Source organism: Setaria italica, chromosome VI (genome assembly GCF_000263155.2).
Source record: "Setaria italica strain Yugu1 chromosome VI, Setaria_italica_v2.0, whole genome shotgun sequence".
NCBI classification, from domain to species: domain Eukaryota; kingdom Viridiplantae; phylum Streptophyta; class Magnoliopsida; order Poales; family Poaceae; genus Setaria; species Setaria italica.
Window position 1 is genome coordinate 10,213,262 of NC_028455.1, and position 70,286 is coordinate 10,283,547.

Below are 70,286 nucleotides of genomic sequence, written 5' to 3' on the forward strand. Positions count from 1 at the left end.
TCACAAGGGGCCCTCCTAGTCATGTCGTCCATGGGGTGGCGTTGGTTGTCCTCAACCATGTCAGAAGATTCTCTAGTTGGGGCTTCCGTGGAAGCAAGGGATTACATTGATATTTTTCCCTAATGATGCAGCTGCTTGTTCACTGGCTTGTTTGCTAAGAGCTACAGCTCGTCGATTGCTTCCTCCATTCTTGCTTCTGTCAAAGCTACGTATTCTTGCAACTCTCACAGCTGTCGTGCGTGTTCGGCCTTACTTCTTTGGCAAGATGTAGGAATCAATGAGCTCACGAAAGGCAAACTTCAATGGAATTACTCCTTTGTCTTGGCAACTTCCAGGGTGTTCTGGATTACCTAGTGCCATAGTCAGCTGGTCCTTCTCTCGATCAGGCACGAAAGATCTTTCGGCCGTAGACTTTATTAACTCAACAAACCTCATAGCCGCTTCTCTTAATTCTTGGCCAAACACAAATGATCCATCTTCGGGATTGAGCGTGCTGCGATGAGAATAATACCAATGCTTTGCTGGCTCCAGCCATTCGACAGTCGCTGGTACTATTCCCTTCTTGTAACCTCCTGGCCCAATTACTACAACAATATTCCCTTCTTGTAACCTCCATTAGCAATTATGTCATCTTCCATCCTCTGCCATTTGATGATCCCCTTCTTGTAACCTCCTAGCCCAAGACGATGAAAGTATTTCTTCTGACGAGCATTGTTAGTGCTGGTTTTAGTTGTCTTATTGCTCTTTTACAACTCCTTCAACTACACAAATGAATCCCAGTTATCTCTTAACTTCGGGTTCGTGAAATCTGGTGTAACGCCGTTCTTTATGTAGCCTTTGTTTAGGTTCTTTTTGTACGTCTGAAAAGCAATACCCTTCCAAAAGCCCCAATCTTTCACTTTTTCTTCATCTACACCTTCGAACGTGAAGCTGCTCCCATATCATTTCCTTCTCTCGCTCGAGGACCGTGCTTGTGGGGACCACGCTCTCATCAATTTCAGGGCTTTTCCAAATCTGAAAGCTTATTGGGATATTATCCCTAACAAGAAACTAAATTTGATTCACCAATTTGGTCTTAGCATTATCTGGAGCAGATGGTTCACCCCCTTCATTAAGTTCCATGATGATGATACGGCCCTCTAACTTCTTCTTGGGCCTCATTTTTGTTTAGGCCTACTCGATCCAGATGGCTGAAAAATGAAAGAACTATTAATTCCTAATAATCTTGATAAGTAGAGAATTCAAATCATGTTTACATATAATAATTGATATACCTCGCCTTGTTGCCTATCATTGCCTCCCTTAGCAATTGGTTGCTCCTTATTGCCATCACCACACATGTTGAAGTAGATGTCATTCTGGCTATGATCAACCTCTTCATTTGGCGGATCGTTCGTGCGACCTTGAGCAATCAAATCCATTAGGTATTCCTCATCCAATTGGGCCTACTCATCCTCTGATCGTGCCATTGTAACTAATATAATATAAAAAGAATTATTTAAAAAATGACTTTAACTTATACAATTTCAAACAATAAATGACTAAAAAAGAATGAAACACTTGAAACACTTATACAATTTGTTACAATAAATGACTACAACAATATTTATTGTGAATTGCTAGTAAATGAAAAAAAAGAATTAAACACTTATACAATTTGTTACAATAAATGATTACAACAATATTTACTGTGAATTGCGAGTAAATGACAAAAAGAAAAGAGTTAAATAAATATACATTTTGTTACAATAAATGACTACAATAATTATTATTTACTATGAATTGTTAGTAAATGAAAAAAATGACTAAATAAAACTTATAAATTTTGTAACAATAATTGACTTCGGAATGAATAGCTAATATTTGTAACAATAATTGACTACAAAAATTAACATGATTTCTAAAATAATTTGGTAATTTCTAAAAGTATCAGAGCAATTTTCTAGTATTTCTAGACATTTCTAACAATTAACACGATTTTCTAACATGGCATGTTGTACAATTTATGATTAATAGGATTTATAGCTAATTCAAGAATTTTTCTATATTTTCTAGCTAATTAAACATTTTTTCTACATTTTCTAGCTAACTCAACATTTCTAGAAATAAAAAAGGAAAAAAATGACGTCAACCGGTCGCGAGCTTACGGCAGCGGAGAAGACGGAGCCCGCGGCCGGCCGGTTGCACTTCGTGCAGGACGGATCACGGGTGGCATCACCGGTGTCGGCGTGGCGCCGGTTTCGGCGAGGCCGGCCGGCAGCACGTCGACCGGGAGGAGGCCAGCGTGGAGTGGAGGAAGGGCAGCGGAGTGGGGAAGCCGCCAGCGGTCGGGTCGGGGGCGGCGCCGGTGTCAGGCGGGAGGCTGGCGGCGGCGGAGTGGAGGCGGTGTCAGTACGGTGAAGGAGGCCGAGGCAGCGGCAGTGGAGGAAGGGCAGCGCCGGTCGAGGAGGGGCGGTGCTGGCGTGGAGGTTGGGCGCCGGCGACAGGAGGCTACAGAGCCGCGCGCACGATGGGGGTGACGAGGCTGACGTGGGCACATAGCGTCGGAGAAGGCGCTGGGGGCGTGACACGACAGCGGCACGCGGCATGGAGGAGGAGTGGAGGATAGGGTTTTTATCTCTCCCACCCTCCCCCCCCCCTCCCGTCCCCCGCCCAGTACCAGATCTTACCCCCACTTAGTACTAAAGCCCTTTAGTATCCCCTTTAGTACCGGGTGGTAGCTACACCCAGTACTAAACGGGGTGTGCCACACGCGAAATGAAAACACACCCCTTTAGTACCGGGTGTAGCTATCACCAGGTACTAAAGGGGTTATAACCCACTGTTTCAGTTCCTGCCAAGACAAATGTTTTATTTCCTTTCTTTTAAAATTGCTATTATATTTATTTATTGCGTAGTAAATCTAATAAAGTTCATAAAATTGCAAAAAAAAAGTTTGTTATCTTTATGTTGATTAGATCTACACAATGAAAATATTAGATGTAGTTAAATATCAAACATAGTAAAATTAGTAATATTAAGTTAGTAATAGGTTATAAATGGTCATAATACTAATGTTAACTTAAAAATAAGAAAAAATAAATATTTTCACCATGCAAAAATCAAGAAAAATATTGCCTGTAGTGTTATTAACATGTTTACCATCACTTAGTCATCTAAATTTATTGTTTAATATTTAATGGTGCTACAAAAATCAAAATAATTAATATTTTAACCATGCAAAAATTAGTTCTAGTTTAATAACTGCATAGAACGTTGTTACATTACTTTGTCGCTTGACTACAAAACTTTGTTACTTGACCACATTATATTACATATCATTACAATGCATTATTATATTAATTTGTCACTTGACCACCAAACATAGCATAATGGTTTCAATACATTACACATCATCATCTAATGGAACATTAAGAACCTTCCTCTTGACGAACGTCCCTTGGTTGTGATCGCGGCGTAAAAAGGAGTGTCCTCTTTGGCTAACAGGATGCTTGGGTCAACCTCGACTGAAAATGCAGAAAGATCATCGACTAATCATAATCCTCTAAAATGACAATTTTATCCTCAACTCCAATGAGTTTTCTTTTCCTTGGAAGAACTATATGGCGCTTTGGCTGATCATCTGACTTATTAGCACCCTTCTATTTTGGTTTGCTTAATATGTCCTTAACATAGAAAACTTGAGTCACATCATTGGCTAGGACAAATGGTTCATCTCTGTATCCAATCTTGTTCAGGTCCACTATTATCATCCCATAGTTGTCTGTTATCACGCCTCCTCCAGTAAGTTTCACCCATTGGCACCGAAACAGAGGGATTTTCAAAGGTCCATAATCGAGTTCCCATATCTCCTCAATGACACCATAGTATCTGTTTTTTTCCATTGTTGTCTATTGCATCTATACGGACACCACTATTTTGGTTTGTGCTCTTTTGGTCTCGGGCTGACATGTAAAATGTGTACCCATTATCTCGTATCCTTGGAATGTTGATACTAAGATAGATGGACCCCTAGCTAACCATGCTAGTTGCTCTTCAATCGTGTCATCACCCATCAGTCGTCGCCACAACCAAGAGGTGAAAGTTTCAATATGATGACGTGTAATCTAGGCCTCAGTCTTCCCCTAGTTTGAGGACCCTACAATGGTCTTGTGCTCCTCCAAGTATGGAGCCACCAGGGATGATTGTTGTAGGACCATGAAGTGTGCTTTACAAAATGTACTATCATCAATATCCATCTGAGCTTTCCTCCCTGATATGCCCTTTCCCTTGAGTCTCCCCTCATGGCATGATGCAAGAACTCCAATCGAACTCAGGTCATCAATAAAGTCAATACAAAACTCAATGACCTCCTATGTTCCGTATTGCTTTGCGATGCTTCCTTCTGGACGGGCACAATTACGAACATATTTCTTCAGAACTATCAAACCTGTCAAAAGGGAACATATTGTGTAGAAATACAGGACCAAGAATAAAAATCTTTTCAACAAAGTAGACTAGAAGGTAGGTCATGATATTAAAGAAGGAAGGTGGAAAGACCATCTCAAAGCTGACAAGGCATTGCACAATGTCATTCTACAACTTTAATAGATGGTTTGGATAGATTGCCTTCTGAGAAATCATGTTGAGGAATGTACATAGCTTCACGATTGTCATTCTCACATTCTCTAGTAGAATACCCCTCAGTGCAACAAGCAGCAATTGTGTCATCAGGACGTGGCAGTCATAGGCCTTTAGATTTATGAATTTCTTCTCTTTAACATTTATTATTCCCTGTATATTCTAGGAGTAGCCTGATGGGATCTTGATACTATTCAAGCACTAGAACATGTTTTTTTCTCTTCCTTGTTGAAAGTATAACTGGCATGCAAATAATGTCCATCATCTCTCTTTTCCAGATGTAGGCCATCTCGTTATTTCATACATTTCAGGTCCCAACGTGCTTCAATTGTATCATTTGCCTTTCAATATGTACCAAAGAAGCCAAGTATGTTCACAGAAAGATTTTTTGTCAGGTGCATCACATCGATTGCATTACGGACCTCAAGGACTTCCCAATAAGGTAGCTCCCAAAATATAGACTTCTTCTTCCACATGGGTGCATGTCCGTCCTCATCGTTTGGATCAAGTTGGCTACCAGAGCCCTTGCCAAAGACTACCCTCACATCCTTTATCATAGAAAATACACGTTTACCATTACAGTGAACTGGCTTAGTACGTTTTTCTTCCTCCCCTTCAAAATGGTTCTCTTTCTTTCTTAACGGGTGCTTAGCAGGAAGAAATCGACGATGGCCTGTATACACGACCTTCCTATAGTGTTTCAAATACATGCTGCAAATATCATTTAAACAGTGCGTGCAAGCTCAATATCCCTTGTTTGTCTGTCCAGATAGATTACCAAGCGCTAGTCAATCATTGATGGTTATAAACAACAATGCTCATAGATTAAAAGTCTCTTTTTTGTCCTCATCCCACACATGTACACCTTCTTCCTTCCATAACAGTAAAGTTTATCAACTAACAGTCTTAGGTAAACATCAATGTCGCTGCTAGGTTGTTTTAGGCCTTGGATAATTACCAGCATCATAATGAACTTGCGCTTCGTGCACATCCAGGGCGAAATGTTGAACATACATAAGGTCACAAGCCAAGTGCTATGACCACTACTGAACTCACCGAATGGATTGAATCCATATGTACTTAAACCAAACCGTATGTTCCTTACATCATTTTCAAACTCAGAAAATTCTCTGTCAACTATTTTTCACTGGGACCCATCAGCGGTTGTCTGATCATTTCATCTTCCTTATGTTCTTCTTTGTGCCAACACATCAACTTTGCATGTGCCTTGTTTCTGAACAAATGCTTCAAGTGTGGTACTATAGGGAAATACCACATTACCTTCGCAGAAACTTTCTTCTTGCTGGCCTGCCCCTCAACATCCCAGGGTCATCTCGCCTGATCTTATAACGCAGCGCTTCGCACGTAGGACAAGCCTCCAATTTCTCATATTCCTCACCATGATAGAGGATTTTGTACCTCCAAATCCAGAGGGCAAATAACCTTTTTCACTTCGTACGTTGAGGATGGCAATTTGTTCCCCTCAGGAAGCATGTTCTTTATGATTTTCATTAACTCATCAAAACCCTTATCAAAAACTTCATTTTTTGCCATCCACTACAGTATTTTTAGTGTGGTACCCAACTTTTTATAGTCTCGTTTACAATCTGGGTACAACAATTTCTTATGATCATCTAACATACGCTCGAACTTTTTTGACTCCTTCACATTCACGCAGTCTTACTTTGCATCTCGCAACACCTGACCTAGACCATCGGTAGGAACTTCTTCTGCAACCATCTTTTCTTCAGTCTCGCCCATTGCAGCATCTGCAACGGCACCCCTGGAGTCCACACGAATATAGTTATCATCTTTTTCATCATCGTCATCTAACATCATAAATCCCATTTCCCCATGTTTGGTCCAAACGAAATAGTTAGGCATGAATCCCGAACTATATATGTGGGCGTGAATAATCTTTCTAGATGAGTAATCCTTCTCATTTTTTAAAATTCGGCATGGACAACAAATGAAACCTAACAACGGCTTGTTGGACTTTGCCAGATCGAGAAAACCACACAAGCCATTAATATACTCCATGAAGCGTTTGTCCATGTTGTACATCCATTGCCGAACCAAAGATATTCTGATCATTCATAGAATTATACATGAAACATAACAAACATGATACAAATTTTATTAAACTCAAATGTTGGTAAAATTTCAGACCCAAACAACATGATACTATACAACAAACTCAAATGTTGTTAAAAGTTTAGACAGAAATACACAAATTTACTTTCAGACCTAAACAACATGATACACTACGACAAACCATCCACTGAGTACTATCTAGGAGGACTTTAAGCATCCTTGGGCAGCGAAGACGAAGGTTTCACTAACCCAGCCTCATCCTGTGATTCATTTGTGCCTCCTGCGATGGTAGTACTTAGCGGACCTGAAAACCCCGGGACTGGTGGTGGAGCATAACGACCACCAAAAGGAAATTCCTGACCCGCTGCACCATCATCTTCATGACATCTTTCCCACATGCTCATTTTCTTCGGCTTATCATGAGGACCAACTATGGTTTTCCCCTTACCCTGAGAGGAACGACGATCTCCCCCGCCGTCGTCACTACCTCCAGCAGCAGCAGTCATCTCTATATACCACAATTTATTTAGCTCATACTTGCAAATGACTAAACTATGAACAAATTATATTTTTTTCCCATAATTTATTTAGCTCAAACATAACATATAAATGAAAATTTTCTACATTATAGCTTATTTTAAAAATGAGTCATGGCATATCTCTATTTCATCTTATTATCTCTGTCTACCATAATTTATCTCACTCATATTTACAAATGATTAAAATATGAACAAATTATATTTTTCCCCATAATTTATTTAGCTCATATTTGTAAAGGACTAAACTATGAAATTATTCCTCTAACCTCATATCAATTTCTTTGACTAATACAAAACATAGCATCCAAAAAATTGTAGCTTATTCTAAAAATCACAAATATGAGCTCTAAATAACACATGCATATAAATGAAAATTTTCTTCAGTGTACCTTATTCTAAAAATCATAAATTACTCTAGGTTTAAAGCATAAAAGTTAGTATACTGATTATGTCTCAAGGGAGGATGAAGTTTCTAACCTTTAGAATACTTGAATGAGTGAAATCCCCACGAAATGCTTAAAAATCCGGCAGAACCTCCCCTATTTCACCATGAATGGATGAAGCACGAGCTGGAGGAAATAGCTCAGGCAGGAGGAAGAAGACGCCTGGTTTATAGCAGGGAAGTTAGTATCAGTTGGGGGCTCCAACTGGTACTAAAGGTCACCCATTAGTACCGGGTGGAACCTCCACCTCCACCCGGTACTAAAAGCCCTCACCCAACCGGTACTAAAGGGGGTCACGGGAGCTCATGGGGAACTAGCCAATAGACCCAACACTAATGCTCACAGTAGTACCGGGTCAAAAACCAACCAGTACTAAACCTCTAGACAAATGCCGAGTTTTCTATTGTTAGTACTCTCTCCGTTCCAAATTGTAGGTCATTTCTACTTTTCTAGGTGCATAGATGGTTGTACTATATTTAGATGTATATAAACATCTGTGTATCTAGAAAAGATAAAACCACATACAACTTTGAACGAAAGGAGCAGTTCAACAATAGCGTGCAAGCCTTTTGCATGTTCTAAAGTAAAACATGTGGACAGTTGAAGTGCCGTTTATTTGCCACATATACATCTATTCAGACTAGACAGTAGGTTGTAACATTGACCGAGATTGGGTGCTCTCTTATCTTAAAACTTGTTGATGTAACTTCTCAAACATCTATATATGTCTAACACGCTTTAGAAATGTAGAAAAATATATCGCGCAAAAGGTCAAAGCCTGTCCCCATTGGACAAGTTCATCCTCAACTAACTACCACATTGACTAACACATTAACCTGTAAGTATACAAAAATAATCATATGCAAACTCTAATGCGACAAATACTAAAATGAATTCGTCCCGTGAAAATGGAAGCAACTCCGATGCAAAAATGGTTATTGTACATTTGTATTCTGACCAAGAGGCACCAGTTATACACTGGATTTTTTTTCCCAATTATGAACAAGTACTAGAACTCCTAGCTTTTTTCCATAATCAGAACCCAATCAGAGGCAGTTTGGAGGAAATTAGTGCCCTTGTAAGATCAGGTCGGGTACCAGCTTCAAGTACATCTACTGCCAGATCCAATCAGATTCAGGCACCAGTCCTAGGTTGGCAGTTGGCACAGTGCTCTGCTGAATTCTAATCCCATCCCATCAGATCCCTCTCTCTACCCATCTTTGTACCTGCACGCATCTTCTGTCCTAAGCAACCCCATTTCTGTAGTCCTGCAATGGCAGCTCCATCCCACTCTGCCCAGTCAGCGAGCGAGCTAATGGAATGGCCATCACTGCCCTCAACTAACTAACCACCTTTTCACTGCGCCCCACTGGCCACTGCCATACCTATCGCCATGCACGCGCGAATTGAGCTCCCCGTCCAGCGCCTACAAATCCCTGTCACTGTCCCCGGCCGTCGCCGTCGCCGCCGTCGCCATCGCCCCCGCAGCAGCAGTGCCGGTGTGCCACTTGCTGTCGGCCAGCTCGAGCTTTGAGCTGAGTAAGAGAGGGAGTTGGGGGAGGGTTGGTGTTCAGAGCATGGACACCATCGAGGAGTGTGGCGATGGCAGCGACCGACACCTGCTCTCCGGCTCCAGGATCCTCGTCGGCGTGCCGGACAACTCCCGGGGGTGCTCGGAGCTCCTGTCGTGGGCGATCGGCGCCGTCGCCAAGGCCAATGACTCCGTCGTCGCCGTCCACGTCCTCGGTAAGTTGTTGTGATCAGTGTTCGCCTCAGTAACTGATCAGGTGTTCTGCTGCTCTTCTTGTGTCGGTCAATCAGGTGTTTAATGGCTGTGGTCTGTGTGGATTGCAGGAGGGAGAGGGAGGAAAAAGAGGCTGCAGAAGGCGAACGCCTTCGTCATCTACATGCTCGGAGAGTTCGTGGAGGCGTGCGAGGCCAAGCAGGTGAGATCGAAATGAAGAAACAACAATGGAATTATTTTATTAGGCTTCGGTGATTTCTTGGTACCTATTGTATGTATGTTTTGGTGAATTCAGGTGATGTCAGAGTGTAGCTCTTATTGATTCTGTTTGGATTGTGTTTTCTAATTGTTTGGGTGAGGTTTCCTTTTTTCCCCCCAATCTGTGATGGCAGTGCTGTGGGAACTTGGAAGCAAAGTTTGTGCATAATTGGTAGTTGGTGTTGGAGTTCCTTTCTGTCAGTTTTGTCATGTATCTTTTCAGCTGTTAGCCAGTTAGGTGAAGTTGGGCTTTTAGGCCATGATGATGATTAGTGCCCTGCTCTGGCTCTGTCTTTTTTGCCTGTCCATGTTCTCTTCTGTACTTGTTTATACTACTAGTAGTTCCGGGATAATGTATTGTGGTTAGGCGTGAGACAAGTGTGTAACCCTTTTTATTTTCTTTTATTTTTCAGATCAATTTGGAGGCTAAGGTGGTTTGCAGCTCAAACATTGGGAGAGCCCTGACCCAAGAAGCTGCACTGACTGATGGAAACATCCTTATTGTTGGGAGATCAAGAAATGCATACCATAGGTAACCTCAGCACGCTACTTCGATTCTCATGTATTCAAGTACGGAACTGAAATTCTCCTCAAGTTTGTGATGTCAGATTATGTAATATGCAGTTTGTATGGACTGCAAAGTGGCTCTTGTTTGAAAAGTTAATTTGCAATTTAATTCAAGAAACAATTTAGTCTAATTTGAAAAGTAAATTGCAATTTAATTCAAGCAATTCTTTATGGGTCATCTCTAGTGAAACTGCTACTATTAGTTAAAAGCCTAGAAGACTGAAATTACAGTTACAACATAACAGGAGCCATTTTGAGACTGCAAACTACTGCTTCATGCATGCTCCAAAAAACTGCTCTGTGATAGCTGTTGGAAGAGAAGGCTTACCACAATGTAATGCCCGATTAAGGTCTCGGTCGTTCGATGGTAAGATCATTTTTTTCAAAATAAAATGTTCTCAGATGCGTGATAAAAATGTTGTTGATACTAATTCTGAAACTGAAAGCAGCAGAAAGCAACATATCCTCAAGCTCAACATGGAGCAGAAGATTCCCACCACTTCAGAAGCTACTCAGATCAAACTCAATGCGAAAACCGGCTCAATCCAGTACTGAAGGCGCTGAGGACAAGAGCTCACCGAGAGCGGTTCTTGATGGTCCGGAGGAAGGGGACAACCAAGTCACTGAAGAATGCTACAGCACGTCTAGCCATGAGGTGAGCCGGCGTGGCCACAATGGCCTATGGAGGCGGTTGTCAGACATGAAGCTCTGGCTTCCATTCCTAAGGACAATCGGCGATGACAGTGTGAGGGCCAGCGATGCTGGTTCGGCGTATGCTGAAGATCAGAAGCCTGCCTGGAGGTGTTTCAGCTTTCAGGAGATCTCAGTGGCTACTAATGATTTCCATCCAGGTAATTCTTTTCTAGTATTTCATTAAATTGTCAGAATTTTCGTTCAGGCTAGTGTATGAGAACTCAGTGAGTTTCTGAAGATCACTGAATTTTGAATTTTCAGAAGTACAACAGCATAAGAAATTTTCAGTATACAACAGCAACAGGATCAGTATACAAAATAATTGATTGAGTTTTCAGAATTTTGGTTACTCTTAATGTAACAAAAGTTTACTGAATTTGATGTCATCATAAGAAATGAGGCATCAAAATTACAATGCTATGCTGTAATCTTTTTATGGATTATTGTAGATAACTTGGCGGGAAGAGGAGGCTATGCAGAAGTATACAAGGGCGTCCTATCTGATGGCCAATATGTAGCTGTAAAGAGGCTGGCAAAAGGCTCGCCCAGTGAACAGAAGGAGAAAGAGTTCCTGGCCGAACTGGGGATTCAGGGACATGTATGCCACCCAAACACATCATATCTTCTTGGATGCTGCGTCGAGAATGGATTATACCTGATATTTGAATTCTGCGCAAACGGAACTCTAGCATCGGCATTGCATGGTACACTGAATTTCAGTCAGTAGTATTATTCAGAGATGGTGAAATTTTGCCGGAAACATTGTGACAACAGAGGTCAAATTTTGCAGGGAAGAGTGGGAAAACCCTTGAATGGCCTTTGAGGTACAAGATTGCGATTGGCGTTGCAAGGGGTTTGCAGTATCTGCATATGTTCTGCAGGCACAGGATCATCCATCGTGACATCAAGGCCTCCAATGTGCTTCTTGGTGATGACTTTGAACCTCAGGTAAATCCATTTTCTGACTGAACGATGTCATCTTTTTATGATCTGTATGCCAAAGGAAATGCTACAAACCAACAACAATGGATAAAAATATTGGTACGTACAAGAAAACTAAGCCAAACTGAATCAAGATTATATGATCATGCTAAATCAAATTTATCAGAAGGATTGCTTGATAAGATGAATGCCATCTCTTCTGCAGATTTCAGATTTTGGACTAGCAAAGTGGCTCCCCAAGCAGTGGACTCATCACTCTATCATACCCATAGAAGGCACATTTGGGTAAGAACAGTATTCTAATATTAAAACTGTTAATGCAAACACATTGCAATTCGACTCAAATTTTCAAAAATAAAAAACTTTGTGCAGGTACTTGGCACCAGAATATTTCATGCATGGCATCGTTGATGAGAAGACCGACATATTCGCTTTTGGGGTTCTGCTGCTGGAGATTGTCACTGGAAGGAGACCTATTGACTGCTCCAAGCAAAGCCTTCTGCAGTGGGTGAGCATTAGAGGCACAAATATGAGAAACAAATTATGTCTTTACTAAAAAGCAATTCACATGTATGACTGACTCCCTGCTGTCCAGGCAAAGCCACTCCTGGAGGCTGGGCAAGCGACTGAACTTGCCGACCCGAACCTCGGCGACGACTATGACCAGGATCAACTGAAGAGGATGATTGCCGTTGCATCCCGCTGCATTATGCGACCGGCAATGTGGCGGCCCTCAATGGCCGAGGTACCATGCATCAATTTACTACCTGAACTGAACTGATTGACATGTTGTGAAATGTTCAGTGATGACCTAATGTCAGTTATTCTCCATATCATCTTTCAGGTTCTGCATTTCCTGTCTACCGATGATTGTCTGAAGGAACCGGAGAAATGGAACATTCCAGAGGACGAGGTCGATGACATGGATGATTGCACATTGTTTTCTGAATCTTGTTCTCCATAGTTAATAGCCTCCTGCCCTTTTTGTATTTGCTGCTGCTGCTGGCATGCCTTCTTCTGATGGTGCTCGTGCTACCTTTTATGTTTCTTTTTTGGTTTTGAATCTTAGATGATTGGTATTTATCATGTAATATAGGAAGGAGATTTTGGGATGTATCCAGCGCCGGTTTGGCTTTATCGGTTAAATTAGAGTATGGATGAGCATAAGAGATTGCATTTCCTAACTGGTGGGATTATGGCTAGGAAACTAAGAACTCTACAAACTCAACACTATAATCACATCGATTTTGAATGCAAGGCCCCTATGATCTCATGGCTGAGGGTATGAACAGTCGCTGACAGGTGGACCTATAAGACAGTAAATTTAAAGAAGACACTATGCAATCATCACCGTCCAAACGTCATCACAACTATATTTTTTAGAATAAAGATTGAGTTAGAATATTCCCAAGACTGATTCCTCATTTGGAAAACATCCCACAAACCGAAAACAGAAATGCTTTAACCATGATAGGCATCGTTAGCTAAACAACTAAATTAACAAAGGACGCAACGATCATGTCGCCCTCCAAAACACGCTAGAAAATTTGGAGCCATGAATCATGCAACCTACTATATGTTCATAAGAAATCACGTAGGATTTATTATCTTAGAACAGATGACAGAACAGCGAAAACTACATGTGAACAACTGCACAAGCTTACTCGGACAGCCTCATGAGCTATATTTAAAATGCATTAATCACCTAATTCACTAATAAAAGCGACTTTTACCACAGGAAATCCATATTATTAGGTGAAAAATAGCACGTTATATGTTTTTGCATAGAACTAGTTATCAAAGGATAGGAAATCCAACCGATACCGACGAACAGTTACACAAGCTATCTTACATAACATTAATTATCCCTATTCCCCAGTTGACCCATCAAAACTCTGAATAATCTCACCCAAAAAGTAACTATGGAGGATCCACAATTGTTGGCTGTAATAGTGACATGAGAAAAGCTACTTATGATACATCAATTCCTAGTTCACTAATTGACCCATAAAAAATCCATTGGAGAAATAAGAAAAATAGATATGTAGATTTTTACAACAATTATATTTACTGCAATAGTGACATAAAATCAAGATCCCCATGGAAACTAATTATCTTGGAATAGAAAGTCAAAACAGTAAAATTGTGGAAGAACAGTTATGTAAGTATTTATCAAAGATTAACCACTTCTTCATCGATTGACCCATCGAAAATCCGCATGATCATCAAAAAAAATACCAATAGCGGACTTTCGCTACAATTTTCCCCTCGGTAAAGATACAAGAGAGAAACCACCACATAACTAATCATCTTAGCATAGAAAATCAATTCATGAAAGCTAATGGTGAACATCTACTTAGGCTATCTTACAACACATGAATCCCTAGTTCACCGATTGACCCATCCAAATTCCGGGCCATCATTTAAAAATAGCGATGGCGGAATTTCACCACGAACAATTGACCACAACAATGACATGAGACAAAACAAACAATGGCGCCCATAGCATGGCGACATGGCCCTCGCCCATTTCTTAACTTGTTTTAAGCTGGGTGAACGCCACCGCCGTAAACGTCATGGCCACCTAATTTCCAAAACCTTCTTCGCGAGGTGTCTGGAACATTCTAGAAGCTTGGCACGACTCCGTAGGCCGCGGCGTCGACGTAGAACCCGACGCCGTCGTCGCGGGCGTCGTCGGAGAAGGAGAGCCAGAACTTGGAGGAGTCGGAGGCGTTCGTGGCGGCGGCGGCGTTGTCCGACGTGGCGGCGCCGGCGGCGCGCTTGACGAAGCGGCCCTTGATCCTCGGCCGCGCCTCGGCGTAAGCCTTGCGGGACGCGTAGCGGATGGTCTTCTGGAACTTGCGGTTCTTGCGCTTCTCGCGGTAGCGCTGCACCCTCGCCACCCGCTCCGCCGCCGCGGCGACCACGGCGGCGGCGCCCGGGACGACGACGGCCGCTGCGTCCGCCGGAGACCATGTGGTCGCCCACGCGGCGGCCATGCCGGGCTGCGCCCACAGTGGTGCACCGCCGTGATGGACGGGCGCAACACCGTCCGGCAGGTATCCGCCGCCGCCCGTGACGCAGGCCGCCGCGAGGTCGACGTCGGAGAGCAGGTCGAACAGGCTCCGGCCCTCGGTGCCGCTGTCGCTGGTGGTGAAGCTGGCCGACGAGCTGCCGTTCTGGGGACTCCCCTGCCCCTGCGCGACCGCCGCTGGCCACGACGACGCCGCATCGACGTCGTCGGGCGCGAAGAGGTCGTCGTACACGCCGGACGCCGCCGCCACGGCGGCCATGGAGATCGGCACGCGCTCGTGGCGCGACGCCAGCAGGTTGGCCGCGTGCACAGCGGCGTCGCAGGGGGTGCAGAGCGCCGCGGCGTCCGCAGCGCAGTACACCGCCGCCACGCCGCCGCAGACAGCGCACGCGGCTCCCCCGGCCGCTGGGCTCGTGCTGCCTTCGCTTCTCATCATCTCCTTGATCGAGCCTCTCCTCCTAGGCTTTTCTTTTCTTCTTGAGCCGCTTGCCTCGGCTTCGCTGAGCTTCTTGCGTTTGTGTGTGGGAGTGGGAAATGGAAGTGAGCTGCTGAGCTGTATTAATAGGGAGGGGGATGCAGTGACGAAGCCACGAAGAGGAGAATGGCAGGAGCTTAGGAAGGTGGAGTTGGTGAATCGCCTAAAGAGGACACGTGGAGCTCTAATGGCCGCGAAAGTTTTGAGCTGAGGGAGAAGATCGTGTAATTTAGGGGGGAAATGGTAGGTGTACTATGGTAGGTACCCTTGTTCCATGCCAACCTAGACCTGCATTTGGCAGAGTTAACTTTGGTACTTATATGTGCCAACAGTTAGTTTTGTTTGCAACATTTAGTTGTAATGCACTTCCAAGATATATAGGAAATGTAAGTCAGGATGTATAATCAATTATTTGTATCAGAAGAACACTTTTACAATTTGGTCAGATCTTTTTATTTGGTACATATATGATGCATGAACAAGTGATTTTTTATTTTCTTAGCAATTTAAATATTTTGAATCTATGCTTGAAATACACATGATTCTTGAAGGTAATCATAGGGAGGTGCTCACGGAGGTAGGGCTACGTGCATGTGTTCGTAGAAGCGAGTATGCGTGCGTGTATGTGATATGCATCTGTACTATGTGATTTGTAAAAAAAAAAGAGAGTCAAGGTAGCTTTAAGGCATGTGGTGGCTTCCATATTTGCTAAGCGATCAAGACCGTTCAATGAATATTAAATGGCTTTAACGGGTGATTGAGAATTATTTAATTTGTGGTCACATGAGATAGTCCGAATGGGTGATACTATGTAGCACTTAGGTACTTAAACGTGTACCAGCATTCTTATTATATGCTAGACAAATGAACCAAGAAGAGAGCAAGACGTATATATGCCCAACTTATTAGCTTATGACACACCGTTTTGCAAGGGAAGATAAAAAACTTAGCTAATGCACCCATTAATAGAAGGTACAAGGTCATTTAAGATCCCCACTACAGCACCATTATCCCGTCAACTTTTATGTGTTCTAGTGACATTAGAAGGCTTATGTTGTCTTGGAGATAGTTATTGTCTCCCAACATTATTCATTTGGATTTTCGGTCATAACTTAGACTGCACCACAATTGTCAATCAAATTGTACTTAGTGACCGCATTACATGGAGTTGTGTTATTCTTTCATTTGGCCAGTAGTTTGTGGTCTTTTGTTTGATGAGTGTTCAATGTAGCTCACATAAGATGAGAAGAACCGTTATTCTAGTGAAAATTACTAGTTTGATAATTTGGGAATTTCCATATATGTTGCTTGTCAGCCTATGTAGAAGTTGCTGTGGTCATAGTGATTTCCGCGTCGGGGAGATTAGCTTAGCTAGTCAGACGGGTAACAGGGAGCTGTCCACTTGGTCTGTGCCGACGTGGGGCCCGCCCCCCCGGCCTACACCGAAATCGCAGAAATTGATCCTGACGATGACGTGGCGTGCGCGGCCGTCCGGGATGTTATTGTGGTGGGGCCTGCCTGCTTTTCGCGGGGGCACGTTAATTCAACGCGCGTATTTAAAACAGTGCGGGGTCGATCTGCTGCTGGCGCGAGTGAGTGGTGATGCTTGGCTTGGATTGCTCGCCTCGTGTTGGGTTGCTGTTGGCAGTGGCCACAACTCGGTTTTGCTTTGCATCGCCTCACTTCCGAGTTCTGTCCGACCTCTCCAATCCTGCCGTACAAGCCAGAAAATCCCTGTTACTGCTGGTATTGGTAAGCTCTTCCTTCCCAAGAAAAACCCGCGTCACGGCCATGGCGTGCGAAACGAGCAAAAGTGATCGTGGGTCTAAGCTCACTGTGATAATATTAGATCAATTTTTACTAATATTAGACATCTATAAGCCGTTGAATTGACAAAAATTAGCAGAAACTAGATATCGGTAGCCTTGAAGCAAGAACAACTCTCTCTAGTTCTGCCTTTGAATCTGTGTGTGTGGTTGTTTTCAGTTGGTTACAGGTGGTCTTGGAGGAGCGCTGTGGTGGACCCCAGCTAATAGCCAGTTTCTTCAAACCAAGGCAATCAGCAGCGCAACCCACCTATCATCAGCGGTCTAGCACACTGCAAAATAAACAAACATACTTAACCGACTAGTGCAATACCACTTTGGTTGAGACTTTAGAATTGTATAGATTGCCATTAGTAGTTAACACAACATCAGGTCGGGTAACCTAATCGCCCCCTATTAAACAAACACGAACCATTAGCTCTTGCTCCGGATAAACTTTTAAAAGCCTCGCCGAGTAAATAAAACTATCGCGCCGCCATCACCAGGGTCTGCCTTGGTGCGGAGCGGCTGCTGATAATTTTTTTTTCCTCTTTTACCCGACGCAATGCATGAATGATTGCATTGAACAACTGCGAGTGAAAAAGTTAAAAAAAGAAACACGAAGTGAAAGCCATGTAGCATGAACAGTAATAGTTTGTAAAGGGTTAAGATTAAAAGGAAAGGTGAAAGAAAGCCGTAGCGCACTCTCCGGGTGGATTAGTGCGCCCATATCCCTGTCGCGCAATCGCGTGCTCGGCGGGCGAACCCGAAAGGGCCACCTGAAAGTCAACGGGGTCTCCCGCGTTGACCCCTTCGCCTGCAGAAAGCAAAGCCCCGACAGCGCACGCGATGGGCTTCCGCTTCCACTTCCGCGCTCTCTCCCCAGAGCGCGACACGTGTCCTTCTGGAACGTTCGGATGGCAGAACTGAAGAAGCTACCGAACGAACCGGCCGGGTGGAAAACCAGCTGGGGCGGACGTCGTCGCGGGGATAGCTGCGTGCGCGGCGCCGGCCTAGTGCCACGTCGGACTCCGAACGGGAGCGCGAGCTGTAGGCTTGGAGATGACGTGGGCTACGAGCACTAGCGCAGTTTCTTTTTCTCTTCTCCACTGCACCTGGTCAGTCAAGAAATTTCTTTTTCTTATTGTTAGGTTGATTGGCAAACCGTCCATGAGCCGTTCTAAATCCTGCCTTCACAGCCGTTCTATATATATATACATATATATATATATATATATATAGACACACGCACGTAACTTTGTATCTCTACATTAAAAATGGTAATAGTACCGTTAATTTCTTTAACTATTCTCTTCTATCATGAAATTCATGGTGAACTGAAAAATGAGAAAAATGCTCCTATTGTATGTAGTATGAATTATTTTTAACAAAATTATACAAGGATATGTACCGAGTGGTCAATTTAACCTTACCATTGTAAAATTGTATGCATCCCATTCCATGCATGAACACAAACTTTTACCGTATAAATCAAAGAAAGATTTGGGAATGGGCCATCCTTCATGAATCATCTATTATTATTTGGCTCGTTCCTTACGTAAAATCTTGGCTCCGCCCGAGTCTCGTACAATACTACTACTGGTGTCAAAAGTAGCTCAATAATAAGTTAACAGTTTAACACTAAAGATGCATGGTGTCAAAAGTAGCTCAATAATAAGTTAACAGTTTAACACTATGATTTCGACAGATAAGGGCTGGCTGGATTTCACCAAACTAAACCCCTTTTTACTCTGTTGTGTTCGCTTCAGCTTCTTTAACCGGCTGCAGCTGCTGCTACATCCCAGCCGAACGACTGCAAGCTTAACCACCTATCTATCTAGAGGGATTATTTTCTAGCTGCTACTATGTGCGTTTTATTATAGAGCTGATGGTTGGCTGCTGCAGCTGCACAGTCAAAATAATCTGTACCGAACAGGCTCGAAGCGCATGAGTGTGTGTGGTAATCAGACTGGCTGCAACCAAAGGTTGCCTTTTCCGGCACGTCCCACTCGTCGCCTTATCCTCAGAGTTTCTTTTTTGGGAGCACTCCTTGCAGGAGATGAGGTTGTTGTTGGCCTTATCCTCCGTTCCTCCCCGCTGCTAGTGATTCCAGAACGTTCCAGCCTTCCTTCACTCCTTCCTTATCCCTTGAGGCCTCCAAAGAAACAGGACAGGCTTATCGAAAGAAACAAAAGAAGAAACAAGACATGATCGACCTGTCCCGTTACAGTTACTGCTGCCCCTTTCGGCATTAATCGCTAACCAAGTCGTTTGTCGTCTTCAGCTTTCATTTCGGCCATCACAGCACAGCAATAGATATTTCCCACCTAGCAGTAGTGGCACTTTGTCCAGCTAGTGTTCCATCCAATCTTATTAATCCACTAACCGAATTTTAGTAATGGTTTGAGAATGTGCTAGTGCTACTATAAAAAATGACAAGAGTTAGGGTGTCACTGTGTCTCTTAATTAGGACAAGTATATTTCTTGCTTCCCTCCGTCCCAAATTACTATTTATTTTTACTTTTTTAAATACATAATTTTTGATAGATATATATTATGTACATAAAAAAAGTCAAAACGAATAGCAATTTGAGACGGAGAGAGTATATACTTTGATAGGGATGTTGAACTCCAAGGTTGGGAACCTTGTTCTATAATGAGTCAGGATTCTTTTTAATGGACACCGTTAGTCATGATAATGGGTCAGCTGGCCAGAGCAATTTACCTCTTCCAAACAGACCTTACAAAGAAAGAAGCGCATATCTAAGTACTCATCCATCCCAAATTGTAGATCATTCTAACATTTTTTATTCATAACTTGTACTATTCATCTATATATACACTATGTCTACATACATATTAAAGACTACGAATTTAGAAATACCAAAATAACTTACAATTTGGTTACAATTTGGTACGGATAGAGTAGAAAGCAAAGGCAGCCATCACTAATATAATAGAGTAATAGTGAAACTTACGCACATTGCTTGTAACATACATCTACGTGAAAAGAAAAAAAAAACTCCGGTTTTTCGACACAATTGTGAAGAACTATCAACTATGGGTGCAACGCGTGTCCTACTGTTGATGATATTACCACGAAAGGCACGTTAGCCCTTTGGGAAACGATTTATTCCAAGGTCCAAGTCGTTAAGTACAGCGTTTTGCTGTGAGACACGACCGTTGAACAGTCTGCGGCACAAAAGTACAAGCAGGCTTGCCGTTCAGCGCAAGAACCTTTGCTTTCAGGTGACGTCCTGGCTGACGCCAATTCGCAGGTCTCCTTGTCTCATCTCGTCAGGCGGATGGGTTGGTTTGTGCGATCGATTGTGCCAAAGGCCAGCCTGGCCGCCTGGGGCCTACCTGCAAATCTTTTCCTGGCATCGGAAGGATCCATCATGAAAACACCTTCTCACTCAATTCCCAAATACCAGTACTACCTTTTTTTTTCCAATATAAAAGTAAGACTCATTTTCTTATTTAAAAAAGTATTGTTTGCAAATGCTTGCACTACAAAAATACTTTCAAATTTTTTTGAACAAGTAGGGATGATCCACCTTTATTTCTTTTCTTTTCAAACTGCATGCCATTTTCTTCTGTACATATGAGTAACCTCGGGCATCCAGTTAGGCTTGCAACAATTTATAACAGAGTCCGTAATGATCCTTGTGTAATTGATGATTGAGTAAAAGATGTAGCAAAAGATGCTTAAGGTGGGAAAAAATGATGCTCAAGGTAGAAAAGTGGTGCGTCTGATCCTTGACTCTCATTATTGACAAGACAAGGTAGAAATGTGGCCCGTTTTAATCATTGAAGAAAAAATGTCACAATCCATGGGATTTACGGGCAAAGACACGGCCACAGTTTGCTCATCATTTTCTACAGACCTATTCTTGATCTCAATATGAGGGTACATCTAATGTACTAGTATCTGAAACTTTAGCAAGCACTTTACAGACAATTGACTGGTGGTGTAAAACTTCTGGAGTTAAAACAAAGAGAATGGGGATTGTCACGCTGACTTGCAAGGAAGAGTGTAGCACCGGCTCTATTGTTTACCATCCAGCAATGGTTCATGAGGAAGAAGGCTACTACATTAGCTGCTTCCGGATTTGAGTGTGTTACTGAGCCTGCAATAATAGTTTGAGTGTGTTACTGAGCCTGCAATAATAGCCAACCAGATTCATGAGTTGCTTCCAACAATTATGTCTCAGTGTGTCCCAATCACGAAGTAAATGTGTCAGCTTGATTTTTGAATTATTTGATAGAGCTGCAGCCTGATCATAGGGCATGGAAAGGACAGCCACTACTTAAAAAAGTGGGAATACTTGTATTATATGCCAATATAAATGATTTATTAAAGACAGTTAGCCACTTGTGGCCTTGTCTTAGCAGATTGTTAACCAGAAACATCATTTAGTACAGGAGTTTCATTAGACTTACCAGTCCAAACCTTCAAAAAGCCCCTCCCCTTTTATGGCAGATGTTTTGAAAATCGCCCATTGGCGGCTCTTGATCTTGTGGAGTTCTAATGACTCCGTTATGGCAGCATCATCGAGCGCACCTGGAAGATCCTGCATGAAAACAATTGACATGTCAGACAACATGCAAAAACACCACATGAGATACAGTAAACTATAGCTACAGGCTACAAGTAACATAAGGCACACAACCCAAAGCAAATGTCTTCTAGAGATATGAAAACACATCATGTTCAACAGTGAACATACTAGCTACATAGTAAATCCGCTTTAAGCAATTTGATAAGAGTGTGCAAGCTACATGGATCGGTCAATGGATCCAACGAAAAATTATGAAGTTAATGATAAAGCAGGGCATTTGTATAGTAGAAAAAGACAATTATATTACAAAAGGTACACTTTATACTGAAAGCACTACAGCCTAAGTCAAAAGATAGCATTTCCATGTGTTTTAAGTGCTGAGGAGTGCGTCAACATTCACGATAATGTGCATAGAAATACATACATCCAATTTAATTCTGATAATCATGAAAAGTAACAAATCAAAACCCATATGAGAAATGTAAATGCTTCTTTTTTACCTGCTTATTTGCATATACAAGGACAACAGCACCTTTTAGCTCATCCTCCTGCCAAATAAAGGCATTTATCGAATCAGTAAGTGTAACAAATTGCAGGGCAAATTGTGCATACTAACCTTTCTTATTCGAGAAAAAAACTAGCCTTTCTGTAAGAAACAATTAAGATCGGAATTCTGCAATAGGAATAAGGACATATGAATACTGGCTATTATTTCAAGTTCTGAATGCCATATGGGTTTTAGAATGAACAATCAAAGTTGTTGAATATTCTACAAATGAAATGGGTATTAATGTGATACAATGACAAGCAGCACAGCACTTGTTACCCCATGCTCCTGCTCAGATACCAGTAGCAGTATTCACTATATCAGACATGTATTCAATACATCGATACTTCTGACATGACAGTACTAAGCTTAGCCCAATTCCAACTAACTCCATCCAAATTGTACCACCCTCTTACAACATTCACTAGCCAAAAAAAACATTATTTCCACTGCATGAACTATGTTGTGAGTTTGTGACTCAACCCTTCTACATTTCTTTTCATTCCTACATATACTAATATACGTATATACTCCACGTGTTGATGCCTCCTTTGTTTTCAAGAGATCCTGTATCTATATCAAGAATCCATTTAACATAGAGCACAACCAACGCCACTAGTATGAACCGCTCTATTGCTTCTGTTGGCATATTATGAATGGATACACAAAAGATTCTTGATACCTCTAACAGAGCAGTTGAATTCATAACCTACCCAAAGGCAGGTTCAGTTTGCAAATCTTGGCCAAACAATCTTCTAATGCTCAGCAAATTTATTCACTACCTTGAAACGTATTGCATTATATACATGCATGTGGCATCAACTTACTCATTAAAAAGTAACCCAAAAAATCACATGCTACAGTGTTGCAATCAGTGTGAATAGTAAAAAAACCTTGACCGGTGGGGGAAGAACCGCACCCACGGCATTGCATTAAGAAGGGTCCGTATGACCCTGGTTGAGAAAACCCCCCGAACCCTGGCCCATACCCGTATAGGGCCAAACTGAACTTGGGCCAGCGTACACCATTACCCAGGCCGGCGCAGCGCACCGTTACTTGGGCTGTCGACGCACCGCAGCCACAAGCCAGCAAGCACAGCGAGGGGAGTTTTTTTTGGGTGCAATACCGAGGTTTGAACCCTGGTCGGTGGGCACGACCACAACCAGCCACACCACTGAGCTATCGCTCAGATAATTACATCTATCTTTGAAAATGTTGTAACCTTTTTATTTCTTCTCATATAATGGCAAGAAATGTTAAATCTCAATCAAATGAGGCCAGGAAAAGCATCTCAGACTGCTTGGTGCAAATGAGAGGTCCTCAGCAAGCATTACCTCAAGGATGGCATGGAATTCTTCCTTTGCTGTTACAAGCCTATCTGTATCACTTGAATCAACAACATATATGATTGCCTGGGTGTTTGGAAAGTAGCACCGCCAGTATGGCCTGAAAATGCACACATATCAAAGATATTGATGGAAAATGAAATATGTTAGTTGATGGAGAAATTTTAAATGCATCATGCCAAGTAATGGTTCTAGTTCTGATATTTGAATGACATAGTATCAGCAATGAAAATCCAAACTGGTTGACATGTCATTCTTCTGTACGAAACCCATGAAGAGTATCAAGCTTCAAGAAAATTCATGCCACGCCATAAATGATTGTTCCAATACTTAATGTAAAAGGGAAAATGGACTATTGCAGTACTTACACAACTACTGCAATATTTATACGGCCATAATTTATTTTCTCTAAAAAAAACTCACATATGGAAACAAGTACAAAAGTCAAAAACAGATTATCAGCAACTAATGTTACAAAAGCATCAAGACTTGCATTGGAGTTCCCTTGTATAGAATATCATATCTTGGTTCGCACTTTAGAACTAGTTACACCATAATTGCTAGGATTCAACAAGACCATGTTTTAAAGATTAATCAGATCCTTCATTTTGATTAGTTTTCATTGCCTACTCCACTACGCATAAATATATCATATATGTCCCCTATATGTTGTGCCACCGAATTATGAATGGTCGATGTTTCAAGAATCAACCAACAAGTATTGCATCCATGACAGGTCCAATGTAAATCATATAGTAGTAAAGCCCCAGTACAGGCTCCATTTAAAAAACTAGAGTATGAAAGAAATTGCGCGCTGCTCCGGTGAAACCCTAAACTGCACGCTGCAGATGTCCCGCACCGTCTTCTTCACCACGTACGTCACCCCGCGACGCTCCGGTGAAGGAGATGGCCAGCGCCCAACTGAGGCAGTGCGTCCGCGCCCTCTCTCAGCCATCGCCACTGCTGATCACCCAACCGCAGCTCTGATGCCACTTGTTGGCAATGGCCAAGGTGAGTTCCTTGAACTCACAAGAACACCACACACACACACACACACAAGAGCTGGGAGAGGGAAAGGTAGATGAGAGAACAGAGCGCACACACTTGACTCAATTTCTGGTGCTGCTGAACTACTTGAGCTGCAGCTGTACTCTTTATAGAGTCTAAAGTCAAAGTAGAGTACACAAAGCTATGAGTGTATCTACCAACTACACTACCAACTACTAGTACTATGTACAAGACAGGGCATACTGCCCACTACTCATGGCACTGCTGCCCCATACGGCAGGCAGTGGCCATTCAGCCGGTCAAGGAGTTTCACCTGCTCCATTGACTTTCAGCAAAAGGAAGAGAGAAGCTAGAGCTAAGCAATTATCCAACATTTTCCATCAACTAAATAAATGGACTAGTACTATTTGCATCAGAAGTGACTGTCAAGAGTTTAACAGTGATGATAAAAAGCCAGTACCTGATGCTTGTTTGTCCACCTGTCGAGAAGAAAGTTGGTGTTAATACAGAAAGATGGATATTTTGAAGGACCAAAAGATAACACAAATACCAACAAGATTAAAGTGGCAGCACTAGAAAGTTAAAGGTGGCTTCAAATTTGCAGTTGAACACAACTAGTAAATGCAGTACAACTGTACGATGCATTAAACATGGGGGAAATATTCTTGGATGTGGATAAACAATCAATTAATAGTGAGGTACCCAAAAATTCAGCATGTAAAATACAATGCACTAGCCAAAAACGTTCAATTGTAACAAAAAAACAACAAAAAATCAGCATTAAGCATGCTGTTTGGGTACAATTTCAGTTCTCATGGCAAAATTTGTGCAAGACTTCACAATAAGCATAAACTAAACAAGGATAAGTAATCTATACAGTGTCAAATGGTAATGACACTAGAAATATCATCTTCGTTCACAAGCCTAGCTTCATAAGGATAGAGCCCATTTCCAACAAGATTAGAACCATACACAAACTTCAAACATAGTATCAAGACAAGCTAGTTAGGCTTCACTCTTTTCCTCAATTATGCTAAAGTTCAGATCCCAAATAATTGTTGGGCCAAGTCAAGTGATTATTTATTCCAAATTCAAATACAACAGTGACAAAGAAACTAAAACAATGCATATTGCATGGCTACAGTTGTGCACCTGTACACGCATCATGCTATTTCGCAAAAGAACCACGGACTAGGTTGTGACATCATTTTTGTCTTAAAATTTACTTATCGATGACCCTTTACTTTGTCTTTACTCAATTTTGACTGTTTTACAGTGCCTTTCCTTCATTTCTAGAGTTGTGTTTGCGTAAGAGTCCAAGTATGACTGGCACAGCATAAGATTGGGTATGCCTTATGACTGCCAGATGCTAGTAGCAAACATGTTCAAACTAACCACACAACATTACCATGAACTTACACTCTGATGCAAAGTTTTTAGATCGAAGTGTGCCATTACGATACTACACCAGCCATAATAAAATATAGAAAGAACCAATCACAGTTCTCTGAACTAAGATAATGCAATCCCTATATCATAGACATTTTGAAATCTGAACATCCTATTTCCCCAGAACAAACTTGGATAAGCAGTAAAAGATAGTGACTAATATATCACAGAAAAACATAAGATAACATGTAGTGCAAGTTGTATCTAGAAGGTTGATCTTAAGATAACATGTAGTGCAAGTTGTATCTAGAAGGTTGATCTTAAGATAACATGTAGTGCAAGTTGTATCTAGAAGGTTGATCTTAAGATAACATGCGAACTTTGGCAGCACAAATGGAGACTAGCAAATAAGCAAGCAAAGTTGGGACCCGTTGATAGGTTCAAACTAGTGTTACAAGCTAAAAGCTAGGCAAAGTGGTCGTAAATTTCAACATGATTCTGTGACAAGATGACAAGATCAAAAAAAAAAATAGTGTTTTAAAGGCGTCGCCTAGGCGTCCAGGCGGACCCAGCTCACCTTGGGGAACCGCTCCACCTTGTTGCCTAGGCTATAAGGCGTGCACAGATTTCCAAGGTCGCCTTAGATGGAAACAACTACTTGCACACAGGCATAAGCATGCATTGGTTTAATAAAATACCACTTTGATTTGACCCAAGCATACAAAATGGGGGTGCAATTACAATCATCTTTTGCAGAACCAGCATTAGATATATTAACACTGATCAGTTTCAATTGCTTGGCTCACATCACATAACAGTCTCTAAGTTTTGGTTTGGAATTGCATTTATATAATTGATATCTGCTCATAGATGTCTAAACAGCCAATGATCAATACAGATGCAAAAGAGAGCGGCAGAATCCGAGCAACTCACCTAGATCCCAGACTTGAAACTTGATGTTGTTGTACTGCACCGTCTCCACATTGAACCCGATAGCTGCAGCAATACACACGCCATCACATCAAATCCACCAACCCCAACCCAACAAGAGCAACAATGCACAGGCAGAGTCCGTAAATCAGAACCGGAACTCACTTGGGATCGTGGAGACGACCTCCCCCATCTGCAGCCGATCTGCGAAGACGAACCAAAACGCACGAGCGGGATCAGAAACGGGGAACCCTCGAGGAAGGGCGCCGCAGATCCGGGGCGGACCCGCGGAGATTCAGGGAGGGAAAGGGCGCGAGACGGGCGGAACGCGACTTACAGAGTATGGTGGTCTTGCCGGCATTGTCGAGGCCGAGGACGAGGATGCGGGCCTCGCGGTTGCCGAAGAGCGACGAGAAGAGCCGCGTGAACACGATGCCCATGGCGACGCCCGCGGCCTGGCACCCGCGGCGGCGCTAGGGATCCGGAGCTCCGGGCTCAGGGCTGGGAGAGATCTGGGATTCGGTGGGAGGGATGGAGGAAGATCTGGGGAAAGGGGAGGGAAGGTGAGAGGGAGTGAGCTGGCGCGCGCGAGTACCGAAGACGAGGAACGACGACTCCGCGACCGGGAGGAAGGGAAAGGCGATGGTGGGTTCGGTGTTGATTTTTTTTTCCAACTCGTTTGTTTGGTTTTGGTTGGAAATACAAATATAGCTTCTTTGGACATTTGAATTTTAAAAAAAACTATGTTCTTTTTATTTTACCTCTTGGATGCTAAGTACTAACTAGATAAATACAACATACCATTCTAATTCGCCAAACTACATTTTCTCCAATAGAAATACATGTTTAAGCAAATGGAGATCAGAAAGGAAGTGGCGTATAGTCTCATTGAGGTCATAAACTCCTTGTATCAATAGTGGTGCCTAAGTACAATCCTAGTGTAATAGGTTCGACCATTATTTTCATCGTGCATGAAGGTGCCATGTCATTTTTCTCCAATATAAACACATGTTTAAGCAAATGGAGATTAGAAGGAAGTGGCGTATAGTTTCATTGAGGTCATAAACTCCTTGTGTCAATAGTGGTGCCTAATAGTGTAATAGGTTCAACCATTATTTTCATCGTGCATGAAGGTGCTATGTCATTTAATTTAGATCGTAGATCTCAATGATGCATAAATTAGCCATCCATCGGTCTCAACAGAGTGCTCACTATACGAACGGTTAGCATGGGATGTATTTGCTTGAATCATATGAAATTATGAATGGAGCATTTCCCCTCGCAACATGAGTGAGTCCTCGCTCGAGAAATGATGTTCTTACTCCATTACAAATTGGCAATAGAGTACTTTTCACCTTGGTTTTGTATATTTACTTTAATATCCAAAGAGTCTCCAATTTTGCCTAAAATAAATAGTTTTTGACTAATTTCTTCAAAATTCATGGTGAGAATCTACTGTTAAATTTAATAAGAGGATATCGATACACGAAAATATTTACAAAATATCCTTATTTTTTATTTTAAAATTGTTATCTATCTCGATAGCTTGAGGATGACAACGAGTATGATTGAGTTGTATCTCAAGGATAATGCTTAAAGCTGACTTTTGAGTTCGATAATTTTGTAAACATTATTTAGAGGTACCAAATCATCCTTATTTTGGTGCAATAATAATTAAGTAGCTGACCACTTCAACAAATCTTTCTTGGAAGAAGGGAGGAATGCCATGGAATTTTACGTACTTCTCCCCCTAAGATGCATACATATTGGATGATCATGTGTCTCCACCAAAATATAACACATATAGCTTCAGTGTAAACTAGATGAGAAGAAAATGACCACGTGAGATCTTTTTTATCTTTGCAAATTTTATCGCTATCAGAGTATCAGGATTTAATTTATGTTGCAAATAAAAGGGATCTGGAAATTACTTTTATCTAGTAGTGGAAGTTTTACATGAAACTTCTAAAGCCGTATTGTTACGTGGAAAATCCATGTGACAAATATAATTTCATAGACTAATTTCTAAAACCATATTGTTATGTGAAAAATTCATGTGACAAATATAATCACAAAAACGTAGAGCCACTACAATCTATAATCTATGGCACTTTTGGGTTAAACCGCTATAATAATTTAGTGTCATAAATTCACGATGATATTGTAAGATTTATGATAGAGAATCTTCTTCATCGCCGGTTTTAATCAAAGACGAAAATCACATATTATTTTATTGTGACAAATAATTAGCTATCCTTGATGAAATCAGTTGTCATCGATCACACTTACTAAAATTAAATCACAAATCTTGCAGTCATAAGGTGCACGTCTAATGGAGAGGTTAATGAAGGTGGATTGGTGGAAAGTTGTTGCACGGGTATTTAGGGCTGCATATTCCGCAAATGTATTGTGAAATTTTGAAGAAAAACAAAACATAGAAATACAATTTCTAATAAAAAAAAGCGAATGTGACGTTAAGCAACGAACGGAAGGTACTGGTTGATTTCTTTGCAAAAATTGATGAAAGAATGGTGAAATTATGCTAATCATCTTTCCATCAGCACTCACCACTCTTGTTGCATCAAAAGTTATACATGAATCATGACAGTGCACCAAGAGGATTGGTCAGAATACGCCTAAGATCCCGTTCGTTTTCCTCAGAACCAGGGGCGGACCCACAGGGTATGCCGGGTGGGCCATGGCATACCCTGGTCCCTGGGGCCCAGCTATACGCTGGTATGGGGTATACGCCTGGACTTCTTGAAAAGTTTTTCACCTCCAAAATCTGATCCCCTAGATCCCATCTGTTTCTGGTCACCGGTTAGGGAGGATCCAAAAACTCCACGTGGCAATGCCCAGCTCCCGCAGCCGCAGGACCCGGTAGATCCGTGCTTGCGCCGTCTCCGACCTGTTCCCAGCCTCGTTCCGAGCGGATTCGAATGGCCCTGTTTCAAAGCCTTGGCTGAATTGGAACAGTCGTTCAGTTTAGGCTAGCTCGAAAACTACACAGGACTGGAACGGCCTTTCCACTCCTCCCACAGTCCACAAGCAAGCTACACCCAGCACCCTCCGGAACTTATCCAGTCGGCTTCTTCACCGAGCGAGCTCTCCAACCTGCCGGCCAAATCCGCCACCTCGGCTCCACCATCTTGAAATCATTGCTGCACACGCCTGCCTGTGTGGCGGAACCGCCCTAATTAACTTAGCTAAAGCACAATTAAGTCACCTGACATGCGCTCTTATGCTTTAATCAAGTTAACTCGGCAGTCCGTCGGATTTCATCCGATAAAACAACTAATCAGAACCGAGAAAAGCATAGCTCACATGAAGGTGAGTGGTTCCAGAGAATACAACAGATCATCCAACTTAAACAAGTACATCAATTTATTACAACACAGGTTCGAAAATCAAAGTTTTACAGAGTTCATAAGCAGCGGAAAAGATAAACCAGCGGAAGCTAGTGCCGGGGTCGGATATCACGGATGAGGCCGATCCTGACATCACCGGTCCCTATCCTCGCCGTTCGAGGAGGGATCCCACTCGACCGTTCACCCAGGCGGGAGCTAGGGAGGCCAAGTGCCAACAGCAGCAAACTCAGAAGTTTCAACACCGCCTAAAAGATGTGCCACAAGCAAGGCTGAGCAACTATGCTCAACAAGACTTAACCGACCGATAAGACCTACTCCACCAACCTCTAGACATGCAAGGCTTTTTGGCTGAGGGGTTTGTTTTGCCAAAAGTGACTACAGCAGGTCCTTACTTTCAATATTTTAGCTTCTAGTTCTAGGTTCATTTACCAAACTAAGTTAGCAACTATACTAAACAAGCAAAAGTTCCCAAGCAATTTATGACAAGAAACATATTACATCATTATCAAGTTCCATTCTTACTCAGTGCAGCATAGCGATCAAGCAGTCCCAAACTGTGAGAGGTAGACGAATTGATTCGAATTTCTTAACCATGCATGACGAACCTAATCTCACGACATCTACGCACCACAAAGGTCGCTTCATTTGTCAGCCGTCCCCATCAATTTCCAGGCGCGCGTCAGGTCCAAACTTTCCTTGGCATGTAATGCTCCACAGTCCCGACCTCTTGCCGTACTGTGACCGCACTTGCACCCACAGGATGCACCATGGGAACCTCGTTCCAAGGACAGCAGGGGTATAAGCCACGCCCTAGTTCAATCAGGTACTAGGCTTCCCCATCCCATACTAGGTATGAGATTAGTACTTTCAAACACTTGATCATGAACGCCAACACTTTTCGACCTTAACCAATTTCATGTAGACAGACGGGGCAATCCACCGACCACCAAAATAGTTCATAGAGCTCTGCCCCCGTCCATCGTCCTTATAGTTGTGACAAAAATAAGAGCAAACAACTCCTACAACTCGCGAGTGACTGGAAATCACTCGACTTTTACCGAGTCCTGTTTAAGCATTGCAACTACTCAGCCTATCATACTAGTATTCAGATCAAAAGGGATCTAAGTCATGCATCTATGGTTCCAAACAACTCCTGAACGTAAATGCACATACATACAACAGAAGGCATGCGCAAGTTTAGAAAGATTGGGTGATGCTCCGGGACTTGTCTTCGAGCGGGGTGGAAGCGAACTGATCTTTGGCGCTCTCGGCTTCAGCTCCTGCAGGCGGTAGCTCGGCTACAACTCCGTCTTCTGGCACCGGATGCAGCTCGTACGTGCCGTCAGCGAGGTTTAGCTCTACACGAAATGCAAATGCAAGGGTTAAACACTTAGACAGTTATTTCAACAACACTTGCAAGATTTAGCCTAGATACTGTAGCAAAACTACATGAAAGGTGTGAAACCCATTTTATTGGATTCTACTCAGAAAGAGGATTCCAACCCAAGTGATTTCACATTTTTTTGATTTTTTTCTCAATTTAAGATGAATTTCCCAAGCTTCTGTTGATTAAGAAGATAAAATAGTCGATTGGTAAAACTTACGATCTGACCCTTAGACCTAAGGAATAACTGTACCGAGGTCCTCAGACTTAACACAGAGAAGTCCCCGAAATTTTATACAGATACCCTCGGTCTAAAGAAAAGGATACAGCCGAGCCCTCGAGCGAGGCGGACAGGGTTCGGGCGAAACAGATAGGGTCGGACGAAACGGACAGGGGTCAAGCGAGATGGACAGGGGTTGGCAGCTTACTTTTGGTCCAACTTACGAAGTCTTGGGGGTCAGGAAGAAGCAAGCTCAGGCGGAACGTCGAAGGGCGTTTAAGGTTCAGGCGGCGGCGAGGTCCGGTGGTGCTCCGGCGGCGGTGGTGCTTCTTGTGGACAACAAGCAAGCTCTAGCACAGCGCGAAGGAAGGCGAAACGGCTGGTGGGGTTGGCAAGGCACGGCGTTGGGCGGAAGGGGAGCTCCACAGAGAGCTCAGATGGTGGCACTTGCGCGTGAAGCAGAGGAGTGTGCGGCGACGAGGGCGAAGGAGATGAAACCACACAATCAGTGCGGCAAGGGCAAATATGGCGAAGGGAACTCCGGTAAGAGGCTCTAGTACCCCTTTTATAGCTGCGCGGAAGTGAACGAGCTCGAGCGGTGCGAGGATAAGATCGAGGAAGAAGGAGTGCTCTACCTCCGCGGTGATTGGTGGGCATCTGCATTGGCCGGTGAAGCGGAGCTCCAGAGACAGGATCTTACGACATTGGGCAAGGAAGACAGCGCTAGGCAAGCGTGGTTTTGCCGGGCGGAAGGATTGGCGAGGTCAAGCGCGTGCCTGGTCGCGTCAAGCACCGGATTGGTTACGGCAACTCGGTGCGGGCTCTGCAGGCGAGGTGACAGGGCGAGCGATGCGGTGCGAGCATGCGCGGACTAGCGGCTCTGCCGTGGCACACGGCTAGCGAGGCGAGGGAAAAGGAGTTGTCACTGCCTGCGCGGTGGTTGGTGAAGGCGGTATCGTTGCGGGGCGCGCGCGCGAGCAGCGCGACTGAGGTATGACGGAAGGGTCGGAAGGCGTTGGGGCGTGCGGCCGGGGATCCGGGTGAGGCGATGCGCACGGGAGGCGAGGCGGTATTGGCGCGGCAGCGGCCAATCTTCGATCGCAGCGGTGGCAAGGCGCCTGGCACAGCTGGCGAGGTCTCAGGCGAGACGAGACGGGGCGGAAAAGTCTGCAGGGTGCTTCTGCGCGCGATTGGGAAAGAGGCGCGCTGATCCATCTTGTCGCGGCCGGTGACTAGGTGAGGCGGCGCTCGTCGGTGCGGTCACGCCACGCGGCGGCGGGGCTCTGAAACGAGGCGCACGTGCGCTCTGGCGCTCTTTGTCCGATAGATCCGCGGGATCCTTTTCTAGGTCCATCTTCCAGCCTCTTGATCTCCCGATTTCCGAACTACACCACTTTGACTCCCATAAGAAGAGTTGTAGTACTCAGGCCAAGGCCCAACTCTTGTAATCGGACCGAGTTTAAAAACGCAGTGGATTTGGGGATCCAAAGCTCCAAAGTTTGGAGGAACACTGGTTTCGGAACTTAGAGAAAAATGGCGGTTTGCTGGGTTTCAGGGGTCGGGGCTGATTTGAACTGCAGATTTGGGAATCTTCGGAGGCGAATTGGATTAAGGTCCAATTAACAAAGTTAAAGCAGGGACTTCGTTCTCCAACTTCTAAAAAGGGATTTCTTGACGTTCAGCTCAACTTACCAAAGATAAACCCTCCCTAAGGTGCCAGGTTGGGCTGAAAACCAGACTTAGCCGGTATAGCTCAAGAAAGGCCGAGTCAACCATATTAGGGGACTTATCTTAAGATTAAATTCGGTTGGGTTAATCTAGGTTGTTACAGTCTGACATCCTCCTCTACCCCCTCGACCACCTCTTGTCACCGCCTTGGCTCTTGGCATCGGGGATTCAATCCCCCCACGGCCGCGATTGCCGCCAGCCCCAACCTCGGGCGCCGCCGGTGAAGACCACCTCCCTGGCCTCCTCATCCCCAACAAGCTACCAAAACAGCATTGTGGTGTGCTTCGCCTTGGTCGTGTTGGTGCCATCCGCCTCGCCGGATTCCTTGCCGTCGGTGAGGAATCGCCGGTCAAAATCGGCGGTGACCGGCTTGACCCGGCCTATGTTGGGTTGACCCCAGGCTATTAGGTTTACGCTCTATATCTTATCCATTCGAACACAATTTTTTGATGAATGGAATGATTCAAGAAGAGGATTAGAACCAAACCAGAATTGAGTGAAAGAACATGATTCACTTGATCCATTCCCTGAACGGTTCCTAGGCAGGAAACAATCCTCTGTAACCGAACGAGCCCTAAATGGATATGCTTGTAATTGTAGAGTACTAAGTTAGAAAGCTGCGAAAATTACAAAGCTCTCAAGAAAATTATTCTTGATGATTCCTGGACACACCCCATCAGGTTGACCACGACCCACAATGACCACAAGTCCACAACCTAGACGAAAATACACAACGAGCAAAATCTAGCGAGCTCCCGCCGCTCGTCAGGTATAGATGGCCAAATGGGCGGCCCGGATCGGCCTAGCACGAGCACGGTTTGCCCCGGCACAGTAAAAGTGCTGAGCCATGCCGGCCCATGTGCCAAGAAGCGGCCCAGGCATGGCCCACTGCCTTCTTAGGTGGGCCGTGCCGGCACACTGGCCCAACGGACCTTAACGGCCTTGCCGTGCTTGTGCTAGCCCACGGGCACGACATTCACCCTTCCTCTGCTCATACACTCGTGGTGCCTGTCATCGCCGAGTCCGACAGCCCCGACGACTTCGACCACCTCGTCACCAGGGCGCCCAAGGACCTTTCCCAGATCCGCCCACTCGTGCCGCAGCTCCAAGCGCCGGGGGACGACAGGGCGTTCGCGCTCGCCGCCGTGCAGGCAACTGTCTTCCCTGGCCGCGGCCTCTGCCTTGATGTCTCAGTCCACCATGCTGCCTACAATGGCGCGCCTCGCCCCTCCTCCGCTGCCTCCACCTCAGCAGTAGTAGGAGGACCAAACACCGATGGTGATGGCGTCATTCCTGCTGCCGCGCCACCAGATCGACCGCATCAAGGAGGGTGCGATGAAGCAGGGGCCGGCAGGTACGGAGCAGGGGCTGTAGAGGGCGCGAGGGGCCGGGGAGGCGGCGGAGGGCGCGAGGGGCCGGCGAGGGAGGCGACGGAGGAGGTAGCAGAGGGCGCAGGAGAGGCGGTGGAGGGTGTGGGGGAGGCGGTGGAGGGCCGCGGGAAAAGCGGCGACCGGCGGGGCGGCGAAGGAATGGAGGACAGGAAGGAAGGGTTTGGGGTGGGGGATTTTTATATGCGAGCTGAGTGGGCCTTAACAGGCTGGGCCGCCCACTTAATCTCGACGGGTCAAATGGGCCAAGCCGTGACGGGCCAGCACGTGGGTTGAGGCAGCGGCCCAGGCACGGCTCGTGGTGTGGGCCGAGCCAGCACGGGCATGATGGTCGCCGGGGCGGGCTGTGCTTGGATCGGGCCAAAATCCCGTGCCGTGGGCCAGCCCACGACCCATGGGCCATATGGTCAACTATGGGGGTGTTTAGATACGAGGTGCTAAACTTTAGTAGGGTCATATCGGATGTTCGGATGCTAATTGGAAAGACTAAGCATGAGTTAATTACAAAACTAATTGCACAGATGGAGTCTAATTCGCGAGACGAATCTATTAAGGCTAATTAATCCATCATTAGCAAATGGTTACTGTAACACCACATTATCAAATCGTGGACTAATTAGACTTAATAGATTCGTCTTGTGAATTAGACTCCATCTATACAATTAATTTTATAATTAGACTATGTTTAATATTCCTAATTAATATCAAACATTCGATGCGGATGTGTGGTTTACCAACGTGTTCCCAAACACCCCTATACCGTCAGGTCGTCACTCCCTGCTCCACCCAAAGTGGCAAAACCCTAAACCCTCCCCACCTCCCTCCCGCCGCCCCTCGCCGATGGCCGCCGCCGCGCGCGCCGCCCTCCCGCGCCCCTACATCCCCTTCTCTCCCTCCACCCGCCGCAACCCCCGCCTCTCGCTCGCGCCCTCCCCCATCCCTTGCCTCCGCGGCGGCGCCGCCGCCACCGCCACCGCGGCCCTTCCGCAGCAGCAGGTCACCACGCGCCTGAGCGACGTGATAGAGGCGCAGCAGTTCGACCGGGACGCGCTGAACGAGATCTTCGAGGTGGCGCGGGAGATGGAGGCCGTGGAGCGTGGCTCCCACGGCGCCCCCAGCCGCGTCCTCGAGGGCTACCTCATGGCCACGCTCTTCTACGAGCCCTCCACGCGCACGCGCCTCTCCTTCGAGGCCGCCATGCGGAGGCTCGGCGGGGAGGTGCTCACCACCGAGAACGCGCGCGAGTTCTCCTCGGCCGCCAAGGGGGAGACGCTCGAAGGTGAGCTTTCAGCTGGCTGTGAGAATCTGGGGAGGTTTTGAGCTGCTGAGGGAGTGGTTGGAGTGGGAAGGTCGGTGCTCCATTAAAAATGGGAGAAATTTTGGGTGCCGTTGAGAATAGAAGTTGGCTGAGCGTAAGCGGGTAGACGAGGAAACGGGCATCTCACTTGCCGCTGGTCAACTGTTGTCACTTTTCTATTTCCCCCTAAATTTCAATTCTGAAGTAGTGAAATTTGAAATAGACTGGAAAACTATTGCCAATTTCTGATTTCCCCTAAATTTCAAATTTTAATCAGTGAAATTTTAAATGGAGTTATATTCTGGTTACCTATTGCCAGTTTTGGATTAACCCCTAAATTTCAATTCCGAATTAGTCAAATTTGCAGTGGATTTGATTAAAGATAAAAGAAAAGATTGCAGCAGGGACACGGATTGACATTTCTTTCTATATAATTGTTATTAAATCAATTCTTAAGTTTACTATTCATATCCACTTTTACCACTTTCTGTTTCTTCTTGAGCGAGGTTACCAACCATGTCCATCCATGCTGCAGATACCATAAGGACTGTTGAGGGTTATTCTGATATTATTGTTCTGAGACATTTTGAAAGTGGTGCTGCAAGGAGAGCAGCCGACACTGCGGACATTCCAATTATTAACGCAGGGGATGGGCCAGGGCAACACCCAACCCAGGTAAATATTCATCCGCGGAGGACAGCTTCTGACTCCTGAGACAATGAGTCAATGACTTTTGAGTTTTTATATCGGTTCAAGAGCTAAAAAAATGCACTGTAGGTCTAGTCTTAGTTGGGATGTCGCAAAGTTGTTCACAGGCAAGAAGTACTGTTTGATGGCCAGTTTTGTAGTTTCAGCACTTTGGGAGGTTAAAAAAGATAGGGATGTGCACTTGTACTTGAGGATGGACGCTTATGCAAATGCTTAGCTTGGATATTCTTGTAGAATTTTCTTCACATTGTTTCTGCCTGTCTTTCTGGACCTGTCTGATGGGTCATTTAATACTTGATGTGTGATTGTAGCATTGGAATAATTTTTTTTAATGACCACAAAAGAATAAACCATTTCTAGATCTCTTCTGAACAGGTCATATAATGGCATATACTTTGTACTGTTTATTTATAAATTGACTATGACTATGACTTTGTACTTTGTGGTCATAACTCATAACCCAAGGTTCATTTGGAATACCTCTGTATCTGCTGCATCTTGTTGACAAGTCAAATCAGGTCATACTCATTGGAGTGTACTTTTTTTATATAACAACCTGCTAAACTACCTTTTACGTTGCATCTACCTTTCGGTTTTAGAATCTTGTTTTATCATTTTTAATTGGTAATTTCATTCTTCAGGCTTTGTTGGATGTGTACACAATAAAGAGAGAAATTGGCACACTAGATGGAATTAAACTTGGTTTGGTTGGTGACCTTGCTAATGGGAGGACAGTTCGTTCTCTGGCTTATCTGATTGCTAAATACCAGAACATTAAGATATACTTTGTATCTCCAGATGTTGTTAAAATGAAGGTATGGCAACTGCTCTTGTCAACAAATACCATTGACTTTTGTTTCCTTTATCCTCTATTTTATTCATATATATGAAATAGATGAAATGGTATCTGTTTTCCTTTTGTTCAAAGGATGACATCAAGGACTACTTAAATTCCAAAGGTGTTGAATGGGAAGAAAGTTCAGATTTGTTGGAGGTGGCATCCAAGTGTGATGTTATTTATCAAACACGTATTCAAAAAGAAAGATTTGGTGAGAGGATTGATCTTTATGAAGCTGCTCGTGGTAAGTACATTGTGGATAAGAAGGTGCTAAATGTCCTGCCGAAGCATGCTGTGATCATGCATCCCCTTCCAAGGCTTGATGAGGTTAGCAATTTTCACTGTATTCATTGTTTTTCTATCATAGTGGTCTCTGTCCCCATTGAGTTTTAATTAATTGTGTCTTGACATTAGGAACTAACTGCGGGAGTTGACTTTGTTCAGTTGCTACTATGCCGTATTGCGTTAACATTTCACAATTTCATCTAGTATTTCAAGTGCTAGCACTTCACAGTTATGATAATAATCTTGCTTACACTTTTAGTTTTTTTTTTTGTGTTTGTTAATGTTGCAAATGAGACCTTGTTGGGGTTAAAATGAGAGAAAAATGTTGAGGTAGTAATATAAAATATTCATGCGAAAGAAAGCAGGCAAGCATCAAGTATTAGATGACACAACTGGTTGAGGCTACAATTTTCCGAGCAATTTATTAGATTTTTGACACCTGCTTTTCCACATCAACTTTAAAACTAAATCCAGCATAGCACGTCACAGCGCAACTACCACAAACTGGCCCTTAGTGAAGCTGTGGATGGAAGTGCTAAAATTGTCTGTTTTGACTAGTAATAGTCACTGTACCAAATGAAATAGATTTGTCTAGGTAGTTGTTCAGTATCAGCTTTCTTTGAGTATGATGTTCGAATCATCCCAATACCTTAAACTCACTAAAATATTATTATACATCTAGATATATAGATATTATTATGCATCTAGATATTATTATGCATCTAGATATTTGTCTGTTTTGGCTTTTCTAGATATATAGATATTGTTATACATTTAGATATAGGGTATATCTAAGTGCATAACAAAGTTCATGAATCTAAAAAAGGCAAAACAATCCCATGTACTGTAACTGTGTTTAGACAGTAAACAAGTGTCATTGTCAGTTCTGATTGATGCCAGTTTCATATTGATGATTCTAACACCAATTCTTTTTTTTTCAGAAGCTATGAAACTGACAAAGTGTTCACGGTAGGCACCATTTCTTGTTTTCTCTATCAAAAGCAACCTAAACAATTTTGCCAACCTCACTTCTTCTATCAACATCACAGGTCCCTTTTCTGTTCTTTTGACAGAAAGAAGCCATATCATTTCTTAGAACCTGGCATTTTTTACATGCATTTATTTTATACCTTACATCTTACCACTAATTTCTTACAAGATGCTTAATCCAGTTTATGTAGATGTCACAAATCCAGAGCCAACTCTAGACAACTCCTATCACCTCTCTATCTTAATCCACAGCTTGTTCACTTCACTCTTCAAATGTCGTAAACAGATGTGTAGTCCTGGAACACTGCGTTTGCTTCCGGGGTGAAGTCCCAGGAACCCATAGGTAACTTCCCCTGGTCATAGCTCCACCAGTCCACATCCCCTTGCTGGACACCGCCGTCGACCGCACCGGCCTTCCCTCGGTTCCCCTCTCCATAGAGCAGCTCTTCAAGCTCAGCCTCCATGCTGATCACGTTCGAGTTCTCCGCGCTCGACGGCGAGCCGAGGCCGTCCATGGCAGCGCCCTCCAGCTGCGCATTCATCAGGTGCTCGTTCATGGAGCTGGACTGCCCTTGTTCAGCCACTGTCACACTGCTGCTGTTGCTGTTGAAGCTGTTGTTGCTCAGGGTGCCAGGCCACGCCATGGGGCTGTGGTGTGCGCCGAGCGGGTTCTGCAGCTCCTGCAGCTGCATGCAGAGCTGGATCCTCTCCATCGCCGACGCGCTCAGCGCCCGCTCACCGTCGTTCATGTTATCGGTGGACATCTCACTCGTGGCAGCGGCGGCGCTCTGGCGGTGGTGGGCGTCGCGGTCCTTGCGACGGCCGAGGAGCCTCTTCTTCAGCTTGGTGTTCCAGTAGTTCTTGACATCGTTGTCAGTCCTCCCCGGCAGCTGCGCGGCAATGATTGACCACCTGGCCATGTTGAGCACAGAGAATAATGGTTAGCATGGATGAGGTTCAGTCTAGTTGTAAAGAGAGAGGGAGTGGGTAACTGGGTCTGTGGTTCTGTACCTGCTCCCTATGCTAATGTAGAGGCTGCAGATGATGCTGTCCTCCTCGGGGGTGAAGTCCCCATGCTTGATGTTTGGCCTCAGGTAGTTTAGCCACCTCAGCCTGCAGCTCTTGCCACACCTCTTCAGCCCTGCAGTTTTCATGAACCATCAGTCACATGAAGACACAATAAATCAAACTGAACAGGAACTATGATGACATGGCTGAAAATGCATGGATGGGTGAGCAAGAGTTAGTTCATTACCTATCTTGTGTGGCAGCGCAATCCAGTTGCCCCCAGTGCCGTGCTCCTCGATGTAGTTCTTAAGCATTGCGTCCTCCTCCGGCGACCATGGCCCCTTCTTCACCGTCGCCTTGTCGCAGCAGGGTGCTCTCCCCATCTCCTCTCTTCCTCTGCTCTCTACTCCTGAGCTTGGGTCTCTCTCTGTCTACCTGTGTGTATGAGGTGTGTTGTGCGTGATGAGCTGCTGGTTTGCTCGTGGGGTGGTATGTGCCCAGGATTTATAGGAGCAGGCCAGATGACTTAAAAAAGTACGGATATGGTTTGACCTTGATGCTGACACAAGCTTTTGTTTCGGCGTACTTTGGAGAGTGCCTTTTGTTTCCCCGGCCACCCTATGCTACTTGTATATTGCCCTGCTATGCTGCAGAATGGTGTATTGCTATGATCTGTGCTTTGCTGAACTTCTGTGCCATGCATCCTGCTTTCTGAAACATGGATTGGTGTCTCAGCAACACTTTTTTAACTAACCATTTCAGCTGAATATATACTTAATATATTCTTCACTGCAATTATTTCTTCAAAAGATCAATTTAAATTATTTGAACAAGTTAGTTTGTTTTTTAGTTTCTTCACACGAAATGTTGCATTTTTCTTTCGAGAAATGGTAAAAACCGTATACTGGCAGAACTTCAAACTCTGTTCAATAGGAAACCTGTAGTAGGTGAATCAGTTATTTTGTTCTCAAATTGTACTACTGAGTTTCCAAATACATTAGGATTTACAATAGATGAGTGCACGAGCCACGATGAACAGTTAGTACTCTGCTGTCACCGTAGCTTGATGACCAATGCATAGAGATCAGCTTACGCTAGAACTAGGGTAGTGACTGGAGAGCCATGTAGAGGACGAAGCTGGTACACCACCTGTACGTTGAAACTGGGCTAACTGCTGTGAACATAGTTAATTACTTAATTTACGTAGGATTTAGGTTCTAGCTAGAATGGCGCCTTTACTGAATCAATGAAACGTGTCAACGGATAAGAGTGCAGTGCGACGCACAATTTCTACTTCTTGTCTTCATCCATCCATTAGAATCACTGTAATGGGATAACTATGACGGACAATGACATTGGGTTAATCATTGGATATGATGAAACCAGGGCTCAAGCAGAGGTCCCAACTCAGCTACTTGAAGGAAGAGGTTCCGAATTTTGGAAGAAACCAGCTGGTTTTCGCTTAGTGCCATATAGGTTCTGCAAATTTTCACGATCTCTGAAAAAAATGGCTTCAAACATGGCTTCTTTTTCTGCAAAGCAAAGCATCATTCTTTTAATAATTCATTAAATTACTATGGTTATGAAAAAAAGGAGAAAAGTGTGACTGACACAATTGGGAAAGAGTGACAACTATCACTCAGACTAATGTAACCCCCGAATTGGCCATCATAATCAAGCCAGTAACCCAAACACTACTATCAGCTCCCATTCCAGGTAACCATCAGTAAACACTTCATCAGGTCCAACGGTGGTCAATTCCGAACCTGAATAATCTGCGCATACGTACACTATTTCTATCTGTACGGGACATGCAAATTAAGTCTTCATACAACGTCATCAAGGTTCCTCTCAAATTGGTAAGGGAATAACATCACCAATAATTCGAGTACCAGTACTTTGACAGCAAGCGTACTCTACAATGCCGCGTACAGTGTACCAGAGGTAACACGGCAAGGATGACCAGTCCAAGTCCTTCCATTCAGTTACGGCTGTACTGTGATCCCAAGTCAAGAACCCTAACTTAGGGTGGACCATGGGGAAAGGAGATGAATCACCAAACCAACGTTGGGGGCCCTCTTAGCTAGGCTGACCTGCCAAAAGTCCATGGGCAGTTGCAACTGACACTGCAGCAGTATCCTGGATGCATGGTGTCATCTGTTTTGACCCTAAAGACTAGTTCATTCCAGAGCCGCGTGTGACCTCACAGTTTTTTTTATTTCTTTTGTCATGTCAATAATTCTGTGCTGTGGTTATGGATGGATGAATATGACACTGGACCTGCTTAAGGGCATCTTAAAAATGTACTATGAGTTTAGCAGGAATTCTGAAAGAATTTCACAGGAAATCAGTACGAATAGTTTTGGCGTTAAAAAACAGGGCAAGGAAAGGATTAAACATCAATTGGCAATGAGGATCAAGTAGGCTGTTCTTGGAGCATGCCTCTTTGTGTTTCATATTACTAGATCATTGACCTTTCGTGGTTTGTGTTTGTACTTTCTGTTTGCAAAGCAAGGGACCTTGCATCTTGGGGTGGTTGGTTTTAGATTGATCCTTAATATATTATGATGAATATCAACTTGGACAAGATTATGATAATACTTCCCATTCAATTCAATTTGATGAGAGTATAGTTAAGCTGAACATTCTAGCAAGAGAACTAATTGATCAACGGGGAAGAAGCAGCTCCAAGAACTATCCAGCTGATCTGTTAGTCGTATAACCAACTAAACCATGAGTGTTTCTTAAGTTTTGCAAGATATTGGATTCTCAAATCGCACACCGGTAAAATAAAATATTTTGTAAATCATTGGTGCAGAAGTTTCACAACCATCCATCCAGTATTTATTATGAAAGTTTCAGCTGCAAGAGAATAGATCACGAGTCACATTTTCTGGTCTTCTGATTCTTCATTTCCCCTTCCGTATGCTCAAGGACAGTACACGTACTCGTATGTATACTCAAACGTTTGAGCTACCAGCACTGGCTGCCTTATTAATTGGAATCATGTACAGTTGTTCTGCATACCGTCTTGTCAGTATCTTCCTTGGTCAGAGCGAAGCAGGTCTGGGAAATTACATCCGAACGAGTACACTGTTGACTTGCAGGATGAGAAGTTGTTGCAGCTTCCTTCAATGGCCATGATGTATATGGTATACTGTTCTGTCTAATTGTATACATCTTGCGCAAGTAATTAACCAGAAACAATGGAGATCAAGATGCTAATAGGGGTCTAATGCTAGACACTGGAGCAGATGCATGTTTACTACTATCAGGAATATAATGCAGCTTGCATACATCTCAGTGGTGTTAGTTGCTCTTGCACAGGATAAGTGAGATGTATATCCAAAGATGCATGCTGTCCTAAAAGAGGTAGCATCAGTAAGCAAACCATGCCCTAAACAAAAATATTAAAAGGTTAGTAGCAAGGCATGGAGCATCACAACTCTGCCATGTGCCTCCAAGCAGAAGCTGGCTGCATGATCTGACACCATGGAGTAGACTCACCTAAACAACTTACAAAATAAGGGCATTAGACCTTCACAAGTCTCATGATCAGTGAAATTAAGTAATGCAGTGGTGCTTATAGTTTAAGGATTCTTTGGATAAGGTGAGTTGACCATATTATTCAGGGATCTCAGGAGGAGTAAGATAAAGCTTTGTAGTGGTCTTGGTGATGAACTGGTGATCAAGTAAACTTGATGGATGACCTTTAATATCTCAGTGCAATTAACTCATTTTTTGTCCTAGGAAGAATATTGTGTACATATATTACTTCCACGCCTTTTGACTAGTGTTTTCTCCTTAATTCTTTAGTTATGGGTGACAAAAAAAGTAATTGTACTTGGACCCGTGGATAGACCATGACATAATCCTGGATTTATTCTGACTGAGCTTAACTAATTTGATCCGTTGGGGAGAAAAAAAATAGTACCACTGCACAAAGCATTGACAGCTGTTCTGCACATCCTTGGCAAGAACAAAGTAGTTGCAAGAGAGGATTTGAGTGTTGTTTAAACAATTTCTTTCCCTGAAGTCAGAATGTTGTACAAAATTATTTTAAATTCGATTTGAATAGTCAGTGCTAATTCTTCAAAATTGGTACAGGAAGTGAGAATGGTAACTGGTTTGTATGAGGACTAGTTGTACTTTTTTTTAACAAAGAGAACATGTTGTAGGAGATTTTTTAAAATTTTCATCTAAATTCTGCGATATGAGTTCCAATGTTCCATAGAAGTGGACAGACCGTCAGAGGAGGGTCAAACAGAAGTATGACAGCCACAATCGTTGGCTCAACAAGCCAGTACAAGTAAGATCATCCACTTTTTGATCCCTATTCATGCACTTCTATCCATTCTTCTTGCATGCTGTTTTGCAAGAATAGACATACCAAGCGCATCAACTATCATTCTGCTTTGTTCTCACTCTGTTTTTCAAGAATGGACATACCAAGCGCATCAACTTGCATGCTTTAATTCCCCGCTAAAAGATAGTGTGCATATCGGTCTTTTCATGCAATTTCCTCATTGTTAAAGGATCACTCAGGAAGAGTAAATATAATCTTCTAGCGGTCTTGTTGTGTCATCAAGTAAACTTAGAAAAACTTTAGTATCTCAGTACAATTACTTAATTTTGTCCTGCGAAGAATATTGCGTACGCCAATTATTTCCACGCCTTCTGACTAGTGTTTTCTTCATTATTTGGACCTGCACCCGTTGATAGGCCATGACATGATCCTGGATTAATCCGTACTGATAAACTAATTTGATGCTATTTAGGGAAAAAACATAGTACCACTGCACAATGCTTTGACAGCTGTTCTTCACATATCTTGGGAAGAAGTACTTCGCCTCTTCATTTTGAAGGAATTGGAATCTAGTTAATGGAGTAGGCTATTTATCTTGGAATGTGGCATTCCACAACTTTTTAAAGTTTAGATATAAGTCTATCTTAAATTCATGGGGGTGGGAGATGGAAATTGATTCTATAGATCCTCAATGCTATGTTTCTAATATGCAACTTATAGCACGCTTTTTGACTCGCTTCCCTATAGCAGAAGTGCAGCACATAAGTATGTCTCCTATATGGCCAACAATAATATACAAATATATTTCATGTACAACTATATTAGCTTAATTAATTTGTGTCTAAATTATGATTATTAGAATGGAATTCAATTCCAAGGATCCAAACAGGGCCTTTGAGAAATTTGAGTTTTGCGCTTGTTTTTGAAAGCAGAGTGCTGTGCAAAGTTTTAAAACTTTTTTATCAAATTTCACGAATTAAGCACCATTATTCCAAAAAGTGGTAAGAGGAAATCACAACTTGGTTATTGATACAATGGCTAAGCATTTCAAACATATAATGTATATTAATTTATGAAAGAAGGTTTCGTATTTACACGTGTAAACATATTTGAGAAAGTTAATAAGGTGCTTAGTCATTCAATCATCTGCTCCGTTAAGTAAAAAGATAGTGTGTTCTTTCGTCTTTCCTGCAATTAATCATTTCATCTTTTTAAGTTACCTTTTATATGTTTTGATTTGATATTTGTAAAGTTAGAAGATAGCGTATCGAAAAATAGCTTCATAATAATATACTTTTGTTATACTTTTTAAATATATCAGAACAGAAAACAGGTAAATCGGTATTTTTGAGACATGTTCAAAAAGTTATTCTGATTGGGGGATTAATATTCTTGACTTCTGATTTCAACCAGCTGCTTGACTGCATTCATGATAAGTCCTTAGCGTCGTGTGTGATATGGTTCCTCCTCTACCTGCCAAACTGGTTTCAAATACAACTGAGTTACAGTATTCGACATATTGGCAGGGTTCCATAAGAGAAGAGCCGAGTAGAAATTACCTCAAATGGAAAATGCAAATTGAATGATTAGATTATATCCATTGCTTGTTGCCTGTGAAATACTCCCTCCGTCTCAAATTATAGGTCGGTTTGACTTTTCTAGGTATATTGATGTTTATATGCATCTAGACTATATTTAGATGCATACAAAACATCAATGCATCTAGAAAAATAAAAACGACTTATAATTTGAAATGGAGAGAGTAATTTGGTAGCTATGCACTTTCGTCACTGCTAGCTCACCACCTTGCAGAGATCACAATAGCTGTGACATTTTAATTGCAAGGCAGATTGAAATTTTGAAAGCCACATCCATTGCTGTGCTATCTCTGTTTTTGAAGATTTTGAAATGGGAAAACATACAAATGTGAAAAACACATGGATAACAAAGGAATGAGTAGCAAAGATAGAGGAGGAACGGCAAACATATAAATACAATTCTACAGGAATTGGTATTTTAAAAAATAATATTAGGATAATCAAGAACAGGATTTGGGTGGGGTTCTTGTCCAACACCACATAACAACGTGCTAACAGAGGAGAAAGATCAGCTTCATGGTTTCCCATCCATTTCGCGCTTCATGCAACTTCACCTGAAGGAGCCTTTCCTCTTGACCGGTGCATGCAATAATTAGTGTAAAGAAAATACCACACTGCATGGAAGAGTAGTGGAGAGAGTATACATGCATGCAAATAAAGATAAAAATGATGACATGACCCGCATGCATGCAAATCGAAAAATTAAAAAAAATTATAACTCATAAATCGAACATCCAAATTAAATTTTAATTGCATCATTATATTTTTTACGAGAAGATCTTCAAAACAAGATCCCACTTGACTATGTTTCGATAATATTTTTTAAAAATATTTTTTAATACAGATTAATTAGTTCTGACTCTTGCTAACAAATGATTAAACACCACGAACAAAAAATGGTATAATGTGTAAAAAAGTTTGTACATCATGAACACTTGATTGTACAAGAAAAAAAATGAACATCATGAACAAATAAACCACATCATCGGACAACTTAGTCTGCAAAACTAAACAAATAATTTCAAAAAAATTAGTCTAAAAAATTAGAACCACAGTCAAACTAGTTATTATTACAGATGAATAATTGAGTTTACATGGTGAACAAATATTATAACATTCTAAATAAATTATTTTTATTGTCAAACAATTCACTATATAAAGCGAACAAATATTATTTGGCAAATCCACAACGTTGACAACTTAGTCTACAAAACTCAACAAATTATTTAGCATCTCAATCAAATCAATCAAAAAAACTAGAACCAAATGCAAACTTGTTATTATTACATACTAATAATTCAGATTATATAGAGAATAAATAATTAACATCTCGAACAAATATTATAACACAGTCAAACAATTTAGTTTATAAAGCGGATAAATTATTCTTACCGTTGAACAATTTAATATATAAAGAAAATAAATATTATGACATCATGAATAAATAAATCTATTAATGTGAACAAAATATATACACACGTGAATAGATAATTTTATATATAGAGCATATATGTGCATTATAAATAAATTATTTTGATGCATGTGGAAGAAGTTGATATATAAATAAAAATATTTTTTTTGAAGAAGTGAAGTAAGAAATAAATAAATCAATCAATAAATAGAAAGTTAAAAATTAAAACTAAAATTTAAATATAAGGTAATAAATAAAGAAAACAAATAAAATAAAAAATAAATGGAAAAAGAGTAAGCAATAAATTGAAATAAAAATGAAGAAAATACAAAAGGGAAAAACTAAAAACAAAAGGAAAAAAAAGGTTAAAAACCAAAAATACATTTGAAGAAGTAACGAAAGAACAAAATAGTTAGAAAAATGTAACGAAACGAAAAAAGAAGTGAGAGGAACCTGGGCAAAAAATACGAAAAGAAAAAAAAGAGCAACTCAGCCTCAAAGAAATAAAACCAACCAACTCAATCTGAGCCAAAAAGAATAAATAATAAAATAAACCCACCTTAGGCATGCATGCATGTCTAGCGCCTTGGAAAAAAAAATAAAATAACAAAACTAACCTACTCACGCATGCATACCAGCATGGTCTTCCCACGCATGCGAGAAAGGCCTGCTAGACTTCCACTAGAGGCGATAGATGATTAATTATCTTATGCGATGTATAGCTTCCACCTCACCCCCTCGCCGGGGCTCTAGAATTGTTGTCCCAACAAACACTCCACTCATGCATATGGGCGGGGTTTTCTCCGCTATCACAGCATCCTGTAGCAGGGTCAAGCCTCAATGTTGACTTGTTCACTGCAATTCCTCACCGCAGAATTGAGTCATGAAGAATATGATACAGTTAATCAACCGATTCCAGAAAACCAGCAAAACCATAAACTTTTCCCTCTATATATTAATGAGTTGCTAGCTCAGCCGGTAAGGTTCCTTATGGTGGAACCTGCCCACCAGGGTTCGAGTTCTCGACTCAGCACTGATGCTTGCATTTTTCTAGATTTATTCTAGGATTTAAACGGCGCTATTCTTTCAGTGGTAGGCGACGTGCTAGTCGACAACGAGGCGCCATTGGTGACTTCATCAATCTCGAGGATTTGCCGACTCAGTCTTTCGAAGGTGCTCATAGAGGTAGGGCTGCGTGTGTGTTCGTAGGGGCGAGCGTGTTTGTGAACGTCTGCGTCTGTGCTGTGTGATTTGCCAAAAAAAAAATATATTCATGAGTTTTTCACGACTCACAACTCACGTCCTCTATCCGTTTCCATGAGTTTTGTTTCCAACTTTATTTTGCTAGAATGGAAGAACCAACCACATAGTGGCTTGTTGGCTTAGTGTCTTGTACTCATTGTTTTTCTTATGAATATTACTCCATTAGCTTTGCCCTAATTAAGTAAAATTTCTTTAACTTTGACCAAATTTATAGAAAAATCACCCTAATTTACAACATCCCATAGTTTCATTAAACCCACTATTAAATACATATGTTTTGATATTTCATCTATTGTGGCACTATAGATGTTAATATATTTATTGAAAAATGTGATAATGTTAGTTTAGTTTGACTTAAACTAAAGCTAAATTAATCTGTAATTTGGAATGGAGGGAGTATATTCTTGAGAAAGTTCTTTATTTGACACTGGAAGATGACTCAATTCTTTTCTTGACCCTGAAAAATTTTCTACCCCTTATATGACATGAAGTTCTAACTTTTATTCTTATTTAACATTTTCATCATATCCGTCAGTTAAGTTAGACAAAACGACCACTAAATCACATCCAAAATTCATGCACCTCTTTTTGGTCATAGTACAAATGGAAGTGAATCTATTTCATTTAAACACGCACATTTACCTTTGTAGTTTTAATATTAAAATTCACAAAACACGACTACTTTTGAAACATGTTTGAGTTTTTATGGCACCAAAATACTTTCCAAAAATTATGGGAAAACAAATAATATTCCTCACAGTAGATGTGGTAATTTATAAAATTATTTTCTATCATAAAATACATAGAAAATTACGAGGTTCTTCTAAAATTTCTCAAAGTTTTCATTCTTCATAATTCTCTATATAACTTGTGCTAAAATGAATTTAATAAACTATTGCATATAATGAAAGGAATATTAGTTAATTTTCTATAGTTTTTAAAAGTGTTTTGGTGCTATAAAAATTCAGATAAGTTTTAATCGTAGGCTAATTCGGTGAATTTTAATTTTTGAACTGTAAAGTTACATATGTGTTTTTAAGACAAATGGGTTCATCTTCATTTGCTTTATCACGACAAAAAGTTTCATAATTTTTTGAGGTATTTGGAAACTATTTTGGCTGACTTAATTGACAAAAGTGACGGAGATATTAAATAAAGAATGAATGTTAAAGGGAGGGTAAATTTTTAGGGTCAAGGCAGGAGGTATCAAATAAGGACTTTCCTCTATATTCTTTAACCAAACTATGCAGAGTATGTGTACAGATGATACTTTTCCCATGCCTTTTGACTAGTGTTTTCCTGTTCCTTCTTTAGTCGTGGGCCCTGAAAAAGAAACAATTCTGTGCCATGTACTAGCACCCATGGATAGATAGATCATGAGATAATCGAGAATTTATTATGTCTGATTTTCTTAACAACGTTGATGTCACTGGGGAAAAAGTAGTAACGCTTTAGTACGTACCTCGGTGCAGTTAGCTCATTTTTGTCCTACGAAGAAAATTGTGTAGATATATCATTGCCACTACTTTGACTAGTGTCTTTTTTTTCTGTATTTTATTAGTTTTGGGTCACAAAATAATAACAATAGATGAATGTGTGCCATATACTTGCACCTTTGGATAAACCATGACATAGGTCATAGCCCTGGATTTTTTTCTTACTTTGTAAACTAACGTAATGGCACTGTACATAAAATTAATAACAGTACCACTGCACATATCTTTGACAGCTGTTCTGCACATCTTGGCAAGAACATTGTAGTTGGACAATAGAATTCGAGTCAAGTACGTTTTTTTCTTAAAAAGAAGGTCGCACAAGTTTCTTGAGCTTTGATCTAGCGATTGAAATTTCATGACCTGAATGCTAGTGTTCCAAAAGTGGTAAAAGCAAGTTAGGCAACTGCACACTTAGGTCCCGTTTGGTAGGGCTTCTCAAAGTGCTTTTCCACCGGCTTTTGGTGAAGCCCTACCAAAGGGCGAATTTCAAAATGGCTTCACCACCAAAGCCGGAGAGAAGCCGCAAAACGGCTTACACTAGAGAGGAGAAGCCGAAAAAAATGGCTTCACCGGCTTCTCCTCTATCTCCAAGTATTAAGTGATCATAAAATTACATATATTGCCATTGAGAAGCCGTTTTACCAAACGTTTTGCAAAACAGCTTCAGCTTCCATAAAAAAGCCACTCCACCGAAGAAGCCGAAGCCGAAACCGAAACCGTTTTATGAGAAGTCGAAGCTCTACCAAACGGGACCTTACTTGTTTAATCACATCTAGAAGAGTTATATACGACAGAAAATGAAACTCTTTGATTCCTCGCCTTTGAAACATAGTTAACTACCAACACACTTGCGGATCCGTGACTCAATTTGAGTACTCGACTTAGTATGTGTGCTAATATTTTTCTGAATTGACCCGTGACTCTCAATTTCCCAGAGGTGCTTACGGAGCTGGAGTTTGCCATGTGACCATCTATATCTGTACTATAACTAAAAAAACTAGCAACACACTTTTGTTGAGTTCCATCTTACCATCAAACTGTAGCCTTTTCTAGCCACACGACAATACTGCTGCAGCCAGAACACGAGACAAACCATTTGTGCTATAAAATTGCTCACCTCACCACTAGGCCCCAAAAGATATGCGCTAGCGGCTAGGAGGGGTTTGGCGGGTCGCGTACCCGCCAACAACTTTGAGCCAGAACAAATGGTATTTGCACTGGCAGGTGCTTGCTTGCTAGCACAGACCAATCTATACTTTCTGTACTAGCATTGTGGTTACAACACCCGCCAGCACATATTCTTTCTGTGCTGGTGAGTGCTTATGCCGCCTGCTAGGAAAATGTATTTTTTCATCAATATATTATTTCTCATTAATTATTTATAATTTATATTTTCTACCTGTTTTTAGCTGCCAAATTGAAATATGTATCTCCAACCACATAACATGACACAATAAACTTGAATAATAAATAATTCACATCATTAAAAATTGCATCATACATAATAAATAATTCACATTATTAAAAATCCAACATTTTGAATAGAGCTATTCTTTGCCACGCTAATATTAAACTATTACACTCATCTACGAAGAGGTGTGCACTCTTCCGTCATCAACACGCTAGCTTTATCAAAGTATACTCCATCCTCATGACAAATCTCGCACATGATGAATCTCGCCATGTCCGTACAGATTGAAGATTAAGATGTATTACTATTATGAAGTTGGCACATGGCAGTGTAAGAGACTTAGTCTTCAGGGTTCGTCCGGTACCTCCCATCGTTTCTCATGAACTCGCACACGTAATATCCACATACCACCGAGTCGGGAGGTTGCTTGTGGCACTGCAAACAAATAGAAAAATGATACAATGATGAAAAAAGCAAGTTCTTATGTTCTTACGTATTTATGATATATTATTTTCATAACTTTTATCTTTTTTGGATTGTGGGGCCTGCCTCTTTGTATGTTAAACTTGTACGCGCTTTGAGGATATAAAGACAGTAGTTAGTAATACAACTTAGGTACATAGAATGTGAATATGCATATAAGTACTGCCAAGGAATGTCTTACTTTTGTATAATGCCTATGAAATCCTTGTATCTGTCTCTATCATAGCTAGCTGAGTCGAGGACTACCGCTTCTCCTTGCTTGGGGTAAAATCATGATGCAATTATTTTTTATGCAATTACTTTGTGCATTTCTTCCCTATGAGCTTTATTTTTTATAGCATCTTTCTCCGCTTGTGTCTTTTCTGTATCTATTTGTGCTTTGATTGTTTCCGTCATTTTGAACATGTGCTCTGGCTCGCTTATTCATGCTAGGTCAAGGTACGCTACCTTGAACCTGCCGCGCGTCAATTCTTCCTCCCTCTATTGCATCGTGTAGAATAGGTCGCTCAGGTACTTGACATAAAATATGTATGTATTTAAAACTTGTATACGTGGTACATGTGGACTTACAATCACCATACGGAACTGAGATTCATGTCAAGATGTTTTCGATGGTAAAGTATGTGCAAATCCTCAAAATCTATCACAATCTGGTATGGGAGAACGCCAAGGAAAACACTAGTTGGGACATGCACGATGATTGCTTGAATGACTTTCTTCATCGCATTCATGATCCATCCATACAGCTTATTCAGTTCCCATGGACCCTCCAGTTGATTCTACCAATACAAGAATGGTTTGCCATGCTCATATTCCATTGGGACCTCATTTGATGCAAAGAAATTGAGGTTTTGGTCCTTTTCCTTTTGTCGAGAGGCGCTGCGAGTTACAGATTTTTCACCAGAGGATGAAGCCTTCTTTTTCAATACGTTTAAAAACTTATCAATGTCTGCTGATGGAGCCTTTTCATATGTGCTGACCATACGAGGTACCGCTGGCCTCTTGGGAGGTGGAGATGCTGGCGAACACGATGTTGGATCATTACCTTCTGAATCATCTACCTGTTCATCGCCTTCTAGTGCTGCTATCCCGTCATCCTCATTGAGAGTTTCTAAGATAGGTGATAGCATTAGCTGCTCATCCTTATTGTTAGCTCCCTGCACATGTGACAGCGTCGACTGCTCCATGTCAACATTTGAATCTAGAAGGTGTAGTTCTTGGCTCGGCTGTGAGGTTTCTGGTAGTGCATTTAGAATGATATGTCGGCGATGCCACAATATGTACTGGTTCATCACATCACTGAGAACCTCAATCCCCTCATCAGTAGGGATGTCTATCTCGCACGACTCATTCAACACAGTAACAACTTGCACCCAGGCATATTCTCACGGGGTGCCTTTGGAAACACCCATTACTACCATGCCGGTTGCGACCTCTCGAAACTTATTTTGTTTCCTTCCATAAGGTATAACCAACATGCATGGTGTATCCACTTGTATGTCGTCAACGGGATACCTCATGTTTGTAGTGCAGCCAGCACTATTCGAAGCAACGAATCCTGTCTGAGCAAGTAGCATGGTTGGTTGTATCTGTCATTGACCATCGGATACTGTCGGGTCAGCCATTGTTGCTATGTGCTGGTTGGCCAAGAACTCTAAGAACTCCTGCTTGGCAATTTCTCTCATCTTGTCTTCAAAGTTTTTCTTATAACGGTCGCGCTTCCTGTAGCTTGCTTGGTTGTTGGGGAATGTTTTACCCTAGAGCAATGTTGATGACATCCCTCAAACATGCCCAGAGTACTCCGTGGTTCTGATCGCGGTGGTTAGCTGATCTTTCTCCCTGTCGGGCCTGAAAAGACCCTGCTTTTGCGCCTTGGCAAGCTGTGCCAGCCTCTCGTAAATTAGCTCCGTTGAGGCGTGTTTGAATGTAACCTTGCTGTCGGGTGTTATAGTCGGAGTTTGAGGTAGTAACCAATTCCTACACTAGTTATGATTTGCTCTGGGAAGCTTATAAGGACAGATTGGGGACTTCAAAGTTTCAAGGCATGCACCATAATCTCAATGAGCTTTTATAGCTTGATTCGGAATTAAAGGGTCTAGAGGAACCCTTGATTATTGAGGAAATTGATCAAGTCATCAAAAATCTCACAACTGATTTCATTAAGAAGTGTTGGCCTATTATTAAGCAGACTTCTATGATTTATGTAAATAATTATTACAATGGAAACATATGTCTGTAGAGCATCAATAGCTCTTTCATCACCTTGCTGCCAAAGAAGGATGAACCAACTAGAGTCTCTGATTTTAGGCCCATTTCTTTGCTCAATACATCCATGAAGCTTTTAACTAAATTATTAGCTAACAAATTGCAGAGGGTGATCATAAGAATTATTCACAAAAATTAGTATGGTTTCATTCAGTCTAGGTCCATCCAGGACTGTCTAGCCTGGGCTTTTGAATATCTCCACCTCTGTCATCATTCCAGGAAAGAGATTGTCATTTTGAAGTTGGATTTTGAGAAAGCCTTTGACAAAATAGAGCACCAAACAATGCTTCAAATAATGCAGCACAAAGGGTTTGGGCCAAAATGGATTGGCTAGATGATAGAATTCTTTAGTTTAGGAACATCTTTAGCTCTCCTTAATGGGGTGCATGGCAAAACATTTCACTGTAGAACAGGAGTCAGACAAGGAAACCCCGTCTCTCCACTTTTGTTTGTCTTGGCTGAAGATTTTCTAAAAACATTGGTTAATAGGGAAAAAGATCTAAATGTGTTAAACTTACCTATTTCAATGCAATACAGCTAGGATTTTCCAATTGTGCAGTATGCTGATTATACTTTAGTAATCATGGAGGGTTGTGCTGACATCTCACAAAGGTTTATTACAGAGCTTTGCATTGTCAACTGGTTTAATGGTGAACTACTCAAAGTCTCTCCTTGTTTCCATTAACATGGAAGATAGTGTTGCACAAGCTTTGGCCCAAGGTTTTGGATGTTGAGGGGTGTTTGAATGTAACCTTGCTGTCGGGTGTTACAGTTGGAGTTTGAGCTAGTACCCAATTCCTGCTGCGCTCATCCAAGCCTGGAAACATATCTGGTAAACCAGCTCTCCTCTGTTCTTCTTCCTCTCTCCTCCATTTAGCGATCTTGGCAGTGTACCCACCTGCACTCAAGTGATGGGGATTCTCGGCGGCTTTCATAGCCTTCGCTGTATTTTCTTCGCTTAGGGCTTTTGCTTCCGACATGTTTTTTTTGTTGTTTAAACTCTTCCCACATATCTGCAAGAATGTTACTGAAGTTATCCTTTGTATTCTTACCTTTCTGGACATATTCTTTATTAAGAGTAGACCTCCGATTCTTGAAACATCTCCCTAGGACCCTCAGCAAATTGTCTTGCGTCTTTCTCTTGACCTTTAGAAAAATTGAACCTTTCTTTCACTGTGGCCCACAATACATTCTTTGTAGTATTAGGCACCTTCTTCCAATTACTAGTCGTGATCTAGGTCTAACTCCCACAGAATTTTATTTAATCTATCTGAAATATTGGTGTAAGGTTTGTAGATTGTTGATTCGAGATTAAGAAAATGTTAAAGTGCGATCGAGGCGGTGATTGGTGGACTACACTAGTTGAGCTAAATGGACCTATTAGTCTTTAAAGTTATGACTCTTACTAGCTTCTGGCAGCTATATAGCAACCACCCTGGTCTGGCTTGTAATATTGCATTGTCTTGATTCATCACAGCAGCTGCAAAAAAAACTAACGATATGATAGTACATATTAATATTGGGAAAGAGCAATGTCGACCCACAGCTAAATGAGGACGTCCCCTCGATGATCCTTAGGTCTTCCCACCGCAGGTGACCGCCCGGTCCCAGCGTCCACCATCCTCTCCGTCGGTCCCTATCCTGCTCCCATGGATCCCTCTCTCTTGGATCAGGAACCAAGTCGTGTTTTCTCCTCAAAGGTACGATCTCTTACTGGCAGTTTGGTGGTTTCCTCTCACTCAGATGAGGTGGACAATTTCTAGTTGATTGCGGATTTTAGCCGTTCAAGGATCAAGCTTTTGGAATCTCCTGTTGGTTGCATTCTTCAATTTGTTCTTGGTGGTTTGCCGAAGCTTTTCTATGTCGTGGAATTGGAAGAAGTCCTATTCAAATCAGTGTCTCCTCCAAGGCTGTTGGTCTTTTGGTGTATGATCTTAAGTCCTTTTTGTGTCCGACTTTCAAGATTTTCTTCCATCTCTGGAATGAAAAGGGTTTATTTGCTGCTAGATCCTCTGTTCTTTATGATAGGGAGCCTCATTTCAAATGGGTCAAAGTCAGTCCTAAGAAGGTGAAATCTTATGTTGAGGCAATTAAAAGTGATATTCCTCTATGTGGTGCTAATTGTGTTCCTTTGAAGTAGAGAATTTCAGCTTTTTCTAGATTGGATTTTTGGCATATCAGTTACTTAGATCTCTGGAGTTCTTTTGGGGCCGTGAAAATTTTGAAGGAAGCAAAGAACACGATAGAATTGGTTAATTATAATTCAAATGATGTTGATGTGCGCCTTAAACTTGGGCCTTTTTCTTCGCCTAGTTCTCAGCCCGCAAATTGCGCCCCTAGAGTTAATGTGGCTTGCCTGGATTCTTTTATTTCTACGACAAGAAGGGCCATGGGACGGGTATCTTGTTCTAGGTGTTTTTCCAATTCAGATATTAGGCCCATTTGCCGCAACTGGATCAGATGCTCTGCATGCTTTAGGTTGGGACATGCAGCCTTCTTCTGCCGTGTCCCACCTCGATTCTCGAGCCTCAAAGATGGCAAGTTTTTTTCTTCCCAAATTGATCCAGAGCAATGGAGGCTCACCAATCCGGCTGGGTAGTTTAAGTCCAAGCAGTGTATGACATATGGGGTTATGCTCTTTGTGTTCCTAATTGTCAGTGGCACCGGCGATCTGTCTAGGAAACTATTAGTATATTTAATGATCACGAATAAATCCGCAAGCGCACGGATATACCGTTGCAGCATTTCACCCAAGAGTATTCCCAAGGGTATCGTATTTCCCAAAGGAATGCGGGTAGGTCAAAAGAGATTACTATGTATCGGTGTTTCAGACCGCTGGCTAGTGATTGTACACCACGCTCTACTCACTTCCGATGGCTAGCACACAAGAGATAAGGAGTTATACTGCTTTAGGAAGATTCCTATGTCCAGTTTCGGCAGGAGTCGTGTTCCTTGGATCAAGTGCACTAGACTTACAATGGGGTGCTTGCAAGCAAGGGTTCATGCGATGTGTGGGAGTATGCGTTGAATGCGTGATTGAGAGAAAGGAGGCCCGGTTCCCCTTGTATAGGCCAGGAACCAGGCAACAATGTTGAGAAATGGAGGGGGTTGTTTGGGGGTCATGGTGTGGTTAGAGTAGCCTCGCGCCAAGGGGGCCTGCTTGTCCTGTCCTCTTGGCTGGTCATGGGCTTCGCACGCCCTGTACGATGGCTCTTGTACGGCGTGGGCTGCTTACGCACAGCCTGACCTACTTCCGCGGCATGCCTCGTCCCGTCCGTGAACCCTGTGGTAGTGAACGGGACGGAAGCGACTGCTGACGTCCATAACGGAGATGAGTGGGTGAGCCCTAGTCAGTGGCCTGAGCAGGGCGTTCTGCTTCCCTCAGCATTCCCCGACCTACCTACGGCCAATCCTCACCATTATGACCAACACTGGGTCCCGCCTCGCCTGTGGGTCCGTATCGGGTCTGGCGTAGTAGCATGACCTTGAGCCTGACGGGTCGTCTTGGCGGTGAGGATAATGATGACGTTGGGGCGCGTGGGCACGTATGGCCGTGCATGGCCCTGTCCTGCAAATTGTCCTGGGCTGTCCAATGGGTGTAGCATCACCCTTAGGCCCCTTGGTTAAAGGTCGTCTCCCTCCACCCGGTCATGTCCCCGCACGGTGCGGTCAGAGAGGCCACGCCCCGCATTTAATGCCCCTGGTACAACGTTGGTCTTCCTGAGTCTAGGAGTGGGTGGGGTGCTGTGGGCCCTTTGCGGGCCCCACCCTCAATCTGGCCGGATTGGTGGTTGTGGCCCTCAGCCCCGACCAGGGAAGGTTGGGAGGTGGGCCGCGGTGTCTCCTGGGTCACCCCCGCCATACTTCTAGCTGTTGGGCCTTTGGCCTTTTGGTGCCTGGTTGCCTTAGAGCAACTCCAAGAGTTCCCCAAAAAATTCTTCCCCAAAACGAGGTATTGGGGGCTATGCTAAAAAATTTTTTCCTAAAAAATATATCAGCCCACAGCAGATCGCTAAAAACTACTCCCCAATAATTTAAAAGAGGCCACGTCATCGGATTGGGCCCATTTAGTATCCGTTAATTTTTTTCCTCCAGTACCGGAGCCCGTAAAAAATCTCCGGTACCCTATCACGCCGCTGCCCCGCACGGACGCCGCCAGCCCCCTGTGCGCACGGTGAACAGCTCTGGCGCAGGGTGAACTGCTCTGGCAGCCCCTGCACAGGATACCTGGTGCTTCCTACGTCCACGTCCTCCTGCGCTGGATGAAGGTAATGATTAGGCATCATTTGTATTTTGTTTTTTTTGCGTCACATGCTATAATGAGGATTCTGTCGTAACGAGGTGTTTTGGCCGCCAATACCTAGGATAAACAGTTGCTTTGATCTCCAACTATAATTCGAGATAGGTGAAAGGGAATTGCTATGAATCGACGAAGCTTTCCGATGCATCTAGTGTTGGATTCGTCGTCAGATGATGACAGTGATGATTTCTTAATCTCTATTACTCATGTGGCCGTGAATGCGAATGAGTTCGATGATGAAAAAAAACATCGTGGTTCTATCATAGGTCATCAAGTACTTCAGCGAGATAGACAGACAGGGCATCAAAGGTTGTATCAAGATTATTTTTCAGATGATCCTACGTATGGACATAGTTATTTCAGACGATGGTATGTAAACAATAGATTTATTTGGACCATTTTAAAAAAAAAATTCATATTATACATGTGTCTCATTACTCTTGACATGCAGGTTTCGAATGAGGCGTACACTGTTTGTACGCATATGGAATGCCATAGAGCAACATGATGAATATTTCGTTCAGAAAAGAAACGCTGCCGGTGTGCTTGGCCTTTCTAGTCTGCAAAAGATTACCGCAGCATTTCGGATGTTAACTTATGGAGTAGCAGCTGATGCTACAGATGATTATATCCGTATTGGTGAGAGTACTGCTATTGAGAGTCTGAGAAGGTTTGTCAGTTTTGTTGTTGAGATTTTTGGAGATGAGTACTTGAGATCACCTAATGAAGATGATACTGCTAGATTACTTGCCATCGGAGAGAGTAGAGGTTTTCCTGGTATGCTTGGGTCGATTGATTGTATGCATTGGAGGTGGAAAAATTGTCCTTCGGCATGACAAGGTATGTATACCGGGCATGTGCATGAGCCTACAATTATACTTGAAGCTGTTGCAGATAAAGATCTTTGGATTTGGCATGCTTTCTTTGGGATGCCTGGTTCCCACAACGACATCAACGTTTTGCACCGGTCTTCTTTATTCGCACGGCTAGCTGAAGGTCAATCTCCAAAGGTGAATTATACCATTAATAATAATGAATATACAATGGGTTATTATCTTGCTGATGGCATATATCCCTCGTGGGCTACAATTGTGAAGAGTATTGTAACGACCGACCCCTAAGCCTTTCCAGTTAGCCTTGATCGCAGCCCTTAACCTTAGTCAGCTGTCTTGCTTGACCGCACCTAAGTGCTCAGTTTTCCGCCTGGTCCCGACCCCTGGATCCGACCCCTTCCCGCTTCGCTCCTCCCCCGACCCCGGCGAGCTCAGCCCACCGTCGGATTCTGCTAATCTTCCTCACCCGTCCGATCTATCCACCGGTGGACCCGTGAGATCTTTTTCCAGGTCCCCCGCGACAGCCGCACTCGAGTTGCATGGCCGCCTCAGAGTCTTCCTGCCGCGTGGCTCGTCTTCTCCGACGCCGCCGCTCAGTTTTGTCTCTGGGAAGCAACAGAGTGGGTTCCTGCGCCCCCTTTCCCCAATGGCAGCGGAAGCCCTCTGCACCCCTTTCTGCAGAGCCTCGCCTCCCGCGCCCATCATCACGCCACCAGATCCCAGCCCCAGAGCCCAATGTCGCCCGTCTTTTCCGTCCCTTCAGTCACAGTTGCGCCGCCCGGTCGCCGCTACACGACGATTCCTCCACCGCCAACCCCGACCGCGGCCGCGACAGTCCCTTTCCCCGCTCTGTCAGAAGCTGCCCGACAATCTGTTGTTCCACGCTCTCCCCCGTGCTCGCGTCCGCCTGTCTTCTCACCTGTGCGCCCTCGATTCTAGCGCCATTAAACCGGTCGCTTCTATCACCTCTTCCGCACGACGACGCCCGCTTTCCGCCAAAACTCAACCACCAGTCTACCCGCTCCTACGCCGCCCTGACGGCAGAACGCAATGATCGCTGGCGTCACCCCCGGAGTTCTGCACCACCGCCCTCTTCGCTCAATCACCGCCCCGGCAGAGCACTCCATTGCCTCTTCCCGGCCTTCGCGCCGCTCCCCTTCTCTCTCTCCGCGCCGTTTCCTTTCCTCTGCTCCAGCAGCTATAAAAGGAATGCCCCCGTCGCCGGAGTTCCCTCCGCCCTTGTTGCCTTTAGCCTTCTCTAGCTCTCTGCTCAAGCTCCTAGCGCCACCCACCCAGATCTTGAGGAGTTCTTCTCTCAGTTCTCTCTCAGTTTTCTCCAAGTCACCCCGCAGCTTGCTCCTCCGTGCTGCGTAAGAGCTCTCTTGTGATCCGCAAGAAGCAGCGCCGCCGCCGGAGCATTGCCAGTCTCAGCCTTTTCTTGAAGCTTTAGTCCCTCCGCCCAAGTCTGCTTCTTCCCGACCCCACGCCTTCCTTTCAGGAAGAAGGTGAGTTGCCGACCCCAGTCCGCCTCGCCCGACCCCGGTTCCGTCTCGCCCGACCCTGTCTGTTCCGCCGACCCTTATCCGCCTCGCCCGAGGGCTTGGCTGTGATCTTTTTCTTCAACTCGAGGGTGTATGTGTAAAACTTGGGAACCCTTCAGCGCTTGCGTCTAAGGACTCCCCAGTTATCACATCCTCTAGTTCAAGGATCAGACCACTAGTTCCTTTCCTACCCTTACCTCTTGATCATCATCAGCTCTCTCGAACCACCATAACCTCCTGCTCTTTGTCGCAAGTTTCTGGGCTCAGACGAGCCCGTGTTGCTGTTGAAATAACCGTCTATGCTAACCCTTGCATTGCATTCGTGTAGAGCTGCACCTCACCGACGGTTTCTACGAGCTTCACCCGGCGCCAGAAGAAGAAGCTGTAGCCGAGCTCCTGCCCTCCGAAGCCGAAGTCGCCCCCGAAGTCGAGCAGTTCCCGTCCTCCTTGCTTGAAGGCAAGCCCCGGTTGCATGAAACCCTTGAGTGTTTTACCAAACTTGCACATGCCTTCTGTAACATGCTTGTGCATTTACGTATAGGAGTTGTGTGAAACCCTAGATGCATGACTTAGTTGTCCCCATGATCTGAGCACTAGCTGTTGGACCGAGTAGCTGCATTGCTTAACGAGGAGACGGTAAAAGTCGAGTGATTTCCTGTCACTCGCGAGTTGTAGGAGTTGCATGTTTACTCTCCTGTTATAACTATAAGGACGATGGACGGGGCAGGGTTTTGGTAACTTTTTGGTGGTCGGATGGTCGCCCCGTTTGTCTATGAAATCTTGCTAAGGCCCAACAGTGGTGGTATTCGTGATCAAGTGTTTGAAAGTACTAGCCTCATACTTAGTATGGGATGAGGAAGCCTAGTACCGGATTGAACCTAGACGTGAGCGGTCGCCCCATTGTTCTTGGAACGGAGTTTCCCCTGCTAGTTGTCGCACGTGGTGGCAAGCGTGGTCACAGGACGGCAGAGGCCGAGTCTGTGGAACCTTGCACCAAAGGAAATGGGCCCGACACGGGTTAGGGGATTGATGGGGAAGGCCGACACAGGAAGCGACCTCCGGGTGCGCGGATGTCGTGAGGCTAGGTTCACCATGCATGGTTAAAGAACTCGAATCGATTCGTCTGCCTCTCACAGTTTGAGATTGCTTGATCGCTATGTCACCCTGAGTAAATGAGGAATCTGATGATGGCAATGTTTGTTGTTATATCTACACATCTTGTTTGGCTCTATGATTGCTTAGAATAGGTTGCAAAACCTAGACTGGTAAATGAACCTAGAACCGGAGCTAAAACTTGAAATAGGGTTACTTAGTGCTTTTGGCAAACAAACCCCTCAGCCAGGAAGCCTTGCATGTCTAGAAGGAGGAGTAGTCCTTACCCCTGTCGGTTAAGTCTTGTTGAGCTTAGTAGCTCAGCCTGGTTGTGGCTTCTGTTTTCAGGTGAAGTTGCCGCGTCCGACCCCTCTCTGGTTGGTGCTTGGCTGCCCCAGCTCCCGCCAGGCTGTACGGTCGAGTGGGACCCCTCCTCGGACGGCGAGGAGAGGACTCAGTGATGTTCTGGCTGGCCTCGCCTGGACATCCGACCCCGACGAAGTCTTCCGCTAGTGTTTTCTCTGTTGTTCTTTCGAATCTTGTAAAACTCTGATGTTGGATTTTATGGCCGAACTAAATGGGTAAAAACTTGTTTAACTTAGTGGACTTGTTGTATTCTCTGTAACCACTCACATTCGTGTGGGTTTGCTAAACTCGATCCTGTTTAAGTGGTTAAATCGGATGAAATCCGACGGCACTTCGTGTTAGCTCGGTTTAGGCAGGAGTGTCGCATGTTAGGCGGCTTAACCCTGCTTAATCAAGCTAATCTGAGGTGGTTCCGCCACAGCTGGTATCAAAGCCGTGTTTAGCATTTCAGAGAACCCAACGAGCCCTAAACACTTCTTTGAAAAAGATAAAAGTTGCAAGAAACTTTTGAAAATCTCGTACGATTGTTAAGGATGACTTAGTGCGAGAGGCCCTAGGGGATTTTGGGGTTGTTTTAGGTGACTAATAAGTATTTGGTTATTTTGCTAACTCTTCTAGCACTTCGCCACGTCTATCATACGTGTGCCGAGTTCCGCATCGCGAGCATGCGAGGGTTGATAGGGAGTACCATTCAAAGGACCCTATCTTCGCGGTTGTTTTCGCCCACGTCTATTACACGTGCGCAGGTTTCGTATGTGTTCCATACGAAGGTTGGTATGGTTCGATTCCAACGAGCCTATCAGCACGGTTGTTTCGCCACGTTTGTCATACGTGTGCCGATTCCGCATCACGAGTATGCGAAGGGTTATATGGTTCTATTCGACAGGAGCCTATTTCCACGGTTGAGTGCTGTCCATGCAGCCTTAAACGCATGGGTGCCGTTCCTATAGTGAGCGGTAATGTTTGGGAACGCTTTCGTGGGTGCTGGCACGAAAGTTTCGTGTGTGGTGTTTTCTGCAGGTTGCTAATCGCGTTCGTTTGAGAGACGTTACTAGAACCGACTAGTTATTATAGGGAGAGATGTATTGTTGCCTTGTCACCGGCGCTGACCGCGTAAGACCCAAGGTTCGGGCAGTTGTTTTTGGTTAAGAGTAAGGTAGGCCGTGCATGCATCATACCTAAAATCTGTAATGTTTCTTTCTCAACAGCAACCCTGTTCGAAAGAGTTCTTTTGGATCTAAGGATCTCTAGTTTCTCTTAGTGCTCTCGGTTAAACCCGTATGCTTCTCTATCCGACCCCTGACCCTTGGAATCTATCTCACGTGGTTTTCGGTTTTCTTGGTTCCAGATGGCTGTTCTCGGACATGTTGTTTTTGGAGCGGATGGTACCTTCCAGTCAACGTGCCTGCATTTCGAGGGGTTTCCCGCGATTCTGTGGGATACGCTGAAGTGGTTTGGGTATCAGTCCCCGCCCTTGTATGCCGGGTGGTTATATATGGAACAGGGCATTCAGACGTGCCAAGTGCAAGCGTTGGTACCACCTCCCTTTGTACGGCCCGACTGGCCCTCTCTTGGCATAATAGCCTATGGTCTCGCTCCGGAAGACACATGGGAGTCCGCCGCCCTTCAGTTGCTCACCCAGTTCTGTTAGTTGCATCCTGTGGAGATCACGCTAGACCCGATCGGCCTCTTCCCCGTCAGGAACCGGCTGGACCCGGCCTGGCTTGACCGCGTCGGGAACATCAAGGTGTTAGCCACCACCTGCGCCATGGTCACCATCTCCACCAACATCCGGTGCATGGCCGCTCTCTACCGGTTGATAGAGCTTCAGGGAAGAGCCATGACCCTCTTCGCCTGGACGGCTGCAGATACCCACGGTTACCTCCAGGCAGCAAGAAGAGACCTGGTAGGCCAAACCTACCAGCTGATCCAGCGTGGTATCCATATCCACGATATGCGAGATCGGATCTCCGAGTTAGAAGGAGAAGTCGCCGACCTCGTGGACGGCATGATAGAGCTCTCGGAGGAAAAGATGGAGGTGGAAATGGAGTTGGCCATTGCCAATGCCCACCTGGAGGAGCACCAAGCTGAGCTCGAAGATATGCATGCCCTCAACATGCAGCTCGAAGCTCAGGAGGACCCTAAGGAAGATGAGGGAGCGTCCAGCATGGATATAGAGGAAGATGGCGCCCCTTCTCCGACTCATAGTGTCCATTGGTAGCTTAAGGGTTCTCAGGGAACCATCTTTCTTTTTGTTGTACTCCTCGGCAGCCTAGATTTTGGAAAAGTTGTAATAGGTTAGCCTCGAGTTGAGTACTCCCTGTGTTGAAACACCGTTGTGTATAAAGTTAACCCCGGTGCATAGCTTTCTCATCTTTGTATGGTGTGGATGCTAGGTTGAGTAAGTTGCGCCGTGACCGTATGCTATGTTCTGAGAACCTGTTCAGTGGGCCGACCCCGGCTTGTGAAACCGAGTGCGCCGACCCTTTGAGGCAGTTTCCGCCTCGTCCGACCCTTTTCGAGTACGGACCGTGTCCGACCCCTTGGTTTGAGTGGATCAGACCCTAAGAGTCTGTATGTGGCATGTGTTGCCTGAAGTGGAGTACCAGGTCAAGTAGAGGTTATCTATGCTGAGAATGGGAGGAATGTGCTTCCTCTATGAGGACGTGTGATGCACCATTGGCAAGAGTCGCATTAAGGGATTTAATTCATACGTTCCATTTGTTGGAGTACACCTAAGGTTATGAAATTAATGGGGCGTTAACTCTTGCAGATGGCGCACCGCACTAGGTCTGGATCTGTGCCCAGTGGTAGTGATCAGCGACATGATCTTGCCCCGCCCCCGCCCCCATCGCCATTGGAGGCAATCTTAGCAACTCAAACCGAGCTGCTAAGGCATCTGGTGCAAGGACAACAACCACAGCCACATGGTGGAAGAGCACAACCGTAGCCACATATCGCACGGTAAGAGGACTTTCTGGGGACACAGCCCCTGCTGTTCCAAAAGACACAAGAACCGCTCGATGCTGACGCATGGGTTCGTACGATCGAATCCAAGTTCGAGCTCCTCACCGCTCCATGCCCCGAAAACAACAAGGCGCGGTTCGCAGCTCAGCAGCTGCGTGGCTCCGCACGGCTTTGGTGGGACCACTACCATGCCATGCTGCCGGCTGGCCACGTGGTCAGTTGGAACGAGTTTAAGACGGCGTTCAAAGCGCATCACATTCCCGAAGGTCTCCTAGAGCGCAAGCTCAATGAGTTTCTGGCCCTCACCCAAGGAACTCGGGATGTGCTGCATTACGCCCAAGCGTTCAATGACCTATGCCGTTATGCTGGCTATCATGCGGACACTGACGAGAAGAAGCGGGACAGATTCCGCCGAGGACTGAGCTTGGAGCTCAGGGAAAGGCTGAACCCCATCAGGGTGGACACCTACAACAAGTTGGTTAACCTGGCCATTTCTCAGGAGGACTGCATGCAAGCTCTCAAGGCCGACCAGAAGAGGAAAGCCTTTGTGGCATTTCCGAGTCCACCGACTCGAAGGTTCCGAATGATCCCTCCACAAGCCCCTAGCCGACCCCAGCAGTCAGGGAAATGGATCGCCCGACCACTGCCGACAACAACGCCTCGTTTTCCAGGCTTCCAACCACAAGTGCCTCGGCCGACCCTGCCAACGCCACCTCGCCCGGCAGCCAGTAATCGTTGTTTTACCTGCGGCAATGAAGGACATTTTGCAAAGGACTGCCCCAGGAACAAGAATCAACAGCAAGGTCAGAACCCCATGGCAGCCAGAGGAAGAAGGCCCAAGGTGCAAGTCCGACAAGGCCGACTCAACTACACCAGCTTGACCGAGCTCCCCGAAGGTGCGCCAGTAATGACGGGTACTTTCCTTGTTTTAAATCAAGATGTTGTTGTGTTGTTTGATTTGGGAGCCTCTCATAGCTTTATCGGGAGTAAGGCAAGGGAAAGATGTGGGCTAAGTGTCGGTCACACTAAGGAACCCTATGTGATCGCCACTCCTGGAGGAAGGATAACGTCGGATCAGGTCATTATTCTTGTACCTCTCCAGCTAGGCCCCACCCTCTTCAAGGAAAACCTTATCATCCTTGACCTAGAAGGCATAGATGTCATCCTTGGTATGGATTGGATGGCCCGACATCATGTTGTTCTAGATACATCAGCCCGATCTCTTTACATCAGCTCACCCTCCCATGGTAGTTCTACCATACCCTTGACCCATCCTGAGTCTTCGACTCCTTGTGCTTACCCTCTCTTGGGAGCCCGTCTAGAAGACCTCCCTGTTATCTGTGAGTACCCTGATGTGTTTCCAGAAGATTTGCCGGGTATGCCACCTGATAGAGAAGTGGAGTTTTCCATAGAGTTGATTCCTGGCACAACCCCGATATCTAAGAGACCCTATCAGATGCCACCCGCTGAGTTAGCCGTGTTGAAGACCCAGTTGCATGATCTGTTGGAAAAGGGCTTCATTCGACCCAGTACATCATCTTGGGGTTGCCCCGTCCTTTTTGTGAAGAAGAAAGATGGCAGTTTACGTATGTGTGTGGATTACCGACCCCTCAATGCCGTGACTGTCAAGAATAAGTACCCGCTGCCACGCATTGATGTCTTGTTCGATCAGTTAGCCGGAGCAAAAGTGTTCTCCAAGATCGATCTTCGTTCTGGTTATCACCAAATAAAGATTCGACCCTGCGACATACCCAAGACAGCTTTCTCTACCAGATATGGACTGTACGAGTACCTAGTCATGTCCTTTGGACTCACCAATGCACCCGCTTATTTCATGTACCTTATGAACTCGGTGTTTATGCCCGAGCTGGACAAGTTTGTAGTGGTGTTCATTGATGATATCCTAGTGTACTCGAAGGATGAGGAAGAGCATGCCGACCATCTTCACATAGTTCTCCAACAGCTGAGAGATCACAAGCTCTATGCCAAGTTCTCCAAGTGTGAGTTTTGGTTAGATAGTGTCAAGTTTGTGGGACACACTATCTCTAAGGATGGTATCGCCGTGGATCCCAGTAAAGTGCAAGAAGTCATGGAATGGAAGTCTCCTGCCTCAGTATACCAGATCAGGAGTTTCCTTGGACTGGCAGGTTACTATCGGCGTTTCATACCGGATTTCTCCAAGATAGCTAAGCCGATGACCGAGTTGCTGAAGAAAGAGGTCAAATTTGTGTGGGACACCAAGTGTGAAGAGGCCTTCGAGACCCTGAAGCACTTGCTGACCACCGCCCCAGTTTTGGCTCAGCCCGACCCCTCTAGGCCGTATGACGTATACTGTGACGCCTCTAGCACTGGACTCGGATGTGTTCTTATGCAAGACAGCCGAGTCATTGCCTATGCCTCACGTGCGTTACGACCTCATGAGCTAAACTACCCGACACATGACCTTGAGTTGGCAGCAGTGATACATGCCTTGAAGATATGGAGGCATTACCTAATGGGAGCTCACTGCAACATCTACACCGACCACAAGAGCCTCAAGTACATCTTCACTCAAGCCGACCTCAACATGCGACAGAGAAGATGGCTAGAGTTGATAAAGGATTATGAGTTGGAAGTGTACTATCATCCTGGCAAGGCCAATGTGGTAGCCGATGCCCTCAGTCGCAAACCCCATTGCAACTGCTTGTTGTCAATAGCCTTCACCAAAACTCTGTGTCACGAGATGGGAAAACTAAGTCGGGAGATTGTTCCTCATGGAACCCTTGGTCACATCATCCTTGACTCAGTTTTGGAGGACCAAATTCGGTCAGCACAAGTTAAGGATGAAGAAATAAAAAGGATTATCAGTAAGATCTCAGTAAAGGATGAGGGGTATAAGCAATTCCGTCAGGACAAAACGGGAAGTGTGTATTATGGAAACCGGCTAGGAGTGCCCGTCGACCCCGAGTTGAGGAAGCAAATCCTAGATGAAGCTCATCTTTCCAAGTTCTCGATCCATCCTGGCAGCAATAAGATGTACCATGATCTCCGTCAAACCTTTTGGTGGAGTGGAATGAAACCAGAGATAGCTCGTTATGTTTCAGAATGTGACACCTGTCAACGTGTCAAGGCTAGTCATTTGAAGGTAGCAGGAACCTTGTAGCTGCTATCTATTCCCTCTTGGAAATGGGAAGACATCAGCATGGACTTCATAGTTGGATTACCCCTTACGACACAACGGTATGATTCCATCTGGGTTATAGTGGACCGTCTGACCAAGACAGCACATTTCCTTCCTGTTCGTACCACCTACACAGTCAAGCAATATGCAGAGTTGTACCTCGACCGTATAGTTTCCCTACATGGTGTACCCAAGACTATCGTCTCTGATCGAGGAGTTTAGTTTGTGGCACGCTTTTGGGAGCAACTGCAAGCATCTATGGGCACCAAGCTCATCCGAAGCTCAACATATCATCCCCAAACCGATGGCCAAACTGAGAGAGTCAACCAGATCCTTAAAGACATGTTAAGAGCCTGTGTTATCCACTATGATAAAAACTGGGACAAGTGCCTGCCCTTAGCAGAGTTCTCCTACAATAACAGTTACCAGGCCAGTTTGAAGATGGCACCGTTTGAGGCCCTGTATGGCCGGAGATGCAGGACACCCTTGAACTGGTCCCAACCAGGGGAAAGACAGGTCTATGGCCCTGACTTAGTGGTAGAAGCCGAAGAGCAAGTGAAGGTAATTCAAGCGAATCTCAAGGCTGCCCAATCTCGACAGAAGAGTTACTCCGACCAGCGGAGAAGACCCCTGCAGTTCGACCTTGGTGATCATGTGTACCTTCGAGTCTCCCCGACCAAAGGAGTGCAACGGTTTGGAATAAAAGGCAAGTTAGCTCCACGCTATGTTGGCCCTTATGAAATTGTGGAGATATGTGGACCCGTTGCTTACTGGATCCAACTCCCAGAACAGCTGTCAGCCATACATGATGTTTTCCATGTGTCTCAACTGAAGAAATGTGTCTGAGTTCCAGCAGAGATCTTAGAGCAAGAACAACTTCAGGTAGAGCCCGACCTGACCTACGCCGAGTACCCAGATCGAGTTCTTGACCAAAAGGAAAGGCACACCCGACGCCAGGTGGTAAAGATGTACAAGATTCTCTGGAGAAACCACACCGAAGATGAAGCAACATGGGAAACGGACGCATATCTAAACAAGCATTTTCCAGGTTTTCTATCCCATCAAGGAGGTAAGAACAGCACACCCCTTGATCTTTGAATCTCGGGACGAGATTCTTTTTAAGAGGGGTAGGCTGTAACGACCGACCCCTAAGCCTTTCCAGTTAGCCTTGATCGCAGCCCTTAACCTTAGTCAGCTGTCTTGCTTGACCGCACCTAAGTGCTCAGTTTTCCGCCTGGTCCCGACCCCTGGATCCGACCCCTTCCCGCTTCGCTCCTCTCCCGACCCCGGCGAGCTCAGCCCACCGTCGGATTCTGCTAATCTTCCTCACCCGTCCGATCTATCCACCGGTGGACCCGTGAGATCTTTTTCCAGGTCCCCCGCGACAGCCGCACTCGAGTTGCATGGCCGCCTCAGAGTCTTCCTGCCGCGTGGCTCGTCTTCTCCGACGCCGCCGCTCAGTTTTGTCTCTGGCAAGCAACAGAGTGGGTTCCCGCGCCCCCTTTCCCCAATGGCAGCGGAAGCCCTCTGCACCCCTTTCTGCAGAGCCTCGCCTCCCGCGCCCATCATCACGCCACTAGATCC

General features: G+C 44.0%; 6 protein-coding genes across 8 annotated transcripts; 3 read left to right on the plus strand and 3 right to left on the minus strand.

The window, feature by feature from the left end:
• The first annotated feature begins 8,886 nt into the window (after positions 1-8,886).
• On the plus strand, positions 8,887-13,067 carry LOC101785564 (probable receptor-like serine/threonine-protein kinase At5g57670). 2 transcript variants are annotated; one of them, XM_004973036.4, is made up of 11 exons: positions 8,887-9,442; positions 9,551-9,642; positions 10,112-10,230; positions 10,511-10,632; positions 10,718-11,116; positions 11,408-11,662; positions 11,749-11,906; positions 12,106-12,185; positions 12,273-12,408; positions 12,496-12,645; positions 12,745-13,067. In XM_004973036.4, the coding sequence occupies exons 1-11, from the start codon at positions 9,274-9,276 to the stop codon at positions 12,862-12,864; spliced, it is 1,800 nt and encodes a 599-aa protein (XP_004973093.1). In that variant the 5' UTR covers positions 8,887-9,273; the 3' UTR covers positions 12,865-13,067. The 2 variants fall into 2 exon arrangements, with proteins under 2 accessions (XP_004973093.1, XP_004973092.1); XM_004973035.4 differs by having other exon boundaries at positions 8,891-9,442; positions 10,715-11,116.
• Positions 13,068-14,060: 993 nt separating this feature from the next.
• LOC101786237 (zinc finger protein CONSTANS-LIKE 1) lies at positions 14,061-15,475 on the minus strand. The gene has a single exon (XM_004973037.2). It carries the CDS (start codon positions 15,368-15,370, stop codon positions 14,525-14,527), a length of 846 nt encoding a protein of 281 aa, XP_004973094.1. The 5' UTR covers positions 15,371-15,475; the 3' UTR covers positions 14,061-14,524.
• Positions 15,476-20,950: 5,475 nt separating this feature from the next.
• On the minus strand, positions 20,951-27,635 carry LOC101786633 (ADP-ribosylation factor 3). 2 transcript variants are annotated; one of them, XM_004973038.4, is made up of 8 exons: positions 27,334-27,635; positions 27,162-27,200; positions 27,000-27,062; positions 25,138-25,156; positions 23,658-23,769; positions 22,277-22,324; positions 21,658-21,788; positions 20,951-21,375 (listed from the first exon to the last, which is right to left on the minus strand). In XM_004973038.4, the coding sequence occupies exons 1-8, from the start codon at positions 27,434-27,436 to the stop codon at positions 21,336-21,338; spliced, it is 555 nt and encodes a 184-aa protein (XP_004973095.1). In that variant the 5' UTR covers positions 27,437-27,635; the 3' UTR covers positions 20,951-21,335. The 2 variants fall into 2 exon arrangements, with proteins under 2 accessions (XP_004973095.1, XP_004973096.1); XM_004973039.3 differs by having other exon boundaries at positions 20,951-21,344; positions 27,334-27,629.
• A 6,918-nt stretch (positions 27,636-34,553) lies between these two features.
• Positions 34,554-35,360, plus strand: LOC105914558. Its single transcript, XM_012846793.1, has one exon. The coding sequence runs from the start codon at positions 34,554-34,556 to the stop codon at positions 35,358-35,360; it is 807 nt and encodes a 268-aa protein (XP_012702247.1).
• A 522-nt stretch (positions 35,361-35,882) lies between these two features.
• On the plus strand, positions 35,883-38,335 carry LOC101784907 (aspartate carbamoyltransferase, chloroplastic). The gene is made up of 4 exons (XM_022827385.1): positions 35,883-36,363; positions 36,917-37,056; positions 37,731-37,904; positions 38,018-38,335. The coding sequence occupies exons 1-4, from the start codon at positions 35,925-35,927 to the stop codon at positions 38,318-38,320; spliced, it is 1,056 nt and encodes a 351-aa protein (XP_022683120.1). The 5' UTR covers positions 35,883-35,924; the 3' UTR covers positions 38,321-38,335.
• Positions 38,336-39,276: 941 nt separating this feature from the next.
• On the minus strand, positions 39,277-40,682 carry LOC101752743 (transcription factor MYB36). Its single transcript, XM_004973040.3, has 3 exons — positions 40,458-40,682; positions 40,214-40,343; positions 39,277-40,114 (listed from the first exon to the last, which is right to left on the minus strand). The coding sequence occupies exons 1-3, from the start codon at positions 40,591-40,593 to the stop codon at positions 39,472-39,474; spliced, it is 909 nt and encodes a 302-aa protein (XP_004973097.1). The 5' UTR covers positions 40,594-40,682; the 3' UTR covers positions 39,277-39,471.
• Positions 40,683-70,286: the final 29,604 nt, after the last annotated feature.

What these genes read in the sequence shown, in the direction of transcription:
- LOC101786237 (XM_004973037.2), bottom strand. Translation starts at nt 15,370, where the DNA reads ATGATGAGAAGCGAAGGCAGCACGAGCCCAGCGGCCGGGGGAGCCGCG.
- LOC101752743 (XM_004973040.3), bottom strand. Translation starts at nt 40,593, where the DNA reads ATGGGGAGAGCACCCTGCTGCGACAAGGCGACGGTGAAGAAGGGGCCA. An exon ending in TGCGCTGCCACACAAGATAG is followed by an intron (nt 40,344 to 40,457) that starts GTAATGAACTAA and finishes TGAAAACTGCAG; the next exon opens with GGCTGAAGAGGTGTGGCAAG. An exon ending in TACATTAGCATAGGGAGCAG is followed by an intron (nt 40,115 to 40,213) that starts GTACAGAACCAC and finishes CAACATGGCCAG; the next exon opens with GTGGTCAATCATTGCCGCGC.
- LOC101784907 (XM_022827385.1), top strand. Translation starts at nt 35,925, where the DNA reads ATGGCCGCCGCCGCGCGCGCCGCCCTCCCGCGCCCCTACATCCCCTTC. An exon ending in CAAGGGGGAGACGCTCGAAG is followed by an intron (nt 36,364 to 36,916) that starts GTGAGCTTTCAG and finishes TCCATGCTGCAG; the next exon opens with ATACCATAAGGACTGTTGAG. An exon ending in CAGATGTTGTTAAAATGAAG is followed by an intron (nt 37,905 to 38,017) that starts GTATGGCAACTG and finishes TTTTGTTCAAAG; the next exon opens with GATGACATCAAGGACTACTT.
- LOC101785564 (XM_004973035.4), top strand. Translation starts at nt 9,274, where the DNA reads ATGGACACCATCGAGGAGTGTGGCGATGGCAGCGACCGACACCTGCTC. An exon ending in CGTCGCCGTCCACGTCCTCG is followed by an intron (nt 9,443 to 9,550) that starts GTAAGTTGTTGT and finishes TGTGGATTGCAG; the next exon opens with GAGGGAGAGGGAGGAAAAAG. An exon ending in TCTAGCATCGGCATTGCATG is followed by an intron (nt 11,663 to 11,748) that starts GTACACTGAATT and finishes CAAATTTTGCAG; the next exon opens with GGAAGAGTGGGAAAACCCTT.
- LOC105914558 (XM_012846793.1), top strand. Translation starts at nt 34,554, where the DNA reads ATGTGCCAAGAAGCGGCCCAGGCATGGCCCACTGCCTTCTTAGGTGGG.
- LOC101786633 (XM_004973038.4), bottom strand. Translation starts at nt 27,436, where the DNA reads ATGGGCATCGTGTTCACGCGGCTCTTCTCGTCGCTCTTCGGCAACCGC. An exon ending in AATTCCATGCCATCCTTGAG is followed by an intron (nt 22,325 to 23,657) that starts GTAATGCTTGCT and finishes TTTATTTGGCAG; the next exon opens with GAGGATGAGCTAAAAGGTGC. An exon ending in TTGTATATGCAAATAAGCAG is followed by an intron (nt 21,789 to 22,276) that starts GTAAAAAAGAAG and finishes GTTTTCATGCAG; the next exon opens with GATCTTCCAGGTGCGCTCGA.